Source organism: Ahaetulla prasina, chromosome 2 (assembly GCF_028640845.1).
Source record: "Ahaetulla prasina isolate Xishuangbanna chromosome 2, ASM2864084v1, whole genome shotgun sequence".
Classification (NCBI taxonomy): Eukaryota; Metazoa; Chordata; class Lepidosauria; order Squamata; family Colubridae; genus Ahaetulla; species Ahaetulla prasina.
Window position 1 is genome coordinate 27,236,782 of NC_080540.1, and position 72,089 is coordinate 27,308,870.

General features: G+C 42.7%; 2 protein-coding genes across 2 annotated transcripts; both read left to right on the forward strand.

The window, feature by feature from the left end:
• The first annotated feature begins 13,118 nt into the window (after window positions 1-13,118).
• On the forward strand, window positions 13,119-14,033 carry LOC131190445 (vomeronasal type-2 receptor 26-like). The gene has a single exon (XM_058167768.1). The coding sequence runs from the start codon at window positions 13,119-13,121 to the stop codon at window positions 14,031-14,033; it is 915 nt and encodes a 304-aa protein (XP_058023751.1).
• An 18,430-nt stretch (window positions 14,034-32,463) lies between these two features.
• On the forward strand, window positions 32,464-33,378 carry LOC131190446 (vomeronasal type-2 receptor 26-like). The gene has a single exon (XM_058167769.1). The coding sequence runs from the start codon at window positions 32,464-32,466 to the stop codon at window positions 33,376-33,378; it is 915 nt and encodes a 304-aa protein (XP_058023752.1).
• The last annotated feature ends 38,711 nt before the right edge of the window (window positions 33,379-72,089 follow it).

Sequence of the window (72,089 nt, forward strand, 5' to 3'; positions counted from 1 at the left end):
CTAAAGACGCAGCACGGCCTTCTCCAATTCAAAGAGACATTTGTTCAGCAGGCTGAGACAAAGAGGCAGTCCCGGAACCAGCAAAATCTGGGGGCTGGGCAGGGGACAGAATGATTCTGCCCTCAGTGTAGAAGGGATTGCCACTCTCAAATTGGCCTTTTTAGCCACACTAGATGCTGTTTCCAGAGCATGATACCATAGCCTTTTGAGACTGAAGGATGCCAATATTTAAATGTCCTGCCTTCTGGTTCAGATTAAGGGAGACCAGCCTGTATTTACAGTGGGCTGGAACAGTAGACAGTAACTTTAAATGGAGAGGCTCCAGTGCAGTGCAGGAAGTTTAACTTACCCTGAGAATTCTGCTGAAGGACTTCTATCAAAACTTAATAATTGGAACCGAGCCTCTGTTGAAGAGACTATGCCACTAATGTAATAATCTCCCGGCTTGTACAAATGCTCTGGGTCCACTTTACCCTGCTCTAGAGTCAGAAGGCATTTGGCTTTGAGTATCCCACAGGCTCCCTGTGGCCACAGAAGCAGCACAAGTAGAATGAGCAGCAACATGACTTGTACTCCTGACTGAGCCTTTTATGTTGCACATGCTTTTGAACAAAGAATGAGAAGTAGAGGTGGAAGAAACTAAAGCCTCTTCCAAGACTGAAGTTTTAGATCCAAGCAGCTTCTAACGAAAGGACATAAATGCGGCTCCCACTTGTCCTGAAAACAGATTCCTTCTCTGTCTCCTGAGCCACTGATATACCATTAATGACGTAGACTACACCCAACATTGCCTTTGAGTTTGATATTGACATCAAGACATCCTGGCGTGTTATTCTTAATTTCTCTGAAAGTTTGCAGAAACCTCTCTAGGGACTTAACATGAAGGCAGCAAATAAACGGGTAACTAAATCACGGTGATTTTGATATTTGGAAGGAAGAGAGCACAAACCCCTCTGAATCTTTGAAGCAGTCAACAGGCAGGTGCCCAATGGGAGAACACACAGAGGTCACTCCAAACTTTGAAGATAAGCCAGTGAGGGATATTGGAGGATTTAGCCCCAAATCGTTCTAATAAAACACTTTTAGAAAAGCCAGAATTAAGAAGGACATTTAGCATAGGCACGATTAGTGACATAGTGGCTCTAATCACACTTGGCAAATAAAGAATATCCTATCCTATCCTATCCTATCCTATCCTATCCTATCCTATCCTATCCTATCCTATCCTATCCTATTTTCTATTCTATTCTATGTCCTATCCTATTTCTGTTCTATGCTGTATCCCATCCCGTCCCGTCCCGTCCCGTTCCATTCCATTCCATTCCATTCCATCCCATCCCATCCCATCCCATCCCATCCCATCCCATCCCATCCCATCCCATCCCATTCCATTCCATCCCATCCCATCCCATCCTATCCCATTCCATTCTATTCTATCCTATCCTATTCTATTTTCTATGGTATTGTATGTCCTATCCTATTTCTGTTCTATGCTGTATCCCATCCCATCCTATCTCATCTCATCTCATCCCATCCCATCCCATCCCATCCCATCCCATCCCATCCCATCCCATCCCATCCCATCCCATCCCATCCCATCCCATCCCGCCCTGTCCCACCCCACCCCATCCCATCCCATTGTTCCTGCTTTTTTTTTTCTGCCTCTGAAACTCCATTTCAGAAAAAACTTTTTTCTGCCTCTGAAAGCCTCTGAAACAGAGCTTCAGAAAAAAAGCCTCTGTTTGGGAGCTTTTCTGAAGTTCTGTGTGAAGACTTTTTTTTCTGAAGCTCTGTTTGGGGGTTTCGTTTCTGCAGCTTCGTTTCTGATGCTTTTTTCAGCCTCTGAAACCTCTGTTTGAGAAGCTGGGCGGGGCTACATTCAGAGTATAAGACGCACCCAGATTTTCACCCTTTTTTTGAGGGGGGGGAGTTGCGTCTTATACTCCAAAAAATATGGTACTTGTCAGGGTTCCAAATAATAACCCCAAAGCAATCAAAACTCTGAGGCCTAGAGTTTCCTCAAAGCATAATTTTATTTGGGATGTCATATTGGCACAGCTGGTGAAAACCTGACTCTGAAGTGCACTCACCCACCCAAATCAAAACCCAAGGTTCTTGCCCCCAGGTCACACATCCATCACATGGTGCAATCAGGTCATAGTCCCAACTCCAGCTGGCTTTGGTTCACGCCCTTCCAACACTTGGTAGAGCATCCTTGGCTCCCACAGAAAAGAATACTATTTTGACTACACATCCCCCAACTATCTCTACCTCCCCCAGTGGTGGGTTTTTACCACCGGTTCTGTGGGTGTGGCTTGGTGGGCATGGCATAGCTTGGTGGGCGTGGCTTGGTGGGCATGGCAGGGGAAGGATACTGTAAAATCTCCATTCCCACCCCACTCCAGGGGAAGGATACTGTAAAATCCCCATTTCCTCCCAATCAGCTGAGACTCGGGAGGCAGAGAATAGATGGGGGTGGGGCCAGTCAGAATTTTTACTCCCGGTTCTCCGAACTACTCAAAATTTCCGCTACCGGTTCTCCAGAGCTGGTCAGCACCTGTTGAAACCCACCTCTGGACTGAAGTCTCAAGTGGGTGGCCCATTTCATCTCTGATTCTTTTAAGGTGGAAGATATTTCTCCAATGGACTCAGCTGCTGGTGTTCATGTGTAAACCAGCGGGTAAGGAGGCTGTTTTATTAAAGGATCCTTTGGAAAAGTCAAGGCCAACTTCCACTTTAATCAAGGAAATGGCCAGACCTCCTGTCTGTATAGCAACTCCCCTGGCTCTTGGATTCCAGTTTCTTTATCCTCACAACCATGCCAGAAAAAAGAAAAAAAAGAGAAACAATGGGACAGGAATGGTAGGCACATTTGTGCTCTTATGCACGCCCCTTATAGTCCTCTTAGGAATGGGGTGAGGTCAATAGTAGAAAGCTTTTGGTTAAAGCTTTTGGGATTATGGGAAGAGACCACAGAGTCAGGTAAAGTATTCCAAGCGCTGATGATTCTGTTACAGAAGTCATATTTTCTGCAATCTAGATTGAAGCGGTTAACATTAAGTTTGAATCTATTGGTTGCTCTTGTATTATTGCAATTAAAGCTGAAGTATTCTTTGACAGGAAGGACATTACAATAGATGATTCTATGAGAAAAGCAAGCAGCAATGGTTTCCATCTATTTGGGCATCTGTTTTGAGGATGGATGGGTAAAAAACCCAACCTCCGTTTTACAGTCCTTTCTGTGACCCCAAAAAGAAAATGTCCCTCATTTCTCATATGGAAGATTGTTAAAGAAGGAACCAAAAGGGAGGGAGGGAGGGAGGGAGGGAGGGAGGAAGGAAGGAAGGAAGGAAGGAAGGAAAGGCAGGAGGGAGGATGGAGGGTACAGTGTTGGATGTCTTGCTTGGCATGTTATACATGTTAAATTCATGCATAGGCAAGGCAAAGCAAGACAAGGATCCAAATTTCACAATTTGTCCACAGATGGCCAGAAAAAAATTGGCAGAGGTTCACCCTTATACAAGATGAAGAGCAAGAAATGCCATAATATTATTTTATTGATTTATATTCTTTTTATTAATAACCAGGGTAGCAAGAGGGTTGGACCAGGGGTGAATACTTACCTTCCTTACCAGTTCAGAAGTTCACCTGCCACATATTACAAGTTATTTTTTTTAAAAAAAAAAAACTAGGATTAAAAATGCCTATCAAGATAACTTTTCATGAAATATGCCTTCCCCTTTTCTGTTATCACCCACCTTCTTTGGTGGAGATGTTTCCTTCTGTGCAAGGAAGACAGTCGTAGCAGCAGATGGGCTTCCCTTCCTGAGCCACCTTCCTGAATCAGACCTTGAAAGAGGCAGGGTCTGACGAAACAGAGATATAATACCTCATTGTGTTGTTGTTTTTTGTTTTTTTTCTCTATGCTCTTTGGTTCTAAAAAGAGTTTCCTGTTACAGTTGAACAGTAAAGCACATGGTGACTGTACTCCTTGTTTGCTCTGTGGTGCTATATATAAACAGGATTTCTAACAGTTATCTAGTGTTTTTTGCTTGGAGTTAGGTTCTAAAGGTCATGAAGATTCCCCCCACTCCCCCCTCAATTTTAGTTTAAAGTTTATGAAGTAACACTATTTATAGATTCATAATCTTCAGAATCAAATCAATGAACATGAAAACTCAAAGGCATTGAAAGCAAGCCCCCACCCATCTAAAAGTTACAGTGCTCTTTTGCCACCTTGAGTGAAATAAAATAAACATTACTCCTACCTTTTTCAGCATCCCCACCTTTGTGATACTCTTCTGACTGATGGTAACTTTAAAATCCTGTGATCCCCCTTTTTCTAGAGTCCCAAATTTCATTACTTGAGAGATCCATTTGGTAAAATGACCCACTTCACAATGTCCAGGTCAGCTGTCAGATCTCCTTTCTCATCCAAATATACTCCATCTATGGAATTATTGTGAAACTGTGAACTTTGAAGAAAGGAGTGAAGCTGGAAAGGAAATGAAGAGTTTAGAAAGCACATCAGAAGTATTTTGAAAAGATCCCTTGATCTACACTTGGAGGAACTTTAATATTAGTCTCTCTGTATTCAAATAATGTTAAGATTCCTCTCGGTGTAGACCAAGGGATCCTTTCAACATACTTCTTTCTTTCTCTATCCATTGCTTTCTACAGCCATACTGAGGCAAAAGAATAAAGCTGGTTGTAGCTGAGGAATGAAGAGAGTCTCTGGGCCTGCTTCCAAGTCCCACCTACTGCTTTCCTCTCAAGGAGCACTTTCTTCTCACTCTCATCATGTTTGACACTCCAAGCAATTAAAAAAAATCAAATAAATAAAATAAATGTTGGTGGGGGCTCCAAACTTGATTGCAGAAAATACGACTTCAGCAACATCCACATGGAGGGAAGTATGCAGTGGAGTACCCCAAGGCTCTGTTTTAGGCCCAGTACTCTTCAACATCTCCATCAATGACTTGGACGAGAGGATAGATGGAGAATTCATCAAATTTGCAGATGACACCAAGCTGGCAGGAATAGCCAATACTCCAGAAGATAGGCTCAACTTACAGAAAGATCTTGACAGACTCGAACATTGGGCGCTATCTAACAAAATGAAATTCAACAGCGAAAAAAGTAAGGTTCTACATTTAGGCCAAAAAAACAAAATGCACAGGTACCATATACTGTATGTGGTACCTTGCTCAATAGTAGTAACTGTGAGAGGGATCTGGGAGTCCTAGTGGACAACCATTTAGATATGAGCCAGCAGTGTGCAGCAGCTGCCAAAGAAACCAACACAGTTCTGGGCTGCATAAACAGAGGGATAGAATCAAGATCACGTGAAGTGTTAATACCACTTTATAATGGTAAGGCCACACTTGGAATATTGCATTCAGTTTTGGTCGCCACGATTTAAAAAAGATGTTGAGACTGTAGAAAGAGTGCAGAGAAGAGCAACAAAGATGATTAGGAGACTGGAGGCCAAAACATATGAAGAACGGTTGCAGGAACTGGGTATGTCTAGTTTAATGAAAAGAAGGACTAGGGGAGACATGATAGCTGTGTTCCAATATCTCAGGGGTTGCCACAAAGAAGAGGGAGTCGGGCTGTTCTCCAAAGCACCTGAGGGTAGAACAAGAAGCAATGGGTGGAAACTAATCAAGGAGAGAAGCAACTTAGAACTAAGGAGAAATTTCCTACAGGATTGAATCCTGTAGCACCCTGCACATAAGAGGCCTTGAGAGCAAACTCTTCATTCCAGGGGTGAAATCCATCAGGTTCTGACAGGTTTTGGGAAATTTTGAGCAGTTTGGAGAACCGGCAAATACCATCTCTGGCTGGCCTCAGGAGTGGGGTGGGAATGGAGATTTTGCAGTATCCTTCCCCTGCCATGCCCACCAAGCCACACTATGCCCACCAAGCCACGCCCACAGAACCGGTAGTAAAAAAAAATTGGATTTCGCCACCGCTTCATTCCCCAATACCCACTGGAATTATCTGTGAAGGAAGGAAGAGAAATATTGTTATATGACAATATGACAATAACATATTCTTATATGGTGCCCTGGCATCAGGGCTCCTCAGGATTTGGTTGTTTTCTTGCAGACATTTCAATAATCATCTTCATCAGCAGTAGCAGTGATGATGTTACCTAGTTCGGCTAATGAAACAAGAAAATACCTTATACAACAAAATACCTTATTATTATTTTTATTATTATTAATTTCTTTATTTATTATTTATTATTATTATTATTACTTATTATTTCTTACAATAGAAAATACCTTATACAACAAAATACCTTATACCACCAAACTTGAAATCCTGGGATTAAAAAACTTAGAACTCCGCCGACTCCGACAAGACCTGAGTTTAACACACAGAATCATCTATTGCAATGTCCTTCCTGTTGAAGACTACTTCAGCTTCAGTCGCAGTAATACAAGAGCAAACAATAGATTCAAACTTAATGTTAACCGCTTCAATCTTGATTGCAGAAAATATGACTTCTGTAACAGAGTTGTTAACGCTTGGAATGCACTACCTGACTCTGTGGTCTCTTCTCAAAATCCCAAAAACTTCAACCAAAAACTGTCTACTATTGACCTCTCCCCATTCCTAAGAGGTCCGTAAGGGGCGTGCATAAGAGCACCAGCATGCCTACCGTTCCTGTCCTATTGTTCCCTTTCATTATATCAAATTAATATAGTTGTTACATGCTTTTGTTTATATATATGTTTATATATATAAGACTCCTGAGTCTTCGGAGAAGGGCGGTATAAAAATATGAATAAATAAATAAATAAATAAATAAATAAATAAATAAATAAATAAATAAATAAATATGATGTGTTGTTGTTTTATGTTGATGTTTGTGTATACTGTTGTGACAAATATAAAATAAAATAAAATAAAACGCCCAAGCTCAGAGAGCACCAAGGATCACTTCAACTCTGAGCTACAAATAATCTCCTTTATTGGCAGGCTGGCGTCCTTTCTGAGCTGCAGGATGTAGAAGATAGCACTCTCAAACTCTGTTGAAGGTGACAATTTTTTATAAAAAAAAAGTTCTCAGAGTTCAGCTTTGTGTTTTAGAGGCATTTTATTCCGTTCCAGAGCTGAACGTTTCAAAATAATGGTGATTTACTTTGCCTTCATCATGACTCTCCAGGGATTTTCCCCAAGCTTGCCTTTGAAATAAACATCGGAACAATGGAACTTTGGGTGACGTCTTACCTCCAGGTCTGAAGGTGTATCATCATATATGTCGCCTGGACCGCCGAGAGTTGAAACTGAAGACAAGGACACCACGAAGAGGGTTTAGTCTCTAAGATCCCCTTCAGATATAAAGCTTTCCTTGGGTTTCCTTTCAGTCAGGAAAGTCGTCAGAGCCTCAGAATTGAACTCCGTCTGATATGGCTTCTGATGAGCCAGTGGCTATGCCAGAAACCCACCTAACGGTTCTCCTTTTTCTGCTACTGCTTCTCCAGGTATCCTGGGAGATGCCACCAAGAAAATGCCCCTTGACTTTAAAAGAACATGGAAAGTCCTGGAGAAATTATTTCAAGCCAGGCCATTATGTCATTGGTGGAGTGATTTCGGCAAGGAAAGCTATACGATCAGTTTACAATTTCAGCGTGATGCCTTCCAGCAAACTTTTTCTCTGGTGAGTCATGATGTAGAGGTCACCTTGCCACCAATCCTTTTCCCACTGATTTTACTTGCCTGATTTTACTGATTGCCTGGCTAGGTGGCTCAGTGGCTAAGACACTGAGCTTGTTGATCAGAAAGGTCGGCAGTTCAGTGGTTTGAATCCCTAGTACAGGTCTCCTGCGTGAGCAGGGGGTTGGACTAGAGGACCTCCAAGGTCCCTTCCAACTCTGTTACTGTTAAATTGTTCAACCTGAGACTTTCAAGAAGAGATTGGGCTGCCATTTGTCAGAAATGGTGTAGGGTCTCCTACTTGGGTGTGGGGTTGGACTAGATGACCTACAAGGTCCCTTCCAACTCTGTTAATCTGTAAATCTGTAACTATGAATCTCATCCCCCTCCAGATCCATACATGCTTGTCATGTCCTATTTACCTTCCTGAGTTAAGATCTTTATGTTTAAAGTTTAAGTCTTTAAACACAAAACTGTGTTTAACACACAGTCTTTAAACACAAATAAATAAATAATTTAAATAAATAAATAAATAAATAAATAATCATTAAATAAATAAATAAATAAAATAAAAAATAAAAAAGTCTTTAAACACAAGACCTGTGTTTAACACACAGAATCATCTATTGCAATATCCTTCCTGTAAAAGACCACTTCACCTTCAATCGCAATAATACAAGAGCAAACAATAGATTTAAACTTAATGTTAACCGCTTTAATCTTGATTGCAGAAAATATGACTTTTGTAACAGAGTTGTTAACGCTTGGAACACACTACCTGACTCTGTGGTCTCTTCTCAAAATCCCAAAAACATCAAGCAAAAACTGTTTACTATTGACCTCACCCCATTCCTAAAAGGACTATAAGGGGCGTGCATAAGAGCACAAAAGCGCCTACCGTTCCTGTCCTATTGTTTCCTTTCATTATATCAAATTAATATACTTATTGCATACTTTTGCTTATATATATGCTTATATGATGTGTTGTTGTTTTATGCTGATGCTTGTGTATACTGTTGTGACAAAATAAAAAAATAAAAAAAGTCAAAGAAGCAAGATGTGAATGGCATTGATATTGAATTTGGACAGTGATGTGATACATAATTTATGCAGGCATCACAGACAGGAAAATCAGTACCTTTTGTCCTTCTTGGTTGCCATCCGTGAGATCAACCAGAACCCTCTGATCCTACCCAACATCACTCTGGGCTACAATGTCCATGACAGTAACTTCAATGCAGAGATGAATGCTGAAGCCTTGTTAGACCTGCTTTCTACAGGGGAGGCAAATGTTCCAAACTACAAATGTGGAAGACAGAAAAATCTGCTGGGCGTCCTTGAAGGCACCGATTCTGACCTCTCCTACCATATTGCAACCATGCTGAGCATCTACAAAATCCCACAGGTAAGTTTTGTGGATTTGAGATAAGGACGTAATGGATTTTGACCTAGGAAGTTTCCAAGCATTTAGCAGATGGGTAATAAATGTTTAAACTGGACTGCAGACCAATATATATATATATATATATATTGGGGGTGTCATAAAAGATGTTTTAGAGTTTTCTTGTTTTCTGGCAGAAATTTATTTTTCATTTATTATGCCAATGAGTTTTGAAAGGTAAAATCAGGGCCCCAAGGGAACATATTAGAAGCACCAATCTGTCAACCTTCAAACCAGGGGAAAATACTACCATTTGGCTCTGGTCATTTATGAATATTTTACTGCAATGCTCTGGGAGCATTATGTTCTCTAGGAGAATATTAGAGAATTCAATACTCTGCATCTGAATAGACACATATATTAAACCGTTTAATTTAACTCATAGTTAGAAACAGCCAGTGAAAATGAGAAGGGATTATGTGTTCTCATAACCTGGACCTCCCTTGAAGGAATAGAACTAGTCTTGTCCCTTGTCACAATTACTGGTATCTCCCAATTTACAATTTAAAGGGAACAAAATTGATTTTGCTGGGCATTATCACTTTCTTCATTTTTTTTTCTCCAGATCTCATATGCTTTTGTTTCTGATGAAATGAATGATAAAACCCAATTTCCTTTTTTCTACCGGATGCTCCCAAAAGAAGGAATCCAATATGCAGGGATTATTAAACTGCTGCAGTATTTCAGGTGGACTTCAGTGGTTCTTGTCGCTCCAGAAACTGACAATGGAGAAAAGTTCGTGAAAGCTCTAACACCTTTACTGGCCAAAAACAGTATTTGTGTTGTTTTTGTGCAGTGGATCGCAGTACTGCGCACTAAGCCATTTAACATTAGCCCTGCTTTGTACTACAAATGGAGACAAGTCAATGTATTTATTTACTATGCAGAATCCACTTTGCAGAGTGCTTATTTTTATGGGATGGAAATCATCGAGGACGCATTTCATTTCTTGGTAAAACCTAAAATAAAAAAAATCTGGGTGGTGACAGCTATGTGGGATCTCTCTTTGAATTTGAGACACAAAACTTTCCAATATGTTGATGGTATTTTCTCTTGCTCCATCCAGTCAAAGAACTGGGTAAAATATGACACAGCTGACGTTCTCGACTCTTCAGTCAATCAGTTTGCCATGAAAGCTTTTACATGTTCATTTGAAAAGCATCCCTTCCCTGCTAAACGGTGGGTTAGGTGCAAAGAGAGAGAAGAACTGGACACTCTGTCGCAGAAGGAGATTGAAAACCCCCTTTCTCACAACCATCATATTTACCACACCATCTGGGCTTTGGCAAGGGCCTTAGATGCTGCCTCTTTCTCCAGATCCAGGGAGAGGCTGATTGATGGACATGCCTTGAAACTGAAAAGGCTGCGAGCTTGGCAGGTATTTCTTCCTTCATCAAAGAGATCTCCACTAAAATCAAGAATTGTGAACACTATCAGTAGTGCTATTAATTACTATCAGTTGAAAATGGTAAAGTAAATAGATTATCGCATATTTGTGGGTGGACACCAGAGTTTTCTCAAGAGGTATTTATTCTAGGCATTGACCAGCTATGTAGATTGGGATTGAGACTGATATGGGATGGAAGAGGTTGATTTTGGGAATAAAATAGGCTCCAGGAAGAGACTGTGGCTTCTGCATTCAAGGGTTTCTGTTTTGCAAATGAGTTCCTCAAGAGAAACCTTTTGTCTATCGATTGACACCAGATATTTAATAAAAATCTTGAAGGCCGTCTTTTCCAGCAATGGAGAGAAAAGTATTCCTAATGGTTGCTTCTTGCTCTCACTAATACCTTTGATCTGGGAATTGTTGCTTCTTGACTTAACTCTTAGAGTAGTAATGAAAATGTTGGGCTAGATTTGTGGAGACCCAAAATGATAGTTGTAATGGGGAAGAATCTGAGCAGGAAATGCTATGTATACATCCCTAAGATAATGAATAAGAGGAAGGCTGTTAAATAAATGCATTGCTTTATGATAAATATTTATAATATCAAATTCTTTCTAAAAACGAAGATGGTTCACAGGAACTCGGATATAAAATCAGCAATAAATCAGGACCTCAGAAGTTGACTTTATTTGGTAGAACTTGTCTGAGCTAGATAACAATGTAGAATTGGGCTTGGTGAGTACTTGGGGAGATTTACAGAAAATCCCAGGGTTGCAGACTGGACTGGGGAGATGCAAAGCATATCTGATTGAAACAACAGCAAACGATTCTGACATTCTTGCCAAGAAAATTCCATTGATATGTCCATAAAAGGTTGCTTCAACAAAAAAAAATGAAAAAAAAGTGACTTGAGGGTCGTTCTTCATCCACTGAATCAGAAAACCGAAGCTTGAGAAGGTTGTAATTGAAATCAAGTGATTCCTCTATTAAAGGCTGCAGTTTTTCTTACTGATGATGTTATCCTTCCCATGCCAGCTTCATCATTTCCTGCAGAACACCCAGTTTCACAACAGTTCCATGGATGGGGTGTATTTGGACAAGAATGGCGAGCTGGCAGCTGACTTTGACATTGTGAACTATGTGAAATTTCCAAATAGATCTCTTCTACGAGTGAAATTTGGAAGTTTTGCAAGAGAGAAATCCCAAGAACCCAGATTTGTCATTGACCAAGATACCACTGTATGGCCCCAAGGGTTTAACAAGGTAGGAAAAACTAGTTCATTCATCATATTTCTATTTTTTTTTATCACCAGTACTAATAAGTACAACACATTCTCTCTGCACTTCATTTACAAGTATCTGTGGGAATCTCACTGTAAATGCAGAGAATCTCCCTAAAGTTTGTGTATAACATATGCTACTCTTTTTAGTTCAAGTACTCGGGCATGGATTCCTGCATGAAACACAATTTTTTTAATTATAACTTCAAATTGCCTGCTTTAGACATTAGATTGGGGAGCTAGCAGTCCCAAGATTCCTATAGAATAAAACCTATAACAAATAATAGAAAAGACAAGAAACGAAGGCAGAGTTTTGTAGGAAGAATTGTTTTTGGCAGGTGTTTTAAATATCAGATTTAATAAACTGAATAAAGCATACATTATTATACACTAACCTGATAACGATTAGTCATAGGAATGTTCCCAGTTTTGTTGTTTCAAACGTATTTGGTCTATATATGAAATTCCCATTAGGACCTTACTGATTCTGCCTTACTATTCCTTGATCCAACAAGTCATCCTTAAACTGTATTCCTTGATATTCCCCATTTTTTCCCCTTCTGCTTAGAGTCTGCCTCCTTCCAGGTGTGTGGAAAGTTGTCAATCTGGATTTTTCAAAGTGGGTCATGAAGGGAGGCTCATTTGCTGTTACGACTGTGTTTCCTGTGCAGAAGGCACCTTCTCCAGTCAGGAAGGTGGGTGAAAAATTCAGCAGGAAAAGCTTCTCTCCAAGGGAGATGGACACTGAAGAAATATGACAATAAATACATCATTTCTGTAAATGTTTTGCCTCTATGTTGTACCTTGCTTGTTCTTTTTCATGAAACAAATGATAAGGAATTGGGAAAAGGACAATCCCTCATTAGCCTCAGTTCATGCCTAACTTTTATTATTCTTTTTATTCTAGTTAGGCAGTTACCCTATAATAGAGGTATCAAACTGAAGGCCTGGGGGCCGGATCTGGACTCTGGGTTGCTTAGATCTGGCCCATGGGGTTGCCCTGTATACAGCAAAGGACCAGTCCGTGGTGGCTCTGCCAACAAAAACGGAGCTCGGCAGGCTGCACACAGCCCTCTTGAGCTTCGTTTTTGGCTGCTACAGCCTCCTGCAAACCTTTGCCAGTGAAAACTGAGCTTCGGAGGTCCACAAGTGCTCAGGACACCACAAGCCCCCTCTGACACGAGTGACATTGAGCTGGCCATGCCCACCCTGGCCATGATCCTCCCCACCACACCCCCAAAGTCAAACACAACTCTGATGCGACCCTCAATGAAATCGTCTTTGATGCTCTTGCCCTATAAGGTAACTGGTATGGGAAAAAATAAATCAGAAAATATTACAAATGTCCCTCTCTTCAGATGCAGATTATTGCACCAAATGTCCAGAAGATCAGCATCCAAATAAGGAGCAAGATCAATGTCTCCCTAAGGAAATAAGCTTTCTCTCCTATCAAGAATATTTGGGAATCATTGTGGTGTCACTTGCAGCCTTCTTGTCCTTAATTGCTGCTTTAGTGTTAGCAACCTTCACTAAATACACAGATACTCCTATTGTCAAAGCCAATAACCGGAGCCTCTCCTACATCCTTCTCATCTCACTCCTGTTTTCTTTCTTAACAACCTTCCTCTTCATTGGACGCCCAAGGAAAGTCACCTGCCTTTTTCGACAAACAGCCTTCAGCATCATCTTCTCACTTGCTGTTTCTTCCGTCTTGGCCAAAACAATCATGGTGGTGTTAGCCTTCCTGGCTACAAAGCCAGGAAACAGAGTGAGAAAATGGCTGGGAAGGAGTTTGACGAACTCCATCATCCTTTGTTGTTCCAGTATTCAGGTGGTCATCTGCAGCATCTGGCTGGTGGTCTCTCCCCCATTTCCTGACTCTGATATGCACTCCCAGTCAGGAGAGATTGTACTTCAGTGCAACGAAGGCTCTCTTGCCATGTTTTATGTTGCTCTTGGTTACATGGGCTTCCTGGCCACCATCTGCTTCATAGTGGCTTTCCTGGCCAGGAACCTCCCTGGGACTTTCAATGAAGCCAAGCTGATCACCTTCAGTATGCTGGTCTTCTGTAGTGTCTGGGTGTCTTTTGTACCCACCTACCTGAGCACCAAAGGGAAGTACATGGTGGCTGTGCAGATCTTCTCCATCTTGGCCTCCAGTGCTGGCCTGCTGGGCTGCATCTTCATTCCCAAGTGCTACATTATTTTAATAAGACCAGATCTGAATATGAAGGAACAGCTAATAGTGAAAACATAAACCATTCATTTTCTGCATTTTTCCTCTCCAGATTATAAATTTACATACTTTCTCTCCTATCTCTAAAAATATTTGTATCAGACTTTAAGTTGTGTGGACTTCAGTTTCTACAGATTGTAACAATGATGATGTGTGATGGGAATTCTCGGAAGTCTATACATTTGCCAAGACTGGCAAATGCTCTTCTAGAAAATTCTTTAATGTTAGAGCTGCAATCTTCTCTTTAGTGGGAAGCATTTTCTTTCTGTTTAGAATAATGGATTTACTTCTTTATGGTTATTATATTATTACTATTATTATTATCACTTTTAGTCATTAAATATGAAACCCAGTCAACTGAACATTTAAAAATGTGTCACAAATATGATTGACTTGTGCTAATGGTTGATACGGGTTGCTGCCAGCATCCTAGGTATCAACCAAGTATCTTCTTAAAAGATATGATGTTCCGAGTAGCACAGTTTTTTGCAGTTCTGCTGGTGTTATTGCAGGAAGCTGCAATTTCTTGATGTGTTTTGTAAAATTCTTGGACATGATACCAAGTGCCCAGATGACAATGGGTATCACTGTTACATGTTTCATCCATAGCTCTGTAGTTTCAATGGCCAGGTCACCAGATTTCAGGTTTTTTCCCATTTCTTTTTTTTCGACTCTGGCATCTCTTGGTACAGCAATATCAATAAACTCTACGCTTTGGCCCTTGACAACCATGATATCTGGCATGTTCCAAATGATGATCTATTATTATTATTATATTTTATTATAATTTATATTTACTGACAAAGAAATAAAGGGAGACTAGTATAGATCTATTTCAAGCAATTTAGCTCTTATCAGCTAGCCATAAATATATAAATACGTATACATATACATATATTATATTATTTTATATTATATGTTGTTGTTGTTATTTATTATCTCTTCTGAAGCATATTCACCAAATGGTAGAAATGCAGAGTCAATTCAAGTTTTATATCCATTGTAATATAGATGCGATTCCAAACAAATTTGCTTTTGTAAACTAAATGTTATGTGAGCAAATAATTTTAATTTTGCCAGTTATTTTGACAATTCCATTGTGGGTAACTCCTAAAAATTACTTTTTGTAATTTGCTAGGTTTTAAATGTTTTAATTTGTATATATTTCGTGTTTTATCTTGGCTGTACACAGCCCTGAGTCCTTCGGGAGAAGGGCGGTATAAAAATTTAATAAAATAAAATAAAAATAAATAAATAAAAATACTGTCAGGCCTGGAAACCATGCTAGGCTTTAGGGTTCCAGACGCTGCCACGTTTTTCCCCTGAGGGGAAGAAGGGGGGGTGAGGGGTATGGTAACATTCTTCAAGCGGTCAAGGTCGGATGGTGTTCACATCTGCAGGAAGAGTGGCGAGAAGATATTCGAATGAACTGGGAGAACGTGGAACCATGTGACCAGCAAAGGGGTCAGGGGGGTGGGACTCTTGGGGTTTGTATAACTGGGAAAAGAATCCGGAAGTTCAGTTTTGGAATTTCACTCATCGTGTGCCAGTTTCCTTATGCTAGTAAAGAACTCTGAAAGACAATGGCTTCTGAGTTTTTTTATGCAGAAGCAGTTTTTCTGGAACCTGGACATTATTCCAAAACTCCTAACTTTCTTTTGCTTAACAGTACCCTCTCCTCCGCTCAGAGAGGGGCCGTTAGGGGGGTGCTGGGCCCCAGCCTCTGCAACCTCCACAGCGGTGCAAAGACCCAGCGAAGATGGAAGGGCAGCAAGCTGAAAGTGTGGAAGGAGCGCAAAGGCTGGAATCCGAGGACTTGGTCGAAATCACCTACTTCCCATCGGAAGATATGACTCAAAAACCCGAAGTGGTATAGCCTGCTTGTCAGCTTGGTGCATGGCCTAAAGCAGGGGTGTCCAAACTTGGTCCCTTTAAGACTTGTGGACTTCAATTCCCAGACTCTGGGAGTTGAAGTCCACAAGTCTTAAAGGGACCAAGTTTGGACACCCCTGGCCTAAAGACTCCAATTCATGGGTAAGCTGTCGTTCCGGCCAAACCCCTCCCCATCAATTGCAAGAAGTGAGATCCCTGGGAGAAAACATTTCCCTGAGGTGGAATGGAGAGCCCCCTCCCTCTTCTCAACCTCAATGGAGGACAGTAAAAACCGGAGAATCGGGAGAGTCACTGGATTGGGACCTGAGAAACCCCCTGAAATCCCAGTCCCTACTGGACCTCCCGGAAACTTTTGAGCATTTGGATGTGAGGCCTCGTATAAGCTCAGCTCACCCACCTCGAGAGCCTTTAGCTCAGCCTAAATTCAACTTTCCTCCCACCAGAGAGAGAGAAATTACTGAAGCTCGAAGCCATTCCGATGAACACAGGAGGACCTCCCTTCCCTCCTTCAGACGGCAGGGAGTTCAGGCAGCACCAGGGACTTGGGGGGAATCACAACTCCCCCCTCCAATTGACTTTTCCCGCCAACAGAGGCCTCCTACGCTGCCTCCTGCTGTTTCTATTCCTCCCGGTTGGGTATTTTATCCTGGACAAGGATGGATCCAATACTAATGGCAACCAGCAAGTTCAGCACCTTTCTTTCCTGGGGGCCCCAGGCCGAGTTTTGCCACGTCAGCTGAAGCATTTCAAGGACTTCCTTCTCAGCAGCCAGGGGGAATTCCACCCCCCTTTACAACTCAGCAACCAGCCACAATAGCAACAGCCCTCCCACAAATTCCTCTTCAACCGCAAGCAGGCCAGCTAAACCAACCTGCCGCTCCCCCACCACCCTTGATAATCCAAGGTGAAACCCACTATGAGATCAAGAAAATCCTTGACTCTAGACTATACAGAGGTCAATTACAATATTTAGTCCACTGGAAGGGATATCCATTATCTGCATCTACTTTGGTCAAAAGTTGGAAAGTAAATGTGGACAATTTGATTAAACAATTTCATGACACTTTCCCTGACAAACCTAAAAAACCTCTTGGAGGGGGGAGAGGGGGATAGAAGGGAAGTGTGGACCACTGACACTCTTCTTTATTAATTCTTTGTTTTCTTTCCTAGGATATAGCTTCTTTTCCAAGGGGGGACGCCTGTCAGGCCTGAAAACCATACTAGGCCTTAGGGTTCCAGACGCTGCCACGTTTTTCCCCTGAGGAGAAGAAGGGGGGTTGAGGGGTATGGTAACATTCTTCAAGCGGTCAAGGTCGGATGGTGTTCACATCTGCAGGAAGAGTGGCGAGAAGATATTCGAATGAACTGGGAAAACGTGGAACCATGTGACCAGCAAAGGGGTTAGGGGGGTGGGACTCTTGGGGTTTGTATAACTGGGAAAAGAATCCGGAAGTTCAGTTTTGGAATTTCACTCATCGTGTGCCAGTTTCCTTATGCTAGTAAAGAACTCTGAAAGACAATGGCTTCTGAGGTTTTTTTATGCAGAAGAGGTTTTTCTGGAACCTTGACAAATACTACAATTCTGGGGATAATTTTCACTGGTTTATTCCAGAATCTCTTTCAGCTTGTTAACTGCACTGTTTTACAAGATTTTCCCATTGTTTTTGAGCGTTTTGTTTCTCTGTCATCACAATATAAAATGTATCCCTTACACATAATACAAGTATAACAATCAAAGCATCAAATCAACTCACATCACTTCAGGTCAAATGAAGGGACCAGCAAAGAGTCAGCCTGATGTCCACAGGGAGGTTGTTTAAAAATAGAGGTGCTGCAACAGAAAAGGCCCCCCTCAGAATGTGGGATTTGCACTCATTGCAACTCATTGGGTTGCACTCATTGGAACCCAAAAATATGTGGATTGTTTTGAATCAACTGCAGTTTCTCAATATACTTTAGGGCCGTGTTTCTCAACCTTGGCCACATGAACACTTGACTTCAACATCAGGCTTGAACCCTGACTGAAAATCTACTTTGCCTAGGTTGCTGTGAAGTTGGTCCACTACTACATTATCAACAACCTTTTCCCCCCAAAAGGACAGGATGGAAACCTGTCAGCAGTTGTCTAACATCAGTGAGTCCAGTGATGACATCTTCAGGAAGGGATGTCCCACAGCCTTTTTCATGCTATCCAGCTCTTCTGGGACAAGCACTGCAGACACAAATGGTAATTGCTCTTTCTGTTGCCTATACAACTGAGAGGGACAGTGAACAATTAGCAAATGGCAGAAGACAACTGAGATAGCATGCTATCTTCAGAGGCCAAAAATCAAAGGAGTGCTACATAAAGCAAGATAATGCTCTAGTCAGCCCTAACGTATCTATCGAGGAGGAGTCAAGGCTACAGTGATTCCAAGTGATTTTATCAGCAAAATTCCGTGCAAACTGGTCATAGTGACCAGGTGGGAGAAAATAGGGCTATTTTCCCCTAAAGGGGAAATGAAACACCTTATACAGGGCTGTTAAGACATCAACTGTTCAATGCAATAAGGAAGGGGAACTAAGTACTTTCTTATTGGCACAGTATAGGAATAGCACTTAGACCAGGGGGGTCAAACCCATGGCCCGGTTGCCAGATCCGACCTGTGGGATGCTTAGATCTGGCCCACGGGGTCACCCTGGAAACAGCAAAGGACCGGTCTGCGGTGTCTCTGCCAGGAAAAAGGGAGCTTGGGAGGGCTGCGTGAAAACTACACCCACAGAACCAGTAGGATATTTTTTTAGATTTCACCGCTGCCAGAGTGGTTCAGCTACTTGATCCTTTCTTACTAAATATAATGAAATAAATGTTGATCTGTTCTTCTCCATGCCCTTCAGATTTATGCGCTCAGGTTTCCTAAAAGGCTACTTATTGTCATTACATCAGAATCCTTCTCTGTGGTGAAAAGGTAGCTACAATCTCTCCCTTCAGAAAATTATCAGACAGGAGTGAGCGAGCAGCCTCCAGCACACTTGAAAAACATGTTTTCTTGGCTTCACAGAGCAAATTTTGGGTGTCACAGAGTTAAAATGTTCAATATTTGTGTTGTCTTCTTAATGAATCTCTAGAGACTTTCCTACATCTGCCTTTGACATAAATATCAGAACAGAGAGGACGTGGGATAACATCTTGGCCCTGAGTCTGAAACAACAGTACTATAATTGTTGCAATGAGAACTGACATTCAAGGCATGACCATGAGAAGAACCTCTTCCCTAAGATCCCCTTCAGAGATCAATCTTCTCACTGCATCAGGAGAATCGCCAAAGTCTTATACTTTGGCTGCTTCCAATTGTGTTCCTCATTGCTTGGGACAGGTAAAGCGGTTAAAAATGCAAAGAGGGAATCTTCTCCTTATTCTGCTTCTGCTTCCCCAGATGAGCTGTACGATGCTGAAGGCAAAATGCTCCTTAACCTCACCACAAAAATCACTAGACTGGAAGTATCATTTCAAGCCAGGTGATTATCTCATTGGTGGGCTCATCTCTGCAAAGAAAGCTATACGTCCCCTTTACAACTTCAGTGCAAGTCCAGGCAGTCAAGTTTTTCTCTGGTGAGTCAATTTGAAATGAAACAAAATGAAATTCAATGTAGAGGAAAATAAAGTCTTACACTTAGGCAAGAAAAACCAAAAGTAGACATATAGACTGAGAGGGTGAGAGGGATCTTCCAGGAAAAGCCATATGGCTCTTCTTCTATATGGCTAATGACTTCCAGAAAGAACCATTATGACTATGAGCTAAAAGGGAAGGAAAAATGGCAGCAGCCAAAAAAGCCAATGCTTTTTTCAATTGCATTAACAAAGGGATTCAATCAAGATCATGTGAGGTACTAATACCACTCTATAAAGCCTTAGTAAGACCACACCTAGAAAACTGCATCCAGTTTTGGTCACAACACTATAAAAACGACGTTGAGAAAAAGTCTAGAAAAAGTGCAGAGAAAAGCAACCAGGATGATTAGGGGATTGGAGACTAAAACATATGAAGAACGGTTAGAGGAACTGGGCATGGCTAGTGAACAGAAGGACCAGGGGACACATTTATTTATTTATTTATTTATTTTATTTTGTCATAACAGTATATGTAAACATAAGCATGAAATAACTTTACGATATATAAGCATATATATAAGCATAAGTATAGAAAACTATACAAACTGGAGACAATCAAAGGGGACATTGGGATAGGAACGGTAGGCGCGTTGGTGCTCTTATGCACGCCCCTTACAGGTTATTACCAGTCCCCTAATATATGCTTTCATCGTGTCCCATACATTCTGGAGTGATGTATCTCTTTTTTATTTATTTCAATGAATTAAATTAAATTAAAAGTATTTTTTGTTTTACTTGTGAGTTGGCAATCACTCACCTGGCTTCACTAGCCCATCCAAATCACCTGCTCAAAAACTTGGTCCGGTTGCCCCAGCTTAATGAGGGCCATTATAGCCACCGCCTTTGCCACCTTTCCTCTGACCTCTGAGGAACTTGCTGGTTCCTCTTGGTCATCAGAGGTGCCTCTCCTTCTTCACCATCCCTACAGGACAGATCTGGTCCAAAGACCCCTCGACAGCGGTTTGTCAGCCTGGGATTTCACAAAGCTCATCAGAGCTCACTATTCCCTGACTGTTTTGCCGCGATGCTTCCGGTCAAATATATATTGGAATACGTGAAGAAAAAATAGTTAATGTGAATAAACATGAAAAAGTTGAACTGCTGGATAATATTACTATGGAAGCAAGAATAACATATATAGGGTTCAGTTCTAGATAAGATTAAAAGCAACAGATTGCACAGGAAGAACTTTTTAATATATGAAAAATTAGCAAAACTAGTACAAATTCTACAATAGCAGTAAAACAGAATTCCCTTTTCCCCTTCTCTTATGTGTCACATACAGTACACAGAATATTTCTTCCATTGAATACGCCAAAATTAAGTACACAAAAACCAATTACAAGAGTACTCCCTTGAGGGAGATGAATGGTCTAGAAACATGGAATGTAAAATCAATCAATCAAATCAATCAATCAGTCCTCTTGATCATTTAATCAACCATCTCAGTAGATCCTTTTTTCAGATGTTGTATATCACAAGTGTCACTCATGACTGTCACATACTATTTATCTTCCTGAATTAAGAATACTTAATTCTTATTCTTAGATAGAATAAGAATACTTAATACTTATTCCATTTAAGTAAAGAAGCAACAAGTAAATATGACACTGACATTGAATTTGGATAGTGATGTGATACATAATTTATGCAGGCATCGAAGACAGGAAAACTGGTATCTCTTGTCCTTCTTGATTGCCATCCGTGAGATCAACCAGAACCCCCTGATCCTACCCAACATCACTCTGGGCTACAATGTCCATGACAGTAACTTCAATGCAGAAATGAATGCTGAAGCCCTGCTACACCTACTTTCTACCGGGGAGGCAAATGTTCCAAATTACAAATGTGGAAGGCAGAAAAATCTGCTAGTCCTCCTTGAAGGCACTGATTCTGACCTCTCCTACCATACTGCAACCATGCTGAGCATCTACAAAATCCCACAGGTAAGTTTTGTGGATTTGTGACAATGTCATAGTCGATTCTGACCTAGGAAGTTCCCAAGAATTTAGCAGTTGGATAATAAATATTCAAACTGGACTGCAGGCAAAAAAAAATTAAAAAGGGGTGTCCTAAAAGATGTTTCAGAGTTTTCCTGTTTTCTGGCAGAAATTTATTTTTCATTTATTATGTCAATGAATTTTGAAAGGTAAAATCAGGACCCCAAGGGAACATATTAGAAGCACCAATCTGTCAACTTTCAAACCAGGGGAAAATTCTACCATTTGGCTCTAGTCATTTATGAATATTTTACTGCAATGCTCTGGGCTTTCTCCTTAGAATAGAATTTTATAGAATAGAATTTTATTGGCCAAGTGTGATTGGACACACAAGGAATTTGTCTTGGTGCATATGCTCTCAGTGTACATAAAAGAAAAGATACGTTCATCAAGGTAGCAGGCATGTTTAGCGGTGCAGGTATAATCATGCTTATTTCTCCAACTTTGAAAGCAATATGAGGAGAGATACTCACAGTCTGCTAAGGAAAAATGTGAAAGACAAGCAATGGTCACCCAGATCCAACTACGGATCTTGTAGTTGTTCCTAAGCACCAATCTTGCTTGGGACTTGGATGAAATATGCTCAGGGCTATAGGCTGGTCTGGGATCTCAAAAAAACAGAATAAGATAATGGCAACCATATTTGTACATTAACTAGAAGAACTAAATGGATACTTCCCTAAAGTCAACTGTTGCTTTATGTAGTATATCAAACCAAACAGGGCACTGGTCTCCTTATGCACTGCTGGCCAAGAATAAATATCTCAAGTATTTATTTATCCATTTGCCATAGGAATGAAGAGGATCCATCGTATCCTTAAGTTGGTTTCATGGACACCAGTGGTACATATAATGGCAAGATCTTTAGCTGTTCTTGGTTGTTTGTAAAAAGTAAGCAGGTTCCCATTCTGAAATGTGTTTCTTGGTGTTGTGAAAGACAATTGGGAAAGAGAAATGAAATTCTGGAAAGCTTCATCTCTTTTGGAAGTGTAGGAGAATATTAGAGAATTCCATACTCTGCATCTGAATAGACACATATACTAAACAGTTTAACTCATAGTTAGAAACAGCCAGTGAGAATGAGAAGGGATTCTGTGTTCTCATAACCTGGACCTCCCTTGAAGAAATAAAACTAATCTTGTCCCTTGTCACAATTACTGGTATCTCCCAATTTACAATTTAAAGGGAACAAAATTGATTTTGCTGGGCATTATCACTTTCTTCATTTTTTTTTCTCCAGATCTCATATGCTTTTGTTTCTGATGAAATGAATGATAAAAACCAATTTCCTTTTTTCTACTGGATGCTCCCCAAAGAAGGAACCCAATATGCAGGGATTATTAAACTGCTGCAGTACTTCAGATGGACTTCAGTGGTTCTTGTCGCTCCAGAAACTGAAAATGGAGAAAAGTTCGTGAAAGCTCTAACACCTTTACTGGCCAAAAACAGTATTTGTGTTGTTTTTGTGCAGTGGATCGCAGTAGTGCAGACAAAGCCATTTAACATTAGCCCTGCTTTGTACTACAAATGGAGACAAGTCAATGTATTTATTTACTATGCAGAATCCACTTTGCAGAGTGCTTATTTCTATGGGATGCAAATGATTGAGAATATATTTCATTTCTTGGTAAAACCTAAAATAAAAAAAATCTGGGTGGTGACAGCTATGTGGGATCTCTCTTTGAATTTGAGACACACAACTTTCCAATACGTTGATGGTATTTTCTCTTGCTCCATCCAGTCAAAGAACTGGATAAAATACGACACAGCTGACGTTCTCGACTCTTCAGTCAATCAGTTTGCCATGAAAGCTTTTACATGTTCATTTGAAAAGCATCCCTTCCCTGCTAAACGGTGGGTTAGATGCAAAGAGAGAGAAGAACTGGACACTCTGTCGCAGAAGGAGATTGAAAACACCCTTTCTCACAACCATCATATTTACTACACCATCTGGGCTTTGGCAAGGGCCTTAGATGCTGCCTCTTTCTCCAGATCCAGGGAGAGGCCGATAGGTGGACATGCCTTGAAACTGAAAAGGCTGCGAGCTTGGCAGGTATTTCTTGCTTCATCAAAGAGATCTCCACTAAAATCAAGAATCGTGAACACTATCAGTAGTGCTATTAATTACTATCACTTGAAAATGGTAAAGTAAATAGATTATCGCATATTTGTGGGTGGACACCAGAGTTTTCTCAAGAGGTAATTTATTCTAGGTAATGACCAGCTATGTAGATTGGGATTGAGACTGATATGGGATGGAAGAGGTTGATTTTGGGAATAAAATAGGCTCCAGGAAGAGACTGCGGCTTCTGTATTCAAGGGTTTCTGCTTTGCAAATGAGTTCCTCAAGAGAAACCTTTTGTCTATCTATTGACACCACATATTTAATAAAAATCTTGAAGGCCGTCTTTTCCAGCAATGGAGAGAAAAGTATTCCTAATGGTTGCTTCTTGCTATCACTAATACCTTTGATCTGGGAATTGTTGCTTCTTGACTTAACTCTTAGAGTAGTAATGAAAATGTTGGGCTAGATTTGTGGAGACCCAAAATGATAGTTGTAATGGGGAAGAATCTGAATAGGAAATGCTATGTATACATCCTTAAAATAATGAATAAGAGGCAGGCTGTTAAATAAATGCATTGCTTTATGATAAATAATATTTATAATATCCAATTCTTTCTAAAAACAAAGATGGTTCACAAGAACTCGGATATAAAATCAGCAATAAATCAGGACCTGAGAAGCTGAGTTTATTTGGTAGAACTTCTCTGGGCTAGAAAACAATGTAAAATTGGGCTTGGCTTGGGCCCCAAATTGGGTGGGAGATTTACCGAAAATCCCAGGGTCGCAGACTGGACTGGGGTGATGCAAAGCATACCTGATCGAAACAATAGCAAATGATTCTGATGTTCTTGCCAAGAAAATTCCATTAATATGTCTATAAAATAATCAAAAATTGAAGGTTGCTTCAACAAAAGAAATAAAAAAAATGACTTGAGGGTCTTTCTTCATCCACTGAATCAGAAAACCCAAGCTTGAGAAGCTTGTAATTGAAATCAAGTGATTCCTCTATTAAAGGCTGCAGTTTTTCGTACTGATGATGTTATCCTTCCCATGCCAGCTTCATCATTTCCTGCAGAACACCCAGTTTCACAACAGTTCCGTGGATGGGGTGTATTTGGACAGGAATGGCGAGCTGGCAGCTGACTTTGACATTGTGAACTATGTGAAATTTCCAAATAGCTCTCTTCTACGAGTGAAATTTGGAAGTTTTGCAAGAGAGAAATCCCAAGAACCCAGATTTGTCATTGACCAAGATACCACTATATGGCCCCAGGGGTTTAACAAGGTAGGAAAAACAAGTTCATTCACCATATTTCTGTTTGTTTTTTATCACCAGTACTAATAAGTACAACACATTCTCTCTGCACTTCATTTACAAATATCTGTGGGAATCTCACTGTAAATACAGAGAATCTCCCTAAAGTTCGTGTGTAACATATGCTACTCTTTTTTCAGTTCAAGTACTCGGGCATGGATTCCTGCATGAAACACGATTTTTTTAATTATAACTTCAAATTGCCTGTCTTAGACATTAGATTGGGGAGCTAGCAGTCCCAAGATTCCCATAGAATAAAACCTATAACGAATAATAGAAAAGACATGAAACGAAGGCAGAGTTTTGTAGGAAGAATTGTTTTTGGGAAGAATTGTTTTAAAACACATATCAGATTTAATTAACTGAATACAGCATACATTATTATATACTAACCTGATAAAGATTAGTCATAGGAATGTTCCCAGTTTTGTTGTTTCAAACATATTTGGCCTATATCTGAAATTCCCATTAGGACCTTACTGATTCTGCCTTACTATTCCTTGATCCAACAAGTCATCCTTAAATGTATTCCTTGATCCAACAAGTCATCCTTAAACTGTATTCCTTGATCCAACAAGTCATCCTTAAACTGTATTCCTTGATCCAACAAGTCATCCTTAAACTGTATTCCTTGATCCAACAAGTCATCCTTAAACTGTATTCCTTGATCCAACAAGTCATCCTTAAACTGTATTCCTTGATCCAACAAGTCATCCTTAAACTGTATTCCTTGATCCAACAAGTCATCCTTAAACTGTATTCCTTGATCCAACAAGTCATCCTTAAACTGTATTCCTTGATCCAACAAGTCATCCTTAAACTGTATTCCTTGATCCAACAAGTCATCCTTAAACTGTATTCCTTGATCCAACAAGTCATCCTTAAACTGTATTCCTTGATCCAACAAGTCATCCTTAAACTGTATTCCTTGATCCAACAAGTCATCCTTAAACTGTATTCCTTGATCCAACAAGTCATCCTTAAACTGTATTCCTTGATCCAACAAGTCATCCTTAAACTGTATTCCTTGATCCAACAAGTCATCCTTAAACTGTATTCCTTGATCCAACAAGTCATCCTTAAACTGTATTCCTTGATCCAACAAGTCATCCTTAAACTGTATTCCTTGATCCAACAAGTCATCCTTAAACTGTATTCCTTGATCCAACAAGTCATCCTTAAACTGTATTCCTTGATCCAACAAGTCATCCTTAAACTGTATTCCTTGATCCAACAAGTCATCCTTAAACTGTATTCCTTGATATTCCCCATTTTTTCCCCTTCTGCTTAGAGTCTGCCTCCTTCCAGGTGTGTGGAAAGTTGTCAATCTGGATTTTTCAAAGTGGGTCATGAAGGGAGGCTCATTTGCTGTTACGACTGTGTTTCCTGTGCAGAAGGCACCTTCTCCAGTCAGGAAGGTGGGTGAAAAATTCAGCAGCAAAAGCTTCTCTCCAAGGGAGATGGACGCTGAAGAAATATGACAATAAAGACATCGTTTCTGTAAATGTTTTCCCTCTATGTTGTACCTTGCTTGTTCTTTTTCATGAAACAAATGATAAAGAACTGGGAAAAGGACAATCCCTCATTAGTCTCAGTTCATGCCTAACTTTTATTATTCTTTTTATTCTAGTTAGGCAGTTACCCTATAATAGAGGTATCAAACTGAAGGCCTGGGGGCCGGATCTGGACTCTGGGTTGCTTAGATCTGGCCCATGGGGTTGCCCTGTATACAGCAAAGGACCAGTTGGCTCTGCCAACAAGAACGGAGCTCGGGAGGCTGCACACAGCCCTCTTGAGCTCCGTTTTTGGCTGCTACAGCCTCCTGCAAACCTCTGCCAGTGAAAACTGAGCTTCGGAGGGCCGCGAGTGCTCAGGACACCACAAGCCCCCCTGATACGAGTGACATTGAGCTGGCCATGCCCACCCTGGCCATGGTCCTCCGCCCCCCCCAAGGTTAAACACAACTCTGATGCGGCTCTCAATGAAATCGAGTTTGACACCCCTGCCTTATAAGGTTACTGGTACGGAAAAAAATAAATCAGAAAATATTAATAATGTTCCTCTCTTCAGATGCAGATTATTGCACCAAATGCCCAGAAGATCAGCATCCAAATAAGGAGCAAGATCATTGTCTCCCTAAGGAAATAAGCTTTCTCTCCTATCAAGAATATTTGGGAATCATTGTGGTGTCACTTGCAGCCTTCTTGTCCTTAATTGCTGCTTTAGTGTTAGCAACCTTCACTAAATACACAGATACTCCTATTGTCAAAGCCAATAACCGGAGCCTCTCCTACATCCTTCTCATCTCACTCCTGTTTTCTGGCAGAAATTTATTTTTCATTTATTATGTCAATGAATTTTGAAAGGTAAAATCAGGACCCCAAGGGAACATATTAGAAGCACCAATCTGTCAACTTTCAAACCAGGGGAAAATTCTACCATTTGGCTCTAGTCATTTATGAATATTTTACTGCAATGCTCTGGGCTTTCTCCTTAGAATAGAATTTTATAGAATAGAATTTTATTGGCCAAGTGTGATTGGACACACAAGGAATTTGTCTTGGTGCATATGCTCTCAGTGTACATAAAAGAAAAGATACGTTCATCAAGGTAGCAGGCATGTTTAGCGGTGCAGGTATAATCATGCTTATTTCTCCAACTTTGAAAGCAATATGAGGAGAGATACTCACAGTCTGCTAAGGAAAAATGTGAAAGACAAGCAATGGTCACCCAGATCCAACTACGGATCTTGTAGTTGTTCCTAAGCACCAATCTTGCTTGGGACTTGGATGAAATATGCTCAGGGCTATAGGCTGGTCTGGGATCTCAAAAAAACAGAATAAGATAATGGCAACCATATTTGTACATTAACTAGAAGAACTAAATGGATACTTCCCTAAAGTCAACTGTTGCTTTATGTAGTATATCAAACCAAACAGGGCACTGGTCTCCTTATGCACTGCTGGCCAAGAGTAAATATCTCAAGTATTTATTTATCCATTTGCCATAGGAATGAAGAGGATCCATCGTATCCTTAAGTTGGTTTCATGGACACCAGTGGTACATATAATGGCAAGATCTTTAGCTGTTCTTGGTTGTTTGTAAAAAGTAAGCAGGTTCCCATTCTGAAATGTGTTTCTTGGTGTTGTGAAAGACAATTGGGAAAGTGAAATGAAATTCTGGAAAGCTTCATCTCTTTTGGAAGTGTAGGAGAATATTAGAGAATTCCATATTCTGCATCTGAATAGACACATATACTAAACAGTTTAACTCATAGTTAGAAACAGCCAGTGAGAATGAGAAGGGATTCTGTGTTCTCAATCTGGACCTCCCTTGAAGAAATAAAACTAATCTTGTCCCTTGTCACAATTACTGGTATCTCCCAATTTACAATTTAAAGGGAACAAAATTGATTTTGCTGGGCATTATCACTTTCTTCATTTTTTTTTCTCCAGATCTCATATGCTTTTGTTTCTGATGAAATGAATGATAAAAACCAATTTCCTTTTTTCTACTGGATGCTCCCCAAAGAAGGAACCCAATATGCAGGGATTATTAAACTGCTGCAGTACTTCAGATGGACTTCAGTTTCTACAGATTGTAACAATGATGATGTGTGATGGGAATTCTCGGAAGTCTATACATTTGCCAAGACTGGCAAATGCTCTTCTAGAAAATTCTTTAATATTAGAGCTGCCATCTTCACTTTAGTGGGAAGCATTTTCTTTCTGTTTAGAATAATGGATTTACTTCTTTATGGCTATTATATTATTACTATTATTCTTATCTCTTTTAGTCATTAAATATGAAACCCAGTCAACTGAACATTTAAAAATGTGTCACAAATATGATTGACTGGTGCTAACGGTCAATACGGGCTGCTACCAGCGTCCTAGGTATCAACCAAGTATCTTCTTAAAAGATATGATGTTCCGAGTAGCACAGTTTTTTGCAGTTCCAGTATTATTTCCAATAAACCGGACAACAAAGAATGTTCTTTCTGCGCCAACTCAGTAAGCTCAAACTGCCCAAGGAGCTGCTGATCCAATTCAACAGAGGAATTATTGAGTCTGTCATTTGCACCTCTATAACTGTCTGGTTCGGTTCTGCAACCCAACAAGAAAAACACAGACTTCAGAGGATAATTAGAACTGCAGAAAAAATAATTGCTACCAACCTGCCTTCCATTGAGGACCTGTATACTGCATGAATCAAGAAGAGGGCCGTGAAAATATTTGCAGATCCCTCGCATCCTGGACATAAACTGTTTCAACTCCTACCCTCAAAACGACGCTATAGAGCACTGCACACCAGAACAACTAGACACAAGAATAGTTTTTTCCCGAAGGCCATCACTCTGCTAAACAAATAATTCCCTCAACACTGTCAGACTATTTACTGAATCTGCACTACTATTAATCGTTTTATAGTTCCCATCACCAATCTCTTTCCACTTATGACTATATGACTATAACTTGTTGCTGGCAATCCTTATGATTTATATTGATATATTGACCATCAATTGTGTTGTAAATGTTGTACCTTGATGAACGTATCTTTTCTTTTATGTACACTGAGAGCATATGCACCAAGACAAATTCCTTGTGTGTCCAATCACACTTGGCCAATAAAAAAAATTCTATTCTATTCTATTCTATTCTTTAAGCACGAGCTTAAAACTTTCTTCTTTCACCATGCTGGGCTGGCCTAATGATAAATTTTAATCGAGGGTTTTTAGTGGGTTTTTAAGGGGTTTACTCTATTTTTATAATTTTACCCACCTATTTTAAATATTCAGCTTATTGAATTAGATTTTTAATTGAATATTGTATTTTTATTTTTATGGTATTTGTATTTTACTTTTGCTGTACACCGCCCTGAGTCCTCGGAGAAGGGCAGTATAAAAATGTGAAAAATAAATAAATAAACAACAGCCCTTAACATGAATCCAACAAGCAGGGACCAGGTGCTTTCCATCTTGACCTCTTTTCCATTGTTTTACCTAGCCATACTTGGTCCTTGAACCTTATTGGGATTAATTGTCTTATAACACAACATAAAATGAAACTGCTCGGCTGATTTTCACAGTAGGGAAGAAAGTCACAAGAGTTTAGCTTAATTGTAGCAATGCACTCCACCCCCATGTGATAGGACATTGGTGAATGAAAGTAATTCTAAGGAAAGATTTGGACTGTCCATTGCATTCCTACTTTGACATAGCAATGCATTCATTCAGGGCCTGATTCCTTCCAGAACCAAAAGTTTTAAAAGGGTTTCTCATTTTTTTTCAGGTAGACCATACCAGTCCATGGAGAATCTATCTCTAATCCTCCCTCCCTGTCCCTTGTTCCAGTGTGGCAGCACTGAAGCTCCAAGATGGCTTTAGCCAGGTCAGCTTCAGAGTTGACATGAACAGTTATAAAATCAGCAATAAATCAGGACCTGAGAAGCTGAGTTTATTTGGTAGAACTTCTCTGGGCTAGAAAACAATGTAAAATTGGGCTTGGCTTGGGCCCCAAATTGGGTGGAGATTTACCGAAAATCCCAGGGTCGCAGACTGGACTGGGGTGATGCAAAGCATACCTGATCGAAACAATAGCAAATGATTCTGATGTTCTTGCCAAGAAAATTCCATTAATATGTCTATAAAATAATCAAAAATTGAAGGTTGCTTCAACAAAAGAAATAAAAAAAATGACTTGAGGGTCTTTCTTCATCCACTGAATCAGAAAACCCAAGCTTGAGAAGCTTGTAATTGAAATCAAGTGATTCCTCTATTAAAGGCTGCAGTTTTTCGTACTGATGATGTTATCCTTCCCATGCCAGCTTCATCATTTCCTGCAGAACACCCAGTTTCACAACAGTTCCGTGGATGGGGTGTATTTGGACAGGAATGGCGAGCTGGCAGCTGACTTTGACATTGTGAACTATGTGAAATTTCCAAATAGATCTCTTCTACGAGTAAAATTTGGAAGTTTTGCAAGAGAGAAATCCCAAGAACCCAGATTTGTCATTGACCAAGATACCACAGTATGGCCCCAGGGGTTTAACAAGGTAGAAAAAACGAGTTCATTCACCATATTTCTATTTTTTTTTTATCACCAGTACTAATAAGTACAACACATGCTCTGTGCACTTCATTTACAAGTATCTGTGGGAATCTCACTGTAAATGCAGAGAATCTCCCTAAAGTTTGTGTGTAACATATGCTACTCTTTTTAGTTCAAGTACTCGGGCATGGATTCCTGCATGAAACACAATTTTTTTAATTATAACTTCAAATTGCCTGCCTTAGACATTAGATTGGGGAGCTAGCAGTCCCAAGATTCCTATAGAATAAAACCTATAACAAATAATAGAAAAGACATGAAACGAAGGCAGAGTTTTGTAGGAAGAATTGTTTTTGGGAGGTGTTTTAAATATCAGATTTAATAAACTGAATAAAGCATACATTATTATACACTAACCTGATAAAGATTAGTCATAGGAATGTTCCCAGTTTTGTTATTTCAAACGTATTTGGCCTCTATCTGAAATTCCCATTAGGACCTTACTGATTCTGCCTTACTATTCCTTGATCCAACAAGTCATCCTTAAACTGTATTCCTTGATATTCCCCATTTTTTCCCCTTCTGCTTAGAGTCTGCCTCCTTCCAGGTGTGTGGAAAGTTGTCAATCTGGATTTTTCAAAGTGGGTCATGAAGGGAGGCTCATTTGCTGTTACGACTGTGTTTCCTGTGCAGAAGGCACCTTCTCCAGTCAGGAAGGTGGGTGAAAAATTCAGCAGCAAAAGCTTCTCTCCAAGGGAGATGGACACTGAAGAAATATGACAATAAATACATTATTTCTGTAAATGTTTTGCCTCTATGTTGTACCTTGCTTGTTCTTTTTCATGAAACAAATGATAAAGAACTGGGAAAAGGACAATCCCTCATTAGTCTCAGTTCATGCCTAACTTTTATTATTCTTTTTATTCTACTTGGGCAGTTACCCTATAATAGAGGTATCAAACTGAAGGCCTGGGGGCCGGATCTGGACCCTGGGTTCCTTAGATCTGGCCCATGGGGTTGCCCTGTATACAGCAAAGGACCAGTCCATGGAGAATCTATCTCTAATCCTCCTCCCTGTCCCTTGTTCCAGTGTGGCAGCACTGAAGCTCCAAGATGGCTTTAGCCAGGTCAGCTTCAGAGTTGACATGAACAGTTATAAAATCAGTTCCAAATTAGGACTGATGAATGGAGGATAATGAACAGCCCTCTTGAGCTCCGTTTTTGGCTGCTACGGCCTCCTGCAAACCTCTGCCAGTGAAAACTGAGCTTCAGAGGGCCGCGAGTGCTCAGGCCACCACAAGCCCCCCTGACACAAGTGACATTGAGCTGGCCATGTGCACCCTGGCCATGGTCCTACGCTCCCCCCCTCCCACAAGGTCAAACACAACTCTGATGCGGCCCTCAATGAAATCGAGTTTGACGCCCCTGCCCTATAAGGTTACTGGTATGGAAAAAATAAATCAGAAAATATTAAAAATGTCCCTCTCTTCAGATGCAGATTATTGCACCAAATGTCCAGAAGATCAGCATCCAAATAAGGAGCAAGATCAATGTCTCCCTAAGGAAATAAGCTTTCTCTCCTATCAAGAATATTTGGGAATCATTGTGGTGTCACTTGCAGCCTTCTTGTCCTTAATTGCTGCTTTAGTGTTAGCAACCTTCACTAAATACACAGATACTCCTATTGTCAAAGCCAATAACCGGAGCCTCTCCTACATCCTTCTCATCTCACTCCTGTTTTCTTTCTTAACAACCTTCCTCTTCATTGGACAACCAAGGAAAGTCACCTGCCTTTTTCGACAAACAGCCTTCAGCATCATCTTCTCAGTTGCCGTTTCTTCCGTCTTGGCCAAAACAATTATGGTGGTGTTAGCCTTCCTGGCTACAAAGCCAGGAAACAGAGTGAGAAAATGGCTGGGAAGGAGTTTGACGAACTCCATCATCCTTTGTTGTTCCAGTATTCAGGTGGTCATCTGCAGCATCTGGCTGGTGGTCTCTCCCCCATTTCCTGACTCTGATATGCACTCCCAGTCAGGAGAGATTGTACTTCAGTGCAACGAAGGCTCTCTTGCCATGTTTTATGTTGCTCTTGGTTACATGGGCTTCCTGGCCACCATCTGCTTCATAGTGGCTTTCCTGGCCAGGAACCTCCCTGGGACTTTCAATGAAGCCAAGCTGATCACCTTCAGTATGCTGGTCTTCTGTAGTGTCTGGGTGTCTTTTGTACCCACCTACCTGAGCACCAAAGGGAAATACATGGTGGCTGTGCAGATCTTCTCCATCTTGGCCTCCAGTGCTGGCCTGCTGGGCTGCATCTTCATGCCCAAGTGCTACATTATTTTAATAAGACCAGATCTGAATATGAAGGAACAGCTAATAGTGAAAACATAAACCATCCATTTTCTGCATTTTTCCTCACAAGATTATAAATTTACAGACTTCCTCTCCTATCTCTAAAAATATTTGTATCAGAGTTTAAGTTGTGTGGACTTCAGTTTCTACAGATTGTAACAATGATGATGTGTGATGGGAATTCTCGGAAGTCTATACATTTGCCAAGACTGGCAAATGCTCTTCTAGAAAATTCTTTAATGTTAGAGCTGCCATCTTCACTTTAGTGGGAAGCATTTTCTTTCTGTTTAGAATAATGGATTTACTTCTTTATGGCTATTATATTATTACTATTATTCTTATCTCTTTTAGTCATTAAATATGAAACCCAGTCAACTGAACATTTAAAAATGTGTCACAAATATGATTGACTGGTGCTAACGGTCAATACGGGCTGCTACCAGCGTCCTAGGTATCAACCAAGTATCTTCTTAAAAGATATGATGTTCCGAGTAGCACAGTTTTTTGCAGTTCCAGTATTATTTCCAATAAACCGGACAACAAAGAATGTTCTTTCTGCGCCAACTCAGTAAGCTCAAACTGCCCAAGGAGCTGCTGATCCAATTCAACAGAGGAATTATTGAGTCTGTCATTTGCACCTCTATAACTGTCTGGTTCGGTTCTGCAACCCAACAAGAAAACACAGACTTCAGAGGATAATTAGAACTGCAGAAAAATAATTGCTACCAACCTGCCTTCCATTGAGGACCTGTATACTGCATGAATCAAGAAGAGGGCCGTGAAAATATTTGCAGATCCCTCGCATCCTGGACATAAACTGTTTCAACTCCTACCTCAAAACGACGCTTATAGAGCACTGCACACCAGAACAACTAGACACAAGAATAGTTTTTTCCCGAAGGCCATCACTCTGCTAAACAAATAATTCCCTCAACACTGTCAGACTATTTACTGAATCTGCACTACTATTAATCGTTTTATAGTTCCCATCACCAATCTCTTTCCACTTATGACTATATGACTATAACTTGTTGCTGGCAATCCTTATGATTTATATTGATATATTGACCATCAATTGTGTTGTAAATGTTGTACCTTGATGAACGTATCTTTTCTTTTATGTACACTGAGAGCATATGCACCAAGACAAATTCCTTGTGTGTCCAATCACACTTGGCCAATAAAAAAAATTCTATTCTATTCTATTCTATTCTTTAAGCACGAGCTTAAAACTTTCTTCTTTCACCATGCTGGGCTGGCCTAATGATAAATTTTAATCGAGGGTTTTTAGTGGTTTTTTAAGGGGTTTACTCTATTTTTATAATTTTACCCACCTATTTTAAATATTCAGCTTATTGAATTAGATTTTTAATTGAATATTGTATTTTTATTTTTATGGTATTTGTTTTTTTTCTTTTGCTGTACACCGCCCTGAGTCCTCGGAGAAGGGCAGTATAAAAATGTGAAAAATAAATAAATAAACAACAGCCCTTAACATGAATCCAACAAGCAGGGACCAGGTGCTTTCCACCTTGACCTCTTTTCCATTGTTTTACCTAGCCATACTTGGTCCTTGAACCTTATTGGGATTAATTGTCTTATAACACAACATAAAATGAAACTGCTCGGCTGATTTTCACAGTAGGGAAGAAAGTCACAAGAGTTTAGCTTAATTGTAGCAATGCACTCCACCCCCATGTGATAGGACATTGGTGAATGAAAGTAATTCTAAGGAAAGATTTGGACTGTCCATTGCATTCCTACTTTGACATAGCAATGCATTCATTCAGGGCCTGGATTCCTTCCAGAACCAAAAGTTTTTAAAAGGGTTTCTCATTTTTTTTCAGGTAGACCATACCAGTCCATGGAGAATCTATCTCTAATCCTCCCTCCCTGTCCCTTGTTCCAGTGTGGCAGCACTGAAGCTCCAAGATGGCTTTAGCCAGGTCAGCTTCAGAGTTGACATGAACAGTTATAAAATCAGTTCCAAATTAGGACTGATGAATGGAGGGATAATGAACAGCCCCTCTTCAAGGTTCAAGGGTACTGATTTCTTCCTTGGTGTTAGAAGTCAGGAAGAACTAGAGCAGGGGTCGGCAAACGATTCTCTCACCCCTCCTGTTCAACATCTACATGAAGCCGCTGGGTGAGGTCATTAGTGGTTTCGGGGTGAGTTACCATCTGTACGCTGACGATACGCAGCTGTACTTCTCCACCCCGGACCACCCCAACGAAGCTGTTGAAGTGCTACCCGGTGTCTGGAAGCTGTACGGGTCTGGATGGGGAGAAACAGACTCAAGCTCAATCCCTCCAAGACAGAGTGGCTGTGGATGCCGGCACCCCGGTACAGTCAGCTGCAGCCGCGGCTGACTGTGGGGGGCGAGTTATTGGCCCCAATGGAAAGGGTGCACAACTTGGGTGTCCTCTTGGATGGGCGGCTGTCGTTTGACGATCATTTGGCGGCCGTCTCCAAGAGGGCTTTTTACCAAGTCCGCTTGGTTCACCAGTTGCGCCCCTTCCTTGACCGGGATGCCTTATGCACAGTCACTCATGCTTTGGTCACTTCCCGTTTGGATTATTGCAATGCTCTCTACATGGGGCTGCCCTTGAAGTGCACCCGGAGGCTGCAGCTAGTCCAGAATGCAGCTGCACGGGTAATAGTGGGAGCAAATCATTGCTCCCATGTAACACCAATCCTGCGCAGTTTGCACTGGCTTCCTGTGGTCTTTCGGGTGCGCTTTAAGATTTTGGTTACCACCTTTAAAGCGCTCCATGGCTTAGGGCCCGGGTACTTACGGGACCGCCTGCTGTTACCCCATGCCTCCCACCGACCCGTACGCTCACACAGAGAGGGCCTTCTCAGGGTGCCGTCCGCCAGACAATGTCGGCTGGCGGCCCCCAGGGGTAGGGCCTTCTCTGTTGGAGCTCCTACGCTTTGGAATGAACTTCCCCCTGGTTTACGTCAAGTGCCTGATCTTCGGACTTTTCGCCGTGAGCTGAAAACGCACCTATTTATTCAAGCGGGACTGGCTTAGAAGTTTTACTAATTTTAACTGGGGTTATTTATATTTTAGTATTTTAAATCGTTTTAAATTCTGGCCATTTTGTAATATGTTTTGTTTTAGTTTTGTTTTAAAGAGTATATTGTTGATTTTTTATTTGGCTGTACACCGCCCTGAGTCCTTCGGGAGAAAAGCGGTATTAAAATCGAATAAAATAAATAAATAAATAAACCCACGGCTCTGGAGCCGCAAGTGGGTCCTCTGCCATGGCTCCCTGTCCCATCACTGCTTGGCCCCGCTCTTCACCCCTCTTATTTCTTTTTTGGACTCCAGCCCGAAATGGCAGGAAGTGAAAGATGCCTTACGTGCAAATGTGGCACGAAGGCAGGTACAGGGCCACTTTCCTCCTGCACTCTCTTCCCCCCTCCTCCTCTCGTGACCCTCTGGCCAGCTGTGGCTGAGCCAGGAACATGCACATGCGCAGGGAGACCCTCTTTAAGGAAACTGCTGCCCACCTCCCGTGTGTCTTTCCTGAGCTTTGGCACTCGTTTGAGAAGGGTCTTCCCATACATGCACACACTCCTGGCTCAGCCACAGCTTTTCCGGGTGTCCTGAGAGGAAGAGGGGGAAGAGGGTCACCAGAGAGTGGAGGAGCAAAGCAGTCATGTACCTGCCTTCATGCCACATTTGCACGTAAGGCAGCCTTCGCTTCCTGATGCTTCAGGCTGGAGTTCACACCCTTCACGCTTGGCCAAAGAGCTGCCAGGGGTGGAGGATGACATGGTAAGGCAATGACCAGAGCATTAGTGCAGGAGAGAAGCCACATCCTGTTATGACCCTCCTAAGAAGCAACCACCCACCCCGTGCGCACGTTTGCTGCACTTTGGCGCTTGCTTGAGGAGGGTCTCCCCACACATGCACATTTTTCTGGCTCAGCCACAGCTGGCCAGGGGGTTACAAGAGGAGAAGGGAGAAGGAGGACAATCGCCTGAAGGGAGGGGGGAGACACATACACACACACACACACACACACACACACACACAGAGAGAGAGAGAGAGAGAGAGAGAGAGACGTAGAGAGGGGGTGAGAGAGGGGAAGAGTGGGAGAGAAAGAGATACTGCGGGAGAGAGACACGGGGGGGGGAAGAGGGTGTTGTGGCTCCAGCCCCCCCAAGACCTGGCCCCCTGCCAGAAAGTGACTCAGAGAGTGAGGGGGAAGGGCCGTCAGGGCTCCCTTCTTCAGGGCCGGCCTCTCTGGCTCAGCTCCAGGAGCCAGAGGCAGGCCAGGTGGAGGAGGTGATGAGGCCTCTGTCTCCTGTATCTCCCCCCGCCCAGGCAATGCTTCCAGACCCAACTGTGGACAATCAGTCCTGGTTAGATCCCCGGTTTTGTAGACAAGAGAGGCAGGAACAACAGAAGTAGGGGTGGGGCAGGCCTAGAAAGTGCTGAGTCACAAAGCCATACCCCACAGGGTATAAAAGCAGGAGGGGCTGCTATACTACTTCGTGACGAACAAATCAACTGACTGGAGAAAATTTGAGCTGAACTATTTGACTGAGCATTTGGCCTGAATTGCTGTTTGCTCCTGACTTCCTGGTTGCTCCGGTAACCTTTTTTGGACTCCAGCCTGATGCCGGCATCAAGGAGATAAAGAAAACCTTGGCAGATGAACGCTGGTTTGCTGCCAGAGCTGATAGTTGCTGTGGACTAAATTGCTAGCTAATTGAGTCAGTTCGCGTGCCTCCCCGACTGAGGTGGGGGACAGAATAGAGAGGAAGATAGGGAGAGGGACAGAGACACAGAGATACAGAAAGAGGAGGGAGAGAGGGGGAGATAGGGAGAGAGACATAGACAATGGTTTTGTGGCTGGGTAGGCATGGCTAGTGGGGGGTCATATGACTGGGTGAGAGTGAATGACATCAAGTTGGCAATGCCCACTCAGGTTTTGTGGCTTCCTGTGTGTTTTTTTTTCTGGAGGAAACCGGTCCAAGTGGCTCTTTGAGTGTTTAAGGTTGCTGACCCCTGAACTAGAAGTGTCACCAACCTAGAGCGTCACCAAACTCCATAGCTTGGTGTCAGCCTCCACTCCAATCTTCGTATACTTTTGAATAATTTATATCAGTAGATAGAATGTGAAATGTTTATTTCTGTATTATAAATCAATTAAGGAAATGAGATGTATCATACCACCATACAGGGTAAGGGAAAGGAGCCTATTAAGAGTGTCGGCTGACATAACAGTGTGGGAGGGGTGATTAACGGCTGAGTGTTAAGAGCGCGGGCTTTTCCAACAGAAACTGCATTCCTAAGATGATTGACAACTAGAGACCTGTGGAAGAAGATTACCACGAGGGGCCGAGAAGGAGCTGGCATTGGACCAGACCAGCCTGACCTCCTGAAGGAGGAGGGACAATTGGGGGGATATGATATGTTAGCCATATTTTGTCTCAGATCCAACTTTACTAAGCTGCCATCAAGACTGTAACTAGTAAAAGTACTTTTCTTTATTCCAAATGAAGTCAAGGTGAATTCTTTCCTAGTTATAATCAGAGGTAGCCTGACATTAAGTTGGATCTCACCAGCATGTCTACCAACCAGGATTGCAATCGCAATACCGAGGTGGGAGAGAGGAAAAATGTGATGGAAGGCCAGCTGTCGGCTGAGCTGGGGGAGGCATCCGGAGGTATTTCTTCTGTCGGTTTTAACCCTGAACTGGAGATAATGCAGTTGGAAGAAGAGAGGAGGCTACCCGACTTCAAGGAACCTCCCTCTGGAGTAACTACAAGGAGAAAGGAGAAACTACGCACTTTTTCCGAGTGGACTGAGGAGCAGAAAGTCAGAGACAGCCTCCAGTTGGAAGAGGCACTACGGCTATTTCGTGAAGTGAAAGTAAGGCAAGCTGCTCGCCAAAGGTATGAATCCCCTGTTCAGTCCTCCAGGTGGGGGGGAGAAGAGGAGGAAGAAATTACCAAGGGGCCCGATGGAGGAGTTTCCCAAGGCGGAGAGATTTCAGAAGGCCCAAGGCTAAAAAACCCTTTCCCAGAGGCAGCTGAATTGGATAGAGAACGCATGCCACCTGCTGACCAAGTAAGGCTGCGCAGGGGAAGGAAAAAGCCTAAAATTCCCCCCATATCAGAGAAATTTGATGGAAATGCCAAGGAGCTGGAAATGTTCCTGGCAATAGTGAATGACCACATGTTAGACTGGGGGGAAGATTATTGGTCACAGGCGGCACAAGTTAGAGCTGTGACCCACAATTTGACCGGAAGAGCAGCTGCATGGTTTGTGTCACTATATACCAACCACTGCAAAACTACGAGCATTTTATTACTGCACTGAGGAGGAGGTTTGAGGACCCCCTGGCAGAGCAGAAGGCCAAAGGTCGAATGAAAACTATCAGGCAAGGGAGGAGACCGGTGGCTGATTATAGCCAGGAGTTCAGTGATTTAGTTCCCTTGATGAGAGGGTGGTCGGAGGTGACCCTTGTGGACATTTACAAAGATGGTCTGAATGGAGATCTCTATGAACTGTGTCGAGCACGAGCCTCTCCAACTACGTTGTACGGCTGGTACACCCTGGCAGCAGAGATGGAAATCGAACTAGTGAAGGACCGTGGCAGAAGACAGCGCACTGGAGGACCATACCCTGGCCGTTCTCCTGGAGGCACCTATAGGGACGTCCCTAGATCGGAGGGTGGAAGACCACGTTCGTCTGCGTGCTACAGATGTGGGAAAGAAGGCCACCGAGCAGCCTACTGTCGGGTTGAGTTGGTGCCAAGCGCGACCTCTGGTGGTGAAAAGGAACCAGTGAAACCAGCTGCTAAGGCGCATAAGCCGGCAAAAGTGGGGGAGGGCATTGCCAAGAAGGCATGCCCATCAAGGAGGATGGCGAAGCGTCGACCGATACTGATGACAGCAAACCACATCCGAGTCCGATGAAGACCTTCTGGTGAGTTGGGCACGGGGCCCCTTGGACATTCCAGTCAACCTACATGTACCCTCTTCGGGTAATAAGGGGGAACTGCTAGCACTATTAGATTCTGGATGTACTAGATGCATGGTCAGTCCCGAACTAGTAGAAAAAATGGAACTAAGATTGAGAACCCTAAGTAGACCCATAGCGTTTGCCCAGTTGGATGGCTCTGTGGCAGGGGGAGGACCCGCCCATTTCGTAACAGAACCCATAGAAATGATAATAGGAGACCACCGCGAGATTCTGAACTTCATAGTAGCCCCAGGAATGGACCAACCCTTGTTGCTAGGCCTGTCATGGTTGCGAAAATGGAACCCCCATATTAACTGGAGAACGGGAATCTTACGTTTCCGCTCAAAAACATTAAAAGGGGAAAAGGGGGAACCCAAGGAGGGATCTACCGTGGCCATGTTCCAAGATACGTTGGGAGCAATGATCGAACGGATAGACGGGGAGGAGAGGATACCTAAGGAATACTGGGACTTGCGAGAAGTCTTTAGTGAGAAAGCATCAGATGTACTTCCTCCCCATAGGCCTATTGACTGTGCCATAGACATCCTTCCGGGGGTAAAGCTTCCAAAACCAAAAGCTTATCCCATGACCCAAAAGGAATTGGGGGAGCTACGTAAATTCATAGACAAAAACCTAGAGCGGGGCTTTATCCAACCGGCTAGGCCTCGCGTGGCTGCGCCAGTGATGTTCCGGGAAAAGAAAGATGGCTCCTTTGGTGGAAAGGTAACAGCGTTCCGTGTACCTTTGGCATTTAGTCATGCTGTCCACATGACCACCGAGACATCTTTGGACAGCGCTGGCTCTTCGGCTTTGAAACGGAGATGAGCACTGCCCCCTAGAGTCGAGAATGACTAGCACATATGTGTGAGGGGAACCTTTACTTTTATTTATTTATTTTTTATTTATTTTATTTTGTCATAACAGTATATATAAGCATAAGCATAAAATGACTATACAATATATAAGCATATATGTAAGTATGAGTATGTAATAACTATATTAATTGGATATAACGAAAGGAATCAATAGGACAGGAATGGTAGGCATGTTTGTGCTCTTATGCACGCCCCTTACAGACCACTTAGGAATGGGGTGAGGTCAACAGTAGACAGTCTTAAGTTAAAGTTTTGGGATTTTGAGAAGAGACCACAGAGTCAGGTAGTGCATTCCAGGCATTAACAACTCTGTTACTGAAGTCATATTTTCTGCAATCGAGATTGAAGCAGTTAACATTAAGTTTTACTAATTTACCTTTTACTAATAAAGGAGAACATTTGTAGCTCAGGGTTGACTTGAGGGGTCCTTGGTGCTCTCTGAGCTTGCTTGTTTTCTTGCAGACTTTTTTTTAGAATTAGAATTTTTTTTTAAATTGGCCAAGTGTGACTGGACACACAAGGAATTTGTCCTGGTGCATATGCTCTCAATGTACATAAAAGAAAAGATACCATCGTCAAGAATTCTAAGAATAGAATAGAATAGAATAGAATAGAATAGAATAGAATAGAATAGAATAGAATAGAATAGAATAGATTTTTTTTTTATTGGCCAAGTGTGATTGGACACACAAGGAATTTGTCTTGGTGCATATGCTCTCAGTGTACATAAAAGAAAAGATACCTTCGTCAAGAATAGAATAGAATAGAATAGAATAGAATAGAATAGAATAGAATAGAATAGAATAGAATTGAATAGAATAGAATAGAATAGAATAGAATAGAATAGAATTTTTTTATTGGCCAAGTGTGATTGGACACACAAGGAATTTGTCTTGGTGCATATGCTCTCAGTGTACATAAAAGAAAAGATACCTTCGTCAAGAATTCTAAGAATAGAATAGAATAGAATAGAATAGAATAGAATAGAATAGAATAGAATAGAATAGAATAGAATAGAATAGAATAGAATAGAATTTTTTTTTATTGGCCAAGTGTGATTGGACACATAAGGAATTTGTCATGGTGCATATGCTCTCAGTGTACATAAAAGAAAAGATACGTTCATCAAGAATCATAAGGTACAACACTTCAGGATAGACATAGGAAACAAATAAGCAATCAAGAAACAATATCAATATATTTATTTTTTATTTATTTATTTTGTCACACAGTATATATAAGTGTAAGCATGAAATAACTAAACAATACATACTCATATATATAAGCATGAGTATGTAATAACTATATTAATTGGATATAACGAAAGGAAACAATAGGACAGGAACAGTAGGCATGCTTGTGGTCTTATGCACGCCCCTTACAGACCTCTTAGGAATATAAATCATAAGGATACAAATATAAATATAAATCATAAATATAAATTTAATAAATAAAATTTATTAATAAATAAATCTATTATAAATTAATAAATAAATTTATTAATAAATAAATTTTATAAATAAATTAATAAATACTTTTAATATTTATTATAATTTTAATATTTATTAAAATAAATTAATAAATAAATCATAAATATAAATCGTAAGGATTGCCAGCAACAAAGTTACAGTCATACAGTCATAAGTGGAAGGAGATGGGTGTTGGGAACAATGAGAAGATTAATAGTAGTGCAGATTTAGTAAATAGTTTAACAGTATTGAGGGAATTGTTTGTTTAGCAGAGTGATGGCCTTCGGGAAAAAACTGTTCTTGTGTCTAGTTGTTCTGGTGTGCAGTGCTCTATAGTGTCGTTTTGAGGGTAGGAGTTGAAACAGTTTATGTCCAGGATGCGAGGGATCTGTAAATATTTTCACGGCCCTCTTCTTGATTCGTGCAGTATACAGGTCCTCAATGGAAGGCAGGTTGATAGCCATTGTCTTTTATGCAGTTCTAATTATCCTCTGAAGTCTGTGTCTTTCTTGTTGGGTTGCAGAACCAAACCAGACAGTTATAGAGGTGCAGATGACAGACTCAATAATTCCTCTGTAGAACTGGATCAGCAGCTCCTCGGGCAGTTTGAGCTTTTTGAAGCTTTCATTACCCAAACTAGGTAACATCAATGCTAGTCAGTGTGCAAGAAAACAAGCAAGTTCAGAAAGCACCAAGGACCCCTTAAATTAACCAGCGGAATGGCTTGCCTTTAGAAGTTGTGGGCGCTCCATAACTGGAGGCATTTAAGAAGAGACTGGACAGCCACTTGTCTGGAATGGTATAGGGTCTCCTGCTTGAGCAGGGGGGTTGGATTAGAAGATCTCCAAGGTCCCTTCCAACTCTGTTGTTCTGTTAGTGAGTGAAAGGATTGTAGTTGCCTCTCCCATCCCTTTTCCATATTTGTATAACTCCTCATTGATATTCCATTCCTGATATTTATAGGAATAGAAACTAGAGGGTAGAGAATAATCCTACAATCGTAGAATTGTTTTTCTGGGCCACTTTTGAAACATTCTCATCCTTTTACGATGGTTCTCCTTGAATGATTGAAATATTTTGAATCCCCGGTAATGGCTTTTGGACCAGCTTTATACAATGTAAACGTAAGAGGCAATAGACCTGTGGAGATAAAATTGGGGGGGGGAAGTATTTTGTTATTGGCGCTTTTGATGATGCTAATAACGTGAATGTTTTTACAGACGTTTACCTTTGGAACAATCAAATCTCTTCCGCTACATCTTCGCCATTCAATTGGTCAACGAGAACCCCCAACTCCTTGACAACCTCACACTGGGCTACGACATCCATGACAACTATTTGAGCACACTTGGCACTTCAGATGCCTTGCTGGACATGCTTTCCACCGGAGAAGCCGACGTTCCCAACTACAGCTGTGGAAGGGAGGACAACCTTTTGGCTCTTCTTGATGGTGCTCTCAGAGATATCTCCGTGCAGATGTCAGTGTTACTTGGCACCTACAAAGTCCCACAGGTGTGTGTGGGTGGGTGTTCTGTCCTCCCTCATCTCTGTCTGAGTTGTAATGTATCTTTAAAAGTTTTGGCGGGAAAATAGCACGTTGCTGATTGGTTGAAGCCTCCGGCTAAACTGTATATAAAGAGAGGTTTTTCCCAGCACTGGCTGCTGGGTTCACCATATAGTAAAGAGCTGTTGTCACTATCCTGGTCTCCTGCCTCGTTATTGCCCGAATCTAACACTGGCGACGAAGGTGGGATCTCGAGGCTAAGAGCGCCAGGAAAAGAGCTGAACTCACCAGGAAGACGCGAACCCAGCAAACAAGGGGCGGAAAGCAGCGATGTCCGGCTACACACCACCAGCGCCATTCGACCCAGCTAAGGAAAAATGGGGGTCATACATGGCTCGTTTTGAGTGTTTCCTCGTGAGCGAACTTCAAGGAGTTTCAGACAACAGGAAGCAGCGTATTTCCTGAGCCACTGCGGTCCAGAAGTTTTCGACACAGAATCCTGGCGGAGCCAACGCCAGTACAGTCGATACCGTGGCAAACTCTGCAGACTTTATTGAAAGCCCATTATGCACCAACGCCGTCCAAGTATGTGCAACGGTTCGAATTCGGGGAGCGCAGACAGCAAGAGGGCGAGTCCATCAGCGCATACATGGCCGCCCTGAGGAAAGCCTCAAAACATTGCGAGTACCGAGACTTGGATGAGGCATTGCTGGAGCAACTCATCCGTGGGGTCAGGGACATCCGTTTGCGGAGGCGGCTGCTGTCTAAAAGCAACCTAACGCTGGCAAACGCCTTGGACGAAGCCAGGGCTCACGAGATGTCTACCCAAGCGGCGGAAACCCTACAAAAGCCGCTCGCACCAACGGCTGGTGCGAAATCAACCCCGGTCCACAACGAGGAGATCCAGGCTGAGTCGGACGGTGAGGAAGAGGAAGGAGTCTTCCACACCGGGAGGCCGGAGAAAGAAGACCGGGGTGACTGCGCAAGTTGCGGAGGGCAACACCAATGACAACAATGCAAATTTAAGGATGCGGTGTGTCGGCAGTGCGAAAGGAAGGGGCACATAGCACAGGCCTGTCGAGCACCCCAACCTTCCCGCCAAAAATTCAAACCGGCCAATCAGAGCGCGGGAACGGCGAAGCAGCCCGTGAGTGGTCAGTTTAAAAAAGGTGCGAAGTTGAATCAGACTGTCGTGAGAGTGGGTCACGCATCAACACGCCTAGAGAAAAAAATCTTTACAAAGGCAAAGATTGAGGGGGTGCCGTGCCGATTGGAGGTGGACACCGGCTCATCGATCACGATCATGTCCTGGGACAATCTCGTGAGAGCCTTACCCGCCATCGCAAAGCGCAAGCTGCAACCACAGAAATTAAAGGTACAAGACTACCAAGGGAATCGCATCCCTGTTCGAGGGGTAACGTCCGTCCACGTCGAGTATGGACAATACAAGAAAACTCTGCCCATCACCATCGTCGATGGGACCCTGCCAAGCTTGTTGGGTCTGGACTGGTTCAGAGCATTGGGCATGGGGGTGACCGGAATCTTCAGAAACGAAGTCGACCTCAAAGACGCACTCATGAAGGAGTTTGGGGACGTTTTCAAAGACTGCCTGGGCAAGTACACGGGGACCCCTATTTCTTTTAACTTAGACCCACAAGTTGCCCCTATCCATCTAAAGGCTAGGAGGGTCCCGTTCGCCCTAAAGCCCAGGATTGACCGGGAACTGGACAAACTAGTAAACCAGGGAATTTTAGTGCCAGTTGACCATGCTAAATGGGAGACCCCTATAGTCACCCCAGTCAAACCGGACGGGTCGGTCCGGATTTGCGCTGACTACAAGGCAACGCTCAACAAAGCATTGCAAAAGAGTGCTTACCCCGTTCCGGTGGTACAGCACTTACTGCACTCATTGGGGCAAGGGCAAGTTTTTGCCAAGCTAGACTTGGCCCAAGCCTATCAACAGCTACCCGTAGATAGCAGCACAGCCGAAGCACAGACAATTGTGACTCACAGAGGGGCTTTTAAGTGCACCCGGTTACAGTTTGGGGTTAGTGTGGCTCCAGGGTTATTTCAGAACCTCATGGAGCGGCTATTGCAAGGACTACCAGGGGTGATACCATATTTCTACGATGTATTGGTATCCGCTGAGAACCTAGAGGAATTAGGGGTAAGGCTGCGAAAAGTTTTGGGCATTTTCCGGTCTGCCGGTCTAAAAGTTAAACTGAACAAATGCCATATCGGGGTTGAATCTGTGGAATTCCTGGGCTACGGATAGACAGGGAAGGATTCACCCACTGAGAGCAAGGTACGGGCCATCAGGAAGGCCCCAGCCCCAAAGAACAAAACGGAGTTACAGGCATTCTTAGGTCTGGTCAACTTCTACGGGTATTTTTAAAAATAAGGCAACAATTGCCGAATCGCTGCACAAACTACTAGCAAAGACAGCTGCATGGTCTTGGGGAAAGGCGGAAGCTAGGGCATTGAAGGGTAAAGAATCTCCTATCTAGCGATAGCCTCCTTATCAATACAATGGCACGTTGCCATTAGTATTAAGCTGCGATGCATCTCCTACGGGTGGGGCTGTGCCCAGCCACCGGTTGCCAAATGGCACAGAAGCCCCTATTGCATATTACTCCCGAACCATGTCAGCAGCTGAAAGGAATTATAGCCAGCTTGATAGGGAAGCCTTGGCTATGGTCTCCGGAGTAAAGAAATTCCATGAATATGTATTTGGTCGTGATTTCGAAATCATCACGGACCACAGACCCTTGCTAGGGTTGTTGGCAGGCGACCGCCCAACACCCGTGGCACTCTCACCCAGACTGACCCGATGGACTATCTTCCTGGCGGCATATTCCTACAAATTGCTACACCGGCCCGGAAAGGAATTAGGCATGCAGATGCCCTGAGCAGATGCCCGTTACCAGAGACTATCAAGACCCCACTCCGGGATACCAGTTCTGCTAATTGACTCTTTGGACTCTGGCCCAGTCACATCCAAGGAGGTGGCTCGGGCTTCGTACAAGGACATTACAATAAGAACTGTAATTGGTTGGGTACAAAGAGGTTGGCCCGCTGCACCGGGCGAGCGTTTTAAAGAGTTTGTAAAAAAACTTGGGGAACTCTCAGCTCAAGGGGGGTGCCTGCTATGGGGGGATCGAGTGGTGATCCCGGAGAAATTGAGGAAAAAGGTATTGGATCTCCTTCACGAAGGCCACCCAGGGATCGTGAGAATGAAGGGTCTAGCGAGAAGCTATGTGTGGTGGCCCTTAATGGACTCGGAAATTGCTGAAAGGGTAGGGAAATGCCAGGCCTGCCAGGAGTCCAGACCGCTACCCCCAACGGCCCCGATTCGGGAATGGGAGAGACCCCAGGGCCCTTGGTCTAGGATCCATATCGATTTTGCCGGTCCCTTTCACGGCCAAACCTTTTTGGTAGTAGTCGATGCCTACTCCAAATGGCTGGAAATCATCCTCATGAGATCCATGACAGCCGAGGCCGTGATTTCAGTCCTACGGCACCTATTCGTAACGCACGGGCTGCCCGACACGTTAGTCTCTGATAATGGCCCGCAATTCACGGCAACCCAGTTTGAAATATATTTGGCAGAAGAGGGCATCTGGCATGTCCTCTCGGCGCCTTTCCACCCTGCGACGAATGGCCTTGCAGAACGTTCCGTTCGGAGCGCAAAAGAAGCATTGTCCAGAATCAGGCCAGGCGACTGGCAAACAAAAATCGATACCTTCCTGGCCGTCCAACACAGAACCCCCTGTGTCACAACTGGCAGAAGCCCGGCAGAGCTATTAATGGGTCGGAAGCTCAGGTGCCCACTAGACCGTTTAAACCCAAACTACACACCAGACGGTTACAAAGGGGTACAGGGTAAAACAAGAGGGATGGCAGTAGGCGACCTAGTGTGGGCACACAACTACAGCGAGGGTCCGACCTGGGTAACAGGGAAAATCCTAGAGATAACAGGACCAAAATCATATCTAGTAGAGATAGAGGATGGCCGGGTATGGAAGCGCCACATAGACCAGATAAGGAAACGCATAACGTAAATCAGAAACAGGCGAAACAGGCCCTGACTACCCAATGAATGAATCCACAACTGACTCAAACCCGGGGCAAGCAGGACTTATCTGAGTTCCAGAAGGTCCAGCGACACCAACCGGCCCATCCTGAAGACAGCGGGGATGACTCTACAAATAATCCAGGGCCGGATGGCCTAGAGGAGGAGCTGAGAGGAACAAACAGTCCCTCCGGTCAGCTCGACTCACTCCCAGAAAGTGAATTGCGCAGGTCCGAAAGAGTCAGGAGACGCCCAGTCTACCTGCGTGATTACGTAGAAAAATAAGATGCTAATTTTATGCAAATATTGGTAAAGTGTTTTCTGGGAGGGAAGGAGTGTAATGTATCTTTAAAAGTTTTGGCGGGAAAATAGCACGTTGCTGATTGGTTGAAGCCTCCGGCTAAACTGTATATAAAGAGAGGTTTTTCCCAGCACTGGCTGCTGGGTTCACCATATAGTAAAGAGCTGTTGTCACTATCCTGGTCTCCTGCCTCGTTATTGCCCGAATCTAACATGAGTGATGGCTTAATTAGCCGGCACTATCAGCTCTGGCAGCAGAATAGCCAGCGTTTGCCAAGAGCCTCCGTTATCTTCCACGACGCTGGTGAGTCACCCAGAAACAAACTTCAGCTATTAATCAGTGGATTTGCCTGTTACAAAGAGACACAGCAGCTCTCGCTGCCTTTTATATCCTGTGGGGTGTGGCTCCATGACTCAGCACTTCCTAGGCCTGCCCCACCCTTGCTTCTGTTGTTCCCTCCTCTCCTGCCTATAAAACCTAGGGTTCAACCAAGCCTGATTGCCGTCAGCTGGGTCTGCAGGAGTGGCCTGGGGGGGGGGAAGAGTCAGGGGAAGGAGGCCTCGTTATCTCTTCCACCTGGCCTGCTTCTGGCTCCTGGAGCTGAGCCAGAGAAGCTGGTGCTCCTGAGGTAAGTCCTGATAGCGCTTCCCCCTCACTTTCCAAGTCACTTTCTGGCAGCAGGGCCGGCTCTGGGGGCGCAGACACAACAGTGTGTGTGCTTCTCTATCTTGTAATTTAAGTGGGGCGGTGGTGAGTGAGTGATAGATCGAATCATATTGTTGCTGTGGAATTCAAGAGCTGCTTTTAACAATGGTCACTGAAGGTGTCATTGTTGGGGATTGGGATCCACAGTGGGGAGAGGGCAGACATACCCTCTTACGACTTCATCCCCATTGCTTTGGGGGATTCTGATTGTCATTTCTGAAGGTCAAACAATCAATCAGAATAGAGCTGGAAGGGACCTTGGAGGTCTTCTAGTATAGCCCCCTGCTCAAGCAGGAGAACCTATACCATTTCCGACAAGTGGCTGTCCAGTCTTTTCTTAAAAATTTCCAGTGATGAAGCACCTAAAGTTTTGAAGGCAACTTCTGTTCCACTGGTTAATTGTTCTCACTGTTAGGAAGTTTCTCCTTAATTCCAGGTTGCTTCTCTCCTTGATTCGTTTCCATCCATTGTTTCTTGTCAACTCATTACCTGACTCCATAGTCTCTACTCAAAATCCCAAAATCTTCAACCAAAAACTGTCTACTATTGACCTCACCCCATTCCTAAGAGGGCTATAAGGGGCGTGCATAAGAGCACAAAAGTGCCTACCGTTCCTGTCCTATTGTTCCCTTCATTATATCGAATTGATATAGTTGATGCATATTTTTTACTTACATATATATATATTTTCTTCAAGATATGTTGTTTTATCTATGACAATTGTTGTGACAAAAAAAATTAAAAAGAAATTAAAAAGAAACAATGTAATATGAGTTCAATTTAAAAAAAGCTATTCTGTACAAAAATCATATGTAGTAGTGATTGAAGCTCATATTTTGTACATGATCCTACAAATAACAATATTTTTCAAAAGCGAATAAATCATAGATTTGTGAAAAGAATCTGAATGGATTAGCTTACCTATTCTTATTCTTTGCTGACTTAATTTGTTGCTTTATTTTATATTATGTAAGATCTTATCAATGTCCTGTGTTCTATATTCTGTCTCTTGATATGGCCTCAAGGATGATCAACAATAAACTATTCTAATATGAGCATGAGAAGCAAATTGGATTTATTACAACCTCATAGTTTGGACTTAATTTGACCCCAAAATATAACACAGCATTCTTACTGCTTTTTCAGATCAGTGATAAAATTGCTTCAGAGGCTCTGAGTGATAAAAGTCAATTCCCTTTTTTCCACCCGATGCTCCCCAAAGAAGGCTTCCACTACCCACGAATTGTCCAGCTGCTCCTCCATTTCAGATGGACTTTGATTGGCCTCTTTGCTTCCGACACAGAGAATGGAGAACATTTCTTGAGGACTTTTACTCCTATGCTTATGAAGAATGGAATTTGTGTTGTTATATCGCAACGATTCTCAAGGACTGGGCATATAAGACCCCTCAGGGATGCCTTCACGAAGTGGAGACAAGTCAACGTCTTTGTTCACTTCATAGAACATCTTCCACTTTTGGAGAGGATTTTCCCATTCCATGTAACGCTTATACGTTTGCCAGAACCCATTGAAGGGAAAGTCTGGATCATCACAGTTTTGGGGGAATATTTCATGGGAAAGCACAGACTTTTCAGATACATTCATAGCGTTTGGACCCTTGCCCTTCAGGAAAAGGAACAGTCAGAAGATGATGCCTTTGAAATTGATATATTTGTAGACCCCGGGTTTAAAAAGAAGTATTTTTACTGTTCTTTTTCAAAGCATATCTTTTCTGTCAATGGCCAGAGAAGATGCTACCAGACAGCAGCAGTGGAGACCGAAGCAAAAAGAGGCAGGACACATATTTCAAATAAGCACCGTGTTTACAGTGTCATTAAGACTCTTGCTGGGGTCTTGAACTCTGCATATTCCTCCAGAACAAGAAGGAGAAGGAAGGTGGGCGAAGGGAAGTTGGAGGCTCCAAAGCTGCAGCCGTGGCAGGTACAGGGTCCCAATAACACATTAATCTTAGCTCCTTTTGAGGAGGAATCCAAAGGAGAAGGAGGAGAACCAGGGGTGGGATTCAGCTGGTTCGGACCAGTTCAAGTGAACCAGATGCTAATTTTCCATCTGTTTTGCCGAACCGGTAGTTGCAAGGACTGGCTGGCCCCACCCACCCCAGCCCACCCCTCCCAGGAGACTCCACATGACCCATTTTGGATGCCAGGTAAGTGCAGTGCCCATGCAGAGGCCCTGGGAGGGTGGAAAATGGGCCTCCCAGAAGGACTGGAAGTCTGGAAATGGGCCCATTTCTAGTCTCCGGAGGGCCTCCGGAGCCCAGGGGAGGCCATTTTCACTCTCTTGGAGGCTCAAGAAAAGCCTCTGGAGCCTGGGGAGGGTGAAAAACGGGCCCCCCAGAAGTTCCGGAAGTACAGAAATGGGCCCATTTCTGGCCTCTGGATGGCCTCCGGACAGCCTCCGGACGGCCTCCGGACGGCCTCCGGAGCCTGGGGAACCTGTTTTCACCCTCTCGGAGGCTTGAGGAAAGTGAAAACGCCCCCCCCCCACCAGGTGCAAGAGGCCAAGTAGGCAATGCTCACCTTGGCCACACCCACCTACCAACCTGGTAGAGAATCGGTTGCTAAAAATTTTGAATACCACCCCTGAGGAGAACCCTCTCAATCTATCTGTACCACAAAACGCCAGTTCAATCACTCATGGCCTAATATATCAAAGATTGGGCTTTATGGAAATATATATATTACCCACTGTTGGTTTTTTAAAAGTAGGTGTGCACTTTTAATTACTTCCTCTATATATGGATTTTTTATTAGCATTGTAGAATCTTACGTTACTTAATATGAAGGAGATTCTGAGAACATCTAGCCCAACATGTCTCTGTAGGAATTCCATATAAAGCTTCTCTAATAGTTGGCAGCTCAATCTTTGCATGAACACAACCTATAGTTCACCGCCTCAGATCTAAACCAGTTCCTGCTTTTAGGAGGTTTTTCTTTTCATTCAGTCACGATCTTATGATGTCCCACACTCTGGGATAGCAGTAAACAGATGTTTCATTTTGTGTAACCTCTTTCAGCTATTGGAAGAGTGCTATATCCTCCATCCTCCAGCTGAGAGTGTATTAGTTGAAGTGGGTCTCCAAGTCTTCTGATTTTCTGCTCTAATAGGCTGACATGACTCTTCCTCTTGTTGTCCTGTCTCAAAACTAAGAGCAGCTCCTTTGATCTGGTCAACTCAAGAGAACCTGGCTGAAGCCATCTTTTGCTGACTCATAGTTGCCACGAACTCTGAGAGGGGGAAGGGAGGGGGAAGTAGATAAGCCGTAATATAGTAAGATAGGGCCGTAATAGCTCAGGCTGTTAGAAGCCTGTTATTAAAACACAGCAGCCTGCAATTACTGCAGGTTCAAGCCCGGCCCAAGGTTGACTCAGCCTTCCATCCTTTATAAGGTAGGTAAAATGAGGACCCAGATTGTTGGGGGGGCAATAAGTTGACTTTGTAAATATACAAATAGAATGAGACTATTGCCTTATACATTGTAAGCTGCCCTGAGTCTTCGGAGAAGGGCGGGATATAAATGTAAATTAAAAAAAAAAAGCCGATTAAGAGTCAAAACAAAAAGTTTTCTTGTGGGAACCAAGGTCATTCCAACCGGTTGCAGCTGAAGGAGGAGAGGAATGACCAAGCAGCCCACCAGCTACTTTCATTGGACAATGTGACCTGGGACATCTGGGGAGTAAATCATTTGCTCTTTTAATTAGGGAAAAACCCGAGGGAACTTTTAGAGTTGGTTTTCACTAGCTGTACCAGTATGATGTATCCAATAAACATGTTCTTTGAGGAATCTACCTGCCTTGGAGTTCTGCTTTTGATGGATGTGTTACTCGGAACGCTGACAGATCTCTTCCTTGGCTTCATAGCCCTTCCCTAAAACAGATGCAGTTTATGTGCATGATGCCTCCAAGTGGACCTGGTACTTGAGCTGGGGTCTCCTCAAAGCAGAACATTCATTTCCTGAGTTTCTTATGGATGCTTCTGCCTTCTTTCCATGAGCATCACACTGCTGACTGACATTCAGTTTGCAGTCAACTATTATTTTGAAATTATTCTCACAAATATTCTTATCAAGTTTTGTATCCTCCATCCTTCCATGTGGATGTCATTTTTACTTCTTCCATATGGAAAACTTCGTACTTGTTTCTCTCTTAAAATTCATTTTAGATTTTTTTTCAGCCCATTTTGTTAAAAACTCAAAATATGCTTTGAATTTTGTATCTGGTTCTAATTATTAATTTATTTATTTGTTACCTAATTTATTCATTAGATTTATTAGTGTAGCATCTCTCTTTGAAGTGAGTCATACATTTAGTCTTCCAATTTTATATCATCTGCCAATTGATAGCTATTCAATCCCCTTTCATCCAAATCATTGATAATATTATCAAAACCATTAAAATAGTCCTACTACTATTTATAATTTATTATAATCAATGACCAGTGTACATATTTAATAATATGAAATAAAAGGTTAGCGTTACATTGTTCATAATTTGTTTGTTACTATATGAGATACCATACTTTGTGAATGTTGTGTCTGCACCCCCCGAGCTGGGCCTCCTGCCAGAAAGTGACTTGGAAATTGAGGGGGAAGGGCCATCTGGACTTACCTTGGGAGCACCGGCTTCCCTGGCTCAGCTCCAGGAGCCAGAGGCAGGCCAGGTGGAAGAGATAACAAGGCCTCTGTTCCCTGACTCTTCCCCCCCACAGGCCACGCCTTCAGACCCAGCTGATGGCAATCAGGCTTGGTTGGAGCCTAGGTTTGGTAGGCAGGAGAGGAGGGAACAACAGAAGCAGGGGTGGGGCAGGCCTAGGAAGTGCTGAGTCATGGAGCCACACCCCACAAGATATAAAGGCAGCCGGAGCTGCTGTGTCTCTTTGTAGCAGGCAAATTCGGGGTTTTATTAATATTTCTAAAATTTTAAAACTAAATTTTAACTATCAGCCTTTTTGTAATTTGCTAGGTTTTAAATGTTTTAATTTGTATATATTTTGTGTTTTATCTTGGCTGTACACCGCCCTGAGTCCTTCGGGAGAAGGGCGGTATAAAAATTTAATAAAATAAATAAATAAATAAATCAACTGATTAACTAAGAGTTGAAGTTTGTTCCTGAGTGACTCATCAGCATTGAGGGAGATAACAGAGACACTTGGCAGGCGCTCGCTATTCTGCTGCCAGAGCTGATAGTGCCGGCTAATTAAGCCATCACTCGGACGGAGGCGAAGTGGGGACAGAACAGTCAAGGTCTAGTTGCTAAGTAAATAAATTTTTAATTGAATTTCACATATGAAGTATCAGGAAATTATAAATAATTTTCTGGAAACTGGGTATTTTTGCAAAGAGATCAAAACAGTTGGTATAAATCTTGCATCACAAAAACATGATTCATAAACATTTCCTTCCTATATTAATAAAAATACAGAAGAATGCATGAGCAAGGGCTAATTGTTATTCCCAACTCCCTAGTTTTCTGAGAAATATTGAAACTTATTTAAGAACAATTTTTAAGGCAGTTTTTATCCACTTAATTTTCATACCAGCTCACTTAACTAAATCCTGTTCTAGCGTGACTTGCTCTAGTATGCTCCCTTTCGTCAATTATATCTTACCAATTTATGATTGATACATTTTACTGAAATTTTGTTTGTCACTTTTCCAGATAGTGATGACACTTGTTCTCCCAACTAAGATTATCTGCAAGTTAGACACCTACAGAAAAAAAGATTAAAATGTGCAGAGACCATATAAGAAACCAAGGTTTCTGCTTTTAAAATTCCTGAATGTTTTCATTCTAGTTTCATCCCTTTCTGGAGAAGAATGAGTTCTACAATCTTTCTAAGAAGAAACTCTACCTGGACCAAAATGGAGATGTAACAGCAGATCTGGACATCATAAACTGGGTTGTTCTCCCCATGGAGCATTCCATTAAAGAATACCTGGGCATTTTTAAAAGACAAAATATTGTTATCAACCAAGATGCTCTTTCACGATTAAAGTTACTCAACAAGGTAGGAGAAATATTGCTGCCTCTTTCTCTATTGTACTAAGCCAGTGATGGCTAACTTTTTTGCCATCATGTACCAAAAGTGGGGGGACTGTGGAGGGGTTGCGTGTGCCCACACCTGTAATTCAATGTGTGTGCATCACACACACACACACACACACGCTTCCTCTGTTTTTGGTACGCGATTGCATGGTGGGCCCTGTAGATCTGTTTTTTGCCCTCCCCAGGCTCTAGAGCCTTTCTAGGAGTCTCGGGAGGGTGAAAATGCATTCCCTCCAAGAGGCCCTCCCTAGGCTGGAAATGGCCTATTTGCTGACTTCCAGTGGAACCAGATGGCCCGTTTTTCACTCTCCTCGGGCTCCTAAAAAGGCTCTGGAACCTGGGTAGGGTGAAAAACAGGCCTACAGGGCCCACTGTGCCATTGCATACCAAAAGCGTGGGAAGCGTGGGGGGGTGGTCATACATGCTTGTGCGGGGGTGGTGGGGCGCACTGAATTATGGGTGTGGCCATGTGCGCACACACACACACGCGCTCCCCCCAATTTTGGCACGCGACAGCTAAAAGGTGAAAAATGGGCCTTCCTCACCCCCGGAGGTCCTCCGGAGGCTGGAAACAGTCTGTTTCCTGACTTCCGGTGAGCCCAGAAGGCCCAAAAATCAGTTGGCCAGCATGCACATGCTCAGCTGAGCCGAGCTGAGGCAACACTCATGTGCCCACCAATATGGCTCTGTGTGCCACCTGTGGCACGCATGCCATAGGTTCTCCATCACTGTCCTAAGCCATAAGACCCATTTCAAGTAAGCTAAGCTACATTACTTATATGTATGTAGTGCTGAAATTGTGAAGCCGTGGGAAACTGGTGAGGGAAACCAGTGAGGGAAACCATCTGTGGGGTTGAGACTGTGTTGCTGAATAGCCTCGCTTCTTCCTTGTTGTCAAATGGGCAAAGGAAAAAGCCATTTTGTTAAGCAATTCCTCAATTTGATGTTGGACTACATGTGACAAAATTGAATCAAGACCAAATGTAACGCCTGTTAGTTCCAGTGGCAACATAGAACATAGAACATAGACTAATAGAGTTCAGGGGTGAAATTAAAAAAATTCCCCTACCAGTTCTGTGGGCGTGGCATGTTGGGGGGAGGTCATGTGACTGGGTGGGTGTGACCAACTTGACATCACTCACATCGAGGGGCTCCTCACCAACCCCTCCCCTCCCAGCCACTTCTTGTCGCAAATGGCAGGAAAATGGGGAGAGGACTATTCCTGCCTACCCTCCTTCCCTCAGTCTGTGCTGAGATTGAGGAATGGATGACAGGCAGGAAAATCCCCTTCCCCATTTTCCTGCCTTTCACAAAAATGGCTCCATTCCAGATGCTCCCCCCGTCCCTCTCCCTCCTGGGGACTACCTTAAAGGGACAGGCTGCTGCAGCTCCATTCTGAATGGAGGGAGAAAAGTTAGCATCCTCTCTGCTGCATTTAACATTGAATTCTATGGAATATCGAGCGGCCAGAAGAGGTGAGCAGTGACCGGCCAGGCGTGGGTGGGGCCAAGGAGGGGTAATTACTACCAGTTCGGCGAACTGATGCCCATAATCCCTAGCGGTTCACCTGAACCGGTCTGAACCGGCAGGATTTCACCCCTGATTGGAATTGGAATGGACCTTGGGAGGTCTTCTAAAAATAAATAAAAAAATAATTTATTTATTTTTAAATAAATAAAATCAGTTTTTGGAATTAGAGTTCAGCTTGATCTGATTGGGGGACCTGAAAAAAACCATAGATTGTGATGTTGTAAGCAGCCCAGACCTAGTCAGATTTAGCCTGCTGGGATGGTACAATATGCACCTAGGAAGGAAGGAAGGAAGGAAGGAAGGAAGGAAGGAAGGAAGGAAGGAAGGAAGGAAGGAAGGAAGGAAGGAAGGAAGGAAGGAAGGAAGGAAGAAAAGCCCTTCCTGAAACAATTTGCCCTTTAGCTCATAAGAGGGTACTTCATCTGAAAACCCCATGAATGAATTCCATGAAGGGTGAAATCCAGCAGGTTCTGACAGGTTCTGAAGAACCAGTAGCGGAAATTTTGAGTAATTCAGAGAACCGGCAAATATCACCACTGGCTGGTCCCAGAGTGGGATGGGAATAGAGATTTTGCAATATCCTTCCCTCAGGAGTGGGGAGGGAATGGGGATTTTACAGTATCCTTCCCCTGCCATGGCCCCAAGCCACGCCCACCAAGCCACACCCACAGAACCAGTAGTAAAAAAAATTGAATTCCACCACTGGAATTGTTGCTTTCTGAAGATGAAGCTGAATACATTATTTGGCCAACTGTGATTAGACACACTAGGAATTTGTCTCTGGTGTAGAAGATCTTGGTGGGATTCAATTTTTTTTACTACCCGTTCTGTGGGCATGGCTTGGTGGGCTTGGCAAGGGAAGGATTCTGTAAAATCTCCATTCCCTCCCCACTCCAGGGGAAGGTTACTGCAAAATCCCCATTTCCTCCCAATCAGCTGGGACTCAGGAGGCAGAGAATAGTTGGGGGCAGGGCCAATCAGAGGTGGTATTTACTGATTCTCCAAACTACTCAAAATTTCCACTACCAGTTCTCCAGAACTGGTCAGAACCTGCTGAATACAACCTCTGTGTACATGCAAAGCATCATTATCACCATCAATATCATCATCATCAACAACAACAACAACATAATCATCATCATTAACATCATCATCATCATCATACCAATAAGGAGGGAGGGGGCATAAAGAAGATACTAAGAAGATAATACTACAGCCATGCTTCATGGGTAAATATACATAGAATAGAATAGAATAGAATTTTTATTGGCCAAGTGTGATTGGACACACAAGGAATTTGTCTTGGTGCATATGCTCTCAGTGTACATAAAAGAAAAGATACCTTCATCAAGGTACAACATTTACAACACAATTGATGGTCAATATATCAATATAAATCATAAGGATTGCCAGCAACAAGTTATAGTCATACAGTCATAAGTGGAAAGAGATTGGTGATGGGAACTATGAAACGATTAATAGTAGTGCAGATTCAGTAAATATTCTGACAGTGTTGAGGGAATTATTTGTTTAGCAGAGTGATGGCCTTTGGGAAAAAACTGTTCTTGTGTCTAGTTGTTCTGGTGTGCAGTGCTCTGTAGCGTCGTTTTGAGGGTAGGAGTTGAAACAGTTTATGTCCAGGATGCGAGGGGTCTGTAAATATTTTCATCAATCAATCATTAGATATCTTGATTATTAACTACTTTAAACCTCTCTGGGCAAAAAGGAGGCTCCAAATCTTACTAATAATAAATGTGATTCTATCTTTCCACGCCAGGTGGTATCACCTAATTGTGGTTCTTTAACAGAAAGGATCGTGTCTTGGATACATAGCTGGGCTCAAACCTTTTCTCAGTTTAAATCCTTCCAGTCTTTATTAAGTAGAAAAGTCCTCTATTGCAATGTGATCTGCCAGAAGCAAAAGTGAGGAACTAAATGACGAATGTGCAAATAGTTGCCTCTCTTGTAACGATTTGGAATTACTTAGATATTCCATATCTAAGTGAATCAGTGAAACCCAGAGATAACCTGACTAAAGTTCACGTCAACCTCCACCTCCCCCAGATGTTTGGTCCTAATGTATTTTCTTCGGCATCCCTTGTTTTTCTTCGTAGTCTCTGCCTCAGTCCAAGTGTGGGGCAAATTGTCCTCCTGGATCTGTCAAGCGGGCTCGAGAAGGAGAACCAGTTTGTTGCTATGACTGTGTTCCTTGTCCAGAGGGGACCATCTCGACTCAGGAAGGTGGGTGACTCTGGAGGGCAGAGATCAAGGTGCATGTTAAAGATACATCTAAGATTGACTATTTTATTGTTCTTTATTTTCAACAATTTCTTTCACAATGGGAATATAACATCGCAGCCTCAAGTTTTTACTTTTGCATACTTAGAATTTTAGCTACTTCTGTAACAAAGTTGTCTAATCAAAAAAATCAATCAAGACCACCCACATATATTTTTACCAGGAATGGGCTGCTGGGGGTTTGCAGGGGTTTGGGAGAACCTCTAGCTAAGATTCTGTGCAGTTTGGAGAACCCCCCAAATCCCACTCCTGGCTGGGCCCCGCCCCATCCTCCCTACCCAGCCCCTCCCAGGAGTCCCGACACAGCCCGTTTTGGATGCAGATAAGTGCAGAGTGCATGTGGAAGCTCAGGGAGGGTGAAAAACAGGCCTACCAGAAGTTTGGGAAGGCTGGAAATGGGCCCATTTACCACCTCCAGAGGGCCTCTTGAGCCTGGGGAGGCTGTTTTCATCTTCCCAGAGTCTCAAGAAAAGCCTCTGGAGCCCAGGGAGGGCAAAAACAACCCCCTTTGGGGGTTGGCCACATGGCCACATCCATCCAGCAACCAGTTTGAGAACCCCTTACTAAAATTTTTGAAGCCCACCCTTGTTTTTTACTCCAGAGGATGGTAGAGGACAGGAAGGCCTGGAAGAATGTTTTTCCATGGGGTTGCAATGGGTCGGAGACGACTTCGCAACTAACAACAACAAAAAAGAAAATATTTCCTGAAATGTGAAAAGAGATATAACAGAATATTCTTTTCTGTTTTCTCAGATACTGAAAAATGCACCAAGTGCCCAGATGACCAATATCCAATGGAGAACCGAGTCCAATGTATCCCTAAAAAATTTTTTTTCATGTCCTATGAGGAACATCTGGGCATCTTTATGGTCTCCATTGCTTTACTTTTATCCCTAACTACGGGCTTCATTTTAATCACATTCCTTAAATACTTAGAAACTCCCATTGTCAAAGCCAACAACAGGGACCTCTCCTACATCCTCCTTGTTTCTCTCCTGCTTTGCTTTTTATCCTCCTTTCTCTTCATTGGACAACCAAGCAAAGCCACCTGCCTTCTCCGACAAACAGTTTTCAGTATTGTCTTTTCAGTAGTTGTGTCTTCTGTTTTGGCCAAAACAGTCATGGTGGTGCTGGCCTTCTTAGCCTCAAAACCAGGAAGCAGGGTGAGAAGATGGTTGAGGAAGAGTTTAGCCAACTCCATCATCCTTTCTGGTGCTGCTGGCCAAATTTTCATCTGTGCCGCGTGGCTGGGAATATCTCCTCCATTCCCTGAGTCTGATCTGCACTCCCAGCCTGGGGAGATCATCCTTCAATGTAATGAAGGCTCTGTTACCATGTTCTACATGACCCTCAGCTACATGGGTTTCTTGGCTGCCATCTGCTTCACAGTGGCTTTCCTGGCCAGGAATCTCCCTGGAGCCTTCAACGAAGCTAAGCTGATCACCTTTAGCATGCTGGTCTTCTGCAGTGTCTGGGTCTCCTTTCTGCCCAGCTACCTGAGCACCAAAGGAAAGTCCATGGTGGCCGTGCAGGTTTTTTCCATCTTGGCCTCTGGTGCTGGTCTTCTGGGCTGTATCTTCTTCCCCAAATGCTACATTATCATCCTGAGACCAGATCTAAACACTAAGGAACATCTAATGATAAAAGTAGAGAAGTGATAGTGAAATTGTTTCAAGCTCATAACATTTAATTATTCATTATCATTTTGTTTGTATGCTTCCTTTGCATCCATTTGAAAATTCAGGCTACTTAAAACAAAAAGAAATAAAAATACGAAGAGTGTAAGACTGCTTGAGGGGCTGCCACAAAGAAGAGGAGGGGGTCAACTTATTTTCCAAAGCACCAGAAGGCAAGACAAGAAACAATGGATGGAAACTACTCAAGGAGAGAAGCAACCTGGAATTAAGGAGAAACTTTCTAACAAGTGAGGACAATTAATCAGTGGAACAGCTTATTTTCAAAAGTTGTAGGTGCTCCATCACTGGAGATTTTTAAGAAAAGACTGGACAGCCACCTGTCTGAAATGATATAGGGTCTCCTGATTCTGCCAACCAACTGGCAGTTAGGCCACTTTCCTCCCCTCCCCCATTCCTTATCCTGCCTTTCTGACACTAAACAAACAGTCAGGCTGCTGTGGCTGGGCCTAGACAGCTATTCGGTGCAGTTCCTACGGTTATGGGATTATTATTTTTGGATCAGTAGCGGCTTAGCCACCGTGAACCAACCTAGACACCTACCATCACTAATGAAGAGAAGGGATCCATGAAATTCCACACCAGATCGGTCATCGCTTTGCTGGCTGAGGAATTCTGGGAGTTGAAGTCCACAAGTCTTAAAGTTGCCAAGGTTGGAGACCCCTGTGCTTGAGAACCAAGGTGTACAACTGCAAAGCGACTAAAACAAAAGCGCAAAACTTGGACAACTGAAGAAAATCAAGAAATCAATTTCTGTAATTAGTATTATTAAAAATGTAATCACACACGTAAACATTAATTCTCAGATTTAATGAACAGAATTAAGACATGCAACAACCACTTAGAGAAGGCCAGAAGAAGACACCCAATGTATGCACCAATTTCTGAAAGGATCAAATCTGATTTTAAAAGGTCCTTACATCAAGATAATGATGGGCCGTAATAGCTCAGGCTGGTAAGAAGCCTGTTATTAGAACACAGCAGCCTGCAATTACTGCAGGTTCAAGCCCGGCCCGAGGTTGACTCAGCCTTCCATCCTTTATAAGGTAGGTAAAATGAGGACCCAGATTGTTGGGGGCAATAAAAGTTGACTTTGTAAATATACAAATAGAATGAGACTATTGCCTTATACATTGTAAGCCGCCCTGAGTCTTCGGAGAAGGGCGGGATATAAATGTAAATAAATAATAAAAAAAAAGATCAGTTTCCTCAAAACTCACCAAGAGTCTCAGGCCAACCATAGCAAAGTTCAAGCAAGGCCAGGTGCAGTTCCTTCTGCTCCAAGAGTTTCATGGCAAGGGAGGAGGGGAGCCAAGAGGGAAGGGCTAGATACAGAGTCACAGTCAGGCAAGAAGAAGGCATGACAAGGGCATGAAAAAGACAATAGCAATGCCACAAGATCCAGGACACAACAAAGCAGAAATAGGTCTTCAGGATACACACAGCAAGTCAGATGCTGGATGGTTGTCTCTGGCACCAAGTTTTAATGCCTGGTTCAATAGGTGCCATTCAGTGTGCCTCATTGAGAAGGTTGAGGCTGCCTCCTCATGAGCACTTTGCTGATCTCTGTTGAGTCTCTCTCAGCTCAACCCTCCATGTCCTTGTATCAGGCAGTGGTGGCAACTCCTCATCATTGGTATTGTTCTGTCCCGCCTCGCCTCCGTCCAAGTGATGGCTTAATTAGCCGGCACTATCAGCAATGGCAGCAAAATAGCGAGCGCCTGCCAAGTGTCTCTGTTATCTCCCTCGATGCCGATGAGTCACCCAGGAACAAACAGTACTTCAGCTCTTAGTTAAGCAGTTGATTTGCCCGCTACAAAGAGGCACAGCAGCTGTTGCTGCTTTTATATCCTGTGGGGTGTGGCTCCATGACTCAGCACTTCCTAGGCCTGTCCCACCCCTGCTTCTGTTGTTCCCGCCGCTCCTGCCTACGAAACCTAGGGTTCAGCCAGGCCTGATTGCCATCAGATGGGTCTGGAGGCATGGCCTGGGGGGGAAGAGTCAGGGGATGGAGGCCTCGTTATCTCTTCCACCTGGCCTGCCTCTGGCTCCTCCCTCTGGCCAGGGAAGCCAGTGCTCCTGAGATAAGTCCTGACGGCCCTTCCCCCTCACTTTCAAAGTCACTTTCTGGCAGGGGGCCCGGCTCGGGGGGCGCAGACACAACAGGTATTGACTGGTTACAACTGTGTCTCCTGCCCAGTCTGAACAGCCTGCCATTTGTCCAGTGACTCTAACCTGATTGTCCTTGGTGCCTCCTGAGCTGCTTTACTGTCATGCCCCCATTGGAGTCTGACTGGGAGATGGAAGATGAACAGCTGACAGAGAGCAAGAGAGTGGCTCCATTGGCTGTGGAGGAAACTGGGGAAGGGCAAAGTCAGGCTGGGCAGAGCAGGGGAGAGGTAGAACATGGAAGAGGGGGGTTCGGATGAAGACCAAGGCCCACCCTCTCCTCATTCTAGGGCACGGAGGGAAAAACAGAGAAGAGAGCAACGTGGGTTGCATGGCTTATGAGGGGGGAAAGGGCCCCAATTCCCTTCACAAGGCACACCTGGGGATGGAGTTTAAAGGAGAGGCAAATGGGAGGGGTGGTTGTCAGGAACAAACGCTGAGTTCATCTCGTGTTAACTGCTTTATCTGTGTTCCTGGCATCCTCCCAACTGGTCTGATTTACTGCCATGCTAATCCACTTCTGGAACTCCTTATCTCGCTTGCCCTGCCAGATTAATTACCTTATCTTGCCTTGTTGGATTTATAGTTGGAAGTTTTCTGCTTATAACTGTTGGACTGGAGTATTTTCAGCCAAAGGCTGTTACATGTTTCTGGGAGAGTTTTTCTCCAGACCGGAGAGTAAAAGGGATGTTGGGGGCAAAGTTAGAGCTAATAAAGGGACTCACACTTATTCTCTGGCTGTGTTGCTTTTGTGCCACCACATTTTCCTGGAATGCCCCCCTCAACCATTTCTAAACTTGGCTTCCCCCAAATTGCCCACTGAAGCCAATATCAGGCTCCAAGACCTCGACATTGTTCCCCTTGGACAATCCCAAAACAGGCTCCTTCTCGTCATCCAAGCCAGCATCCAAGGAGGCCATCACATTGAGAAACATAGTTAAACGCTGATATAAAATTCTTCTTTTTCTCTATGTTTAAAGTTTTAAGTTATCTAAAGAGAGCATCCATTATCCCTAGTAAATACTGTATAATTACCGCTGTATCAAAATTATATAATCAATTATCTACGTCTTATAATAAAATAAAAACAGATAAAATAGAATAGGGGGCCTCTGGTGACTCAACAGACTAAGCAGTCTGTTATTAACACAGCTGCTTGCAATTACTGCAAGTTCAAGTCCCACCAGGCCCAAGGTTGACTCAGCCTTCCATCCTTTATAAGGTAGGTAAAATGAGGACCCAGATTGTTGGGGGCAATAAAAGTTGACTTTGTGTATAATATACAAATGGATGAAGACTATTGCTTAACACAATGTAAGCCGCCCTGAGTCTTCGGAGAAGGGCGGGATATAAATTCAAATAAAAATAATAAATAAATAAATAAATAAATAATAAAATAAAATAAAAAAGAAAGGGGGAAAGACAAATAAAAATAAATGGTGGGTTTGAAGTGACTTTTTTTTAAGTGTCAAATGTTGTTTGTTGAAGTTAAGAACTGATACTTTATAGAAACAACCTGCTCGAAATTCATCTCAAATCCATATATAGAGCCGAGGTGGCGCAGTGGTTAGAGTGCAGTGCTGCAGACTACTTCAGCTGACTGCTAGCTGCAGTTCGGCGGTTCAAATCTCACTGGCTCAACGTTGATTCAGCCTTCCATCTTTCCGAGGTGGGTAATATGAGGACCCAGATTGTTGGGGAGCAATATGCTGACTCTGTAAACCATTTAGAGAGGGCTGTAAAATCACTATGAAGTGGTATATAACTCTAAGTGCTCTTGTTATTGCTATTGCTATCTTGACATCAAATGTACCTTTGTATTCAAATCTGGTCTTAGGTAAACAATGTAGCACTTGGGGAAAAATATAAAGCTCACCAGGCCAGCACTGGAGGCCAAGATGGAGAAGACCTGCACTGCCACCATATATCGCCCTTTGGTGCTCAGGTAGGCAGGCACAAAGGACAACCAGACGCTGCAGAAGACCAGCATGCTGAAGGAGATCAGCTTGGCTTCATTGGAGGCCCCAGGCAGATTCCTAGCCAGGAAAGCCACTGTGAAGCAGATAGCAGCCAGGAAGCCCATGTAACAAAGGGCAGAATAAAACATGGCAACAGACCAGGGGTGAAATCTAAAAATTTTCCCTACCGGTTCGGTGGGCGTGGCTTAATTGGTGGGCGTGGCTTCGTGGTCAGATGACTGGGTGGGTGTGGCCAATAACAATAAATAATAAAAATAATAAATAAGGTATACAAAACAATAAGAGGTACCAAAAACCAACTTTCACACTTTACACACACACAATACAACACAACTGACTCACGCACAATGTAAAAGCAGCTGCACTTCACCCAAAATGGCCCCTGCAACAAGCAGGAACCTCACACTTTCACACTTTACACACACACACACCACAACTGACACACACACACACACACACAATGCCACATACAGCTTTGTGAAATTTTGTGTGTTTGTGTAGTTAGAGTGAAACATTACAGAAACACACCAAATCTCAGAAAGCTGCGCAAATATTTTATTTTATTATTTTTATTTATTTTTTTAGAACAGGGGTCTCCAACCTTAGTAACTTAGTTTGTGGACTTCAACTCCCAGAGTTCCTCATTCAGCAAAGCGGGAAGTCAAAGCAAGCTCTTTTTTTTTCTTCAGTAGCTGAAGAAAAAGCATGCGGTTGCCGAAAGGAGCAGTAATTATAGGTAAGTGAGGAGGGGGAATTGGCTGGGCATGGGTGGGGGCTCTTATAAGTGAGGGCTGTTAAAAAGTGAGTTTAAAAGCCTGTGAGGATCAGGAAACTCCTCTGGGATCGCCAGAGGAGGCTTTTAAAATCTCGGGTTTTTTCTTTTTTTTTTCCCCCTTCGGCTGAAGAGGGTTTTTTTAAAAAAACTTTTAAAGGGTTTTGATGATCTCTGCTCAGCCCCGCAATCATCAGAGGGTTTTGTTTTTTTTTACTTTTAAAGGCATGTTTCGGCTGAAGAAAAACTTTTAAAAGTAAAAAAAAAAACCTCTGCTGATGGTGTGGCTCAGCGGAGGAAGTGGGGGCAGGGCCAGGGATTTTTGCTACCGGTCCTCCGAACCAGCAGTTGCCATCGCTACCTATTCCGGTGAGCCGGTGCGAACCGGGAGCATTTCACCCCTGCAACAGACCCTTCGTTGCATTGCACAAGTATCTCTCCAGACTGAGAATGCATATCAGAGTCAGGAAAAGGGGGAGAAGTGCCCAACCAGATGCTGCAGATGATAACTTGGACACCAGAACAAGAAAGGATGATGGAGTTGGCCAGGCTCTTCCCCAGCCATCTTTGCATTTTATTCCCTGGTTTACTGGCCAAGAAGGCTAACACCACTGTGATCATTTTTGGCCAAGACTGAAGAAATAGCAATGGAGAAGATGATGCTGAAGGCTGTTTGCCGGAGAAAGCAAGTTTGTTTTGTTGGCCGGCCAATGTATAGGAAGGAAGTCAAGGTGGAAAGCAGGAGAGAGACCAGGAGAATGTAGGAGAGGTCCTGGTTGTTGGCTTTGACAATCGGTGCTTCCAGGAATTTAATGAAGATTCCCAAAACAAAGCCTGTGATTAAGAACATGAACAAAGCAATGGAAGCCAAGATGATCCCCAGAGTTTATAATATAACAACAGAGTTGGAAGGGACCTTGGAGGCCTTCTAGTCCAACCCCCTGGCCAGGCAGGAAACCCTACACCATCTCAGTCAGATGGTTATCCAACATTTTCTTAAAAATTTCCAGTGTTGGAGCATTCACAACTTCTGCAGGCAAGTCGTTCCACTTATTAATTGTTCTAACTGTCAGGAAATTTCTCCTTAGTTCTAAGTTGCTTCTTTCTTTGATCAGTTTCCACCCATTGCTTCTTGTTCTATCCTCAGGTGCTTTGGAGAACAGCCTGACTCCCTCTTCTTTGTGGCAACCCCTGAGATATTGGAACACTGCTATCATGTCTCCCCTAGTCCTTCTTTTTAATAAACTAGACATACCCAGTTCCTGCAACCGTTCTTCCTATGTTTTAGCCTCCAGGCCCCTAATCATCTTTGTTGCTCTTCTCTGCACTCTTTCTAGAGTCTCAACATCTTTTTTACATCGTGGCGATCAAAACTGGATGCAATGTTCCAAGTGTGGCCTTACCAAGGCATTATAAAGTGGCACTAACACTTCACGTGATCTTGATTCTATCCCTCTGTTTATGCAGCCCAGAACTGTGTTGGCTTTTCTGGCAGTGGCTGCACATTGCTGGCTCATATCTAAATGGTTATCCAGTAGGACTCCAAGATCCCTCTCACAGGTACTACTATTGAGCAAGGTATCACATATCCGGTACCTGTGGATTTTGGTTTTTTTTTGGTCTAAATGTAGAAACTTACTTTTTTCACTGTTGAATTTCATTTTGTTAGATAGCGCCCAATGTTCAAGTCTGTCAAGATCTTTCTATAACTTGAGCCTATCTTCTGGAGAGTTTCTTCATAAGAAAGGTAGTTTTCAATCTTGGGAATACAGTGAATGTGTTTGATGTTTGGATGCTGATCTTCTAGACATTTGGGGCATTTTGGGGCATCTGAAAAGAGCCAGAGTGTGGTCTCCCATTAAACACATATTTAAGTCAAATGCAGTGAATTACATTTCACTCCATCTAGAAGAGCAATCTTAATTTCATCTCTATTTCTTAATTTCATTTTTTCTTTTCTCTTTATTTTTAATATCTCGCTTTCATCAATGAAAAGGAAGGAAGGAAGGAAGGAAGGAAGGAAGGAAGGAAGGAAGGAAGGAAGGAAGGAAGGAAGACCATTTTATTATTCAAATGAATTTCTTGAAAATAAATATAAGAGCATCAGGAAACTAATGAAATCATCTCTACAGTGAAATGACATGCAGATGAAGGACCACATAACACAGCTTCTGTTAGTAGAAATGGGAAATTGTTCATCTGTCATGGAGAAATGTTGGGTGGAAGCAATGGTGGTGGTTCGCACGAACTGGTGGCGGAAATTTATCCGTGGTTGCTGAACTGGCAGCGATGGGCAGCTGACCACACCCCTGAACTGGTCCCCCGGTTGCCGCTGCTTGAAACTGGGTGGCAAAGAACCCTCTGAACATGCACAACGTCTTTTGCACATGCGCAGAGGGTCAGTTCCCGGATGCAATGGTGACAAAGCGCACACATGCAAAATGTGCACTTCTGATGCAATGCGAACCGGTAGGCAAGGTCAGAGAAACCCGCCACTGGGTGGAAATGATTTTCATGATTAGTTGAATATAAGTTGAAAATGCTGAAGGTTCTACATTTAGGAAAGAAAAACAAAATGCACAGGTACAGTATATATGGTACCTTGCTCAAAAGTAGCAAGTAACTGTGAGAGGGATCTTGGAGTCCTAATGGACAACCATTTAGATATGAGCCAGCAGTGTGCAGCAGCTGTCAAAAAAGCCAACACAGTTCTAGGCTGCATAAACAGAGAGATAGAATCAAGATCACGTGAAGTGTTAATAACACTTTATAATGCCTTGGTAAGGCCACACTTGGAATACTGCATTCAGTTTTGGTCGCCACGATGTAAAAAAGATGTTGAGACTCTAGAAAGAGTGCAGAGAAGATGCATTTAGATGGCATTTAGACCCCAAAAAGTTATCATGTATGTATCCTAATGTACAGGCTAAATGTTGGAGATGTGATTGTGAAGATGCCACTTATTACCATATATGGTGGACTTGTAAAAAAGTTAAAGCATTTTGGATTAAAGTATGGTGGATCATGCAGAACATTCTGAAAAAGAAGATTAAGTTTACCCCACAGTTCTTTCTACTAGGAATAATTATGGATTGTACAGCTATAGAGACTAAATTGATTTTGAACTTAATAACAGCCGCGAGACTTTTGATTGCTCAATATTGGAAGAAAGAAGAATTACCTACAATTGAAGAATGGACACTCAAAGTATCAAATCTGGCAGAAATGGCAAAAATTTCTGCTTACTTGAAAGACTATACACAAGAAAAATATATTTTAGAATGGAAAATGTGGATTGATTATATTCAAAATAAGTATCAGATAAAAAAATATCGAATAGCATATGAGTAAATTTAGGAAATATTTTGTATTAGATATATTTCTGAAGGAGAGGGGAATTGAGAGTGTGATTATGTGTGGAGTGACTAGAGATTATAATTTAGGATTTATTTTGGATTATGATTGTTAGTTTTGATACCCTGCATTTTGTTCTGGGAAGTCGGGGTGGGGGGTGGGGGTAAGGGTTGAGGGGAATTGGGGGTTGAGGGTAGAGGATGGAGTGATGGTTAATGTACAGGATTATTGAAGATGTATAAATATAATTAATGTAGGGTCAGGTCTGCCCAGTTACCATTTTAGAACGGTAGGGAGGGAGAAAAGAGGAGAAAGTAGGAGGTAGGAAAGAGGAGAAGAGGGGAAGAAGAGGGAGAAGAGGAAGGAAGAGGGGTTGAAGAGGGAGAAGGAAGGTGTAGGGTGGAGGGAGGAGAGGATGTAGATAAGAGAAGGAGAGGAAGGTCTGGAAAGTAAAAAAAAAATCACGTGAAATGTTAATGCCACTTTATAATGCCTTGGTAAGGCCACACTTGGAATATTGCATTCAGTTTTGGTCGCCACGATGTAAAAAGGAGACTCTAGAAAGAGTGCAGAGAAGATGCATTTAGATGGCATTTAGACCCCAAAAAGTTGTCATGTATGTATCCTAATGTACAGGCTAAATGTTGGAGATGTGATTGTGAAGATGCCACTTATTACCATATATGGTGGACTTGTAAAAAAAGTTAAAGCATTTTGGATTAAAGTATGGTGGATCATGCAGAACATTCTGAAAAAGAAGATTAAGTTTACCCCACAGTTCTTTCTACTAGGAGTAATTATGGATTGTACAGCTATAGAGACTAAATTGATTTTGAACTTAATAACAGCCGTAAGACTTTTGATTGCTCAATATTGGAAGAAAGAAGAATTACCTACAATTGAAGAATGGACACTCAAAGTATCAAATCTGGCAGAAATGGCAAAAATTTCTGCTTACTTGAAAGACTATATACAAGAAAAATATATTTCAGAATGGAAAATGTGGATTGATTATATTCAAAATAAGTATCAGATAAAAAAATATCGAATAGCATATGAGTAAATTTAGGAAATATTTTGTATTAGGTATATTTCTGAAGGAGAGGGGAATTGAGAGTGTGATTATGTGTGGAGTGACTAGAAATTATAATTTAGGATTTATTTTGGATTATGATTGTTAGTTTTGATACCCTGCATTTTATTCTGGGAAGTCGGGGTGGGGGGTGGGGGGTAAGGGGGAGGGGAATTGGGGGGGTTGAGGGTAGAGGATGGAGTGATGGTTAATGTACAGGGATTATTGAAGATGTATAAATATAATTAATGCAGGGTCGGGTCTGCCCAGTTACCATTTTAGAACGGTAGGGAGGGAGAAAAGAGGAGAAAGTAGGAGGTAGGAAAGAGGAGAAGAGGAAGGAAGAGGGTTGAAGAGGAGAAGAGGGGTTGAAGAGGGAGAAGGAAGGTGTAGGGTGGAGGGAGGAGAGGATGTAGATAAGAGAAGGAGAGGAAGGTCTGGAAAGTAAAAAAAAAATCACGTGAAATGTTAATGCCATTTTATAATGCCTTGGTAAGGCCACGCTTGGAATACTGCATCCATTTTTGGTCACCATGATGTTAAAAAACGTTGAGACTCTAGAAAGGGCGCAGAGAAGAGCAACAAAGATGATTAGGGGACTGGAGGCTAAAACATATGAAGAACGGTTGCAGGAACTGGTATGCCTAGTTTAATGAAAAGAAGGATTAGGGGAGACATGATAGCTGTGTTCCAATATCTCAGGGGCTGCCCCAAAGAACAGGGAGTCAAACTATTCTCCAAAGCACCTGAGGGTAGAACAAGAAGCAATGGGTGGAAACTAATCAAGGAGAGATACAACTTAGAACTAAGGAGAAATTTCCTGACAGTTAGAACAATTAATCAGTGGAACGACTTGCCTCCAGAAGTTGTGAATGCTCCAACCACTGGAAGTTTTTAAGAAGAGATTAGATAACCATTTATCTGAAGTAGTGTAGGGTTTCCTGCCTAAGCAGGGGGTTGGACTAGAAGACCTCCTTCCAACTCTGGGGGTTGGACTAGAAGACCTTCCTTCCAACTCTGTTATTCTATTCTATTTGTATGCCTCTAAACAAGGACTAATTGTTCCTCTCTAAATGGGATCCACAGCTAGCTACAGACCTATCAGCAAATTCCCCTAGGAAAAAAGCCTATCCAAATCCATATTAATAGGGGGCTCTTCATAGCCCTGCTAAAAAGCCATATCCCTCTTGTTCCTGTGTTCATCCGGGGTTCTCTAAAAGCGTTTTAATGGTTAGAGTTAGGGTGCCAAATTCTCTAGCTTCCATCACTGCTCCATCGTCAAAGCTTGGAGCCACATCTGTGAGTTCTCCCTTTAGACAACAGCCTGTAGATACATTTAAGAGGTTACGTAGTTTTCATCCTTCCAGTTATCCAAATCATGCTGATTTATTTCCTGATTTTATGAAGGACACCCAGAGAGCTTTCTGCAACCTTTCTGATGATGAAAGCATGTGAGAAAGTGCAACGATGTCAAAATAAAACTCAAAAGGACAATAGGGTGGAGTCTATGTCAGAAATGCTGAGTGCATCGACGGCTCTGGAGATTGAAAGAGGATTTGAGGGTGGTTTGAGGACAAGGAAAGACTGTGTTTCTGTCCCTTGGGTGGACTCAGACTGGAACTGTAGCCTCTGTCCTGGAAAAGGGTTTGGTTTATATCTACCTCTTCTTCTCATTCTTCATTAAACAGAAGGTGCCACAGGGAAGGCTCAGCCAGCAACACAAATCATGTTGCTGATGCTTCTCCTGGTGCTGTTCGCATGGCCACCAGAAGCTTGTGGGATATTCAAAGACAAATGTCTTCTCAATCTGGAGCAGGGTGAAGTGGATCCAGAACATCTTTATAAGCCAGGAGATTATTTTGTTAGCGGCATAGTTTCCGCAAGGATTGCTTTGTTTCAATTATT

Excerpts from the sequence above, each read along its gene's own strand:
- LOC131190445 (XM_058167768.1), top strand. The coding sequence starts at position 13,119 with ATGTCCCTCTCTTCAGATGCAGATTATTGCACCAAATGTCCAGAAGAT.
- LOC131190446 (XM_058167769.1), top strand. The coding sequence starts at position 32,464 with ATGTCCCTCTCTTCAGATGCAGATTATTGCACCAAATGTCCAGAAGAT.